The 53,439-nt window shown below is 38.3% G+C and overlaps 2 protein-coding genes and 1 long non-coding RNA gene across 3 annotated transcripts in view; all 3 read left to right on the top strand.

The window, feature by feature from the left end:
• Positions 1-2,553: 2,553 nt before the first annotated feature.
• LOC128509374 (zinc finger protein 239-like) lies at positions 2,554-20,579 on the top strand. The gene is made up of 6 exons (XM_053481090.1): positions 2,554-2,630; positions 2,760-2,869; positions 11,528-11,816; positions 16,042-17,820; positions 18,182-18,690; positions 20,005-20,579. Exon 4 carries the CDS (start codon positions 16,076-16,078, stop codon positions 17,210-17,212), a length of 1,137 nt encoding a protein of 378 aa, XP_053337065.1. The 5' UTR covers positions 2,554-2,630; positions 2,760-2,869; positions 11,528-11,816; positions 16,042-16,075; the 3' UTR covers positions 17,213-17,820; positions 18,182-18,690; positions 20,005-20,579.
• Positions 20,580-35,793: 15,214 nt separating this feature from the next.
• On the top strand, positions 35,794-37,389 carry LOC128509383 (uncharacterized). The gene is made up of 4 exons (XR_008356041.1): positions 35,794-35,873; positions 36,609-36,686; positions 36,817-36,906; positions 37,189-37,389. It is a non-coding gene; the product is annotated as an uncharacterized LOC128509383 (long non-coding RNA).
• Positions 37,390-44,759: 7,370 nt separating this feature from the next.
• Positions 44,760-53,439, top strand: part of LOC128509375 (zinc finger protein 239-like) — a 14,734-nt gene continuing 6,054 nt past the window's right edge. Inside the window, exon 1 of the mRNA XM_053481091.1 lies at positions 44,760-44,944. The gene's annotated coding sequence lies outside the window, so the exon portion shown is untranslated. The remainder of the gene's footprint in view (positions 44,945-53,439) is intronic.

The following is a 53,439-nucleotide window of genomic DNA, read 5'->3' as shown; positions in this document are numbered from 1 at the left end:
ATCATGCAGTGTGAGTTTGAAGAGGAGAAGGTAAAAAGCAATACAAACAAATAATGTACAGTTTATGTTGTCATTCCTTTGCTCTCAACCTAATGGCAATGTAATAATTGGCCACATTAACAGTGCAGCATGCATCTAACTCTGGGTGAAAAGCTTAAAATAAAATCATCAAAATAAGTCTTCATGTTAAGAATAAATACGCAAACAGTACGGTATCTGAGCATACGGATTGGAAATTCGTGGGTACGGTTTGTTAATCCGTGGCCATGATTTGTTAAACTGAGGGAAGAGTTTAAGTATTTGTGAGTGCGGTCTATATCTAAGGGGACAAATTGCAAAACGGTCACCACGGATTGATTTTTTTTTTTTATAATTTTTTTTTTGTCCTACAGATTTTTTGGGTTTTTTTTTTTGCACATAATATAACAGACTATATTGTTACATTAAGTATATTTGTTTTCATAGCATTGAATATGTACATTGTAGGACAACATTTGCAGATTGTGAAATAACATGTATATTTAAAAAAATCGAATGTGTGCATTGTATCTATGGAAGATTGTAGGAAATTTTAAAACATATGTTGTATATCTGTACATTTGTAAAAGTCACATTTCCAAAAATTTAGGACCCACCTTCTGTCATTCATAAACAACTACCACTTTAAGTTTTTAGAGCATTCTGCAGTTCTAACTTTTGGTTTGTTTTACGTTCTTTGGATGCCCTACAACAACAGCTGAATGCTGAAAAAAAGGATGCCTCAGAGTTTGCCTTTTGCTGAGGCAGGTTGCAATTTTTATATGCTGTTATGGTTTTCCAGTCTCTTCTTTTGGCAGTTAGATTCTGTTTTATAAATTCAGAATAAACAATCTCTTCTAATAGTCATTTTGTTATGTAGTTTATAATAATTTGTATGTAAGTTGTAGTGTGTTTTATTATATAGTTGTTTTATTTTAATTGTGATGTTACTTCCTGTTTAAATGGGTATGGAGTATAAATAAATAAATACATTTACATGTAAACTGAAGGATGTTGAGTTACTGACTTTTTGTTTAAAAAAAAAAATCTTTTTAGCCATGGTCTCTGATTTAAAGAAATAAATCAAAACGGACATGATTTACTGTCATAGAATCTTGCTGTACATAAAGCAAGACTAAACTATAATTGCTTCAATGTTGATTCAATGTAAAATAAATGATTTAATTTAAGTTGAACAAACATTGATTTTATGCCCATCTTGATCTATTTTTCATCATTGAAATAACATTATTTCAAGGTGCAAACCTGATGAAAAATCAATGATAAATTTTAACATTGATTCAATGACAAGTTGGTTGATGCTTTAATGTTGATTCAATGATGATTCAATGTTGTTCTGCTATCTGGGAAACATTACGGAAGCACATTGCATTCACAAAAGAAAAAAAAATCTTAGGAATTTTGACATAATTATGACTTAATATCTCATAATTATGAGATTCTGATCTCATAATTATGACTTACTATCTCATAGTTATATTATCTCATAATTATGACTTACTATCTCATAGTTATGAGAAATGCTTTTTCTTTTGTGAATGCAATGCACTTTTGTAAAACAAAAACATATAAGCAAACAAAAAACTCTACCTGTGCACGGATTACTTATTTATAGACTGATTATTTAACTTTTGTTTAATAAATATATAATAATGTGATGACCAGTGGTGGCTGGTGGGGGGTGGAAACAAAAGTATAATTAAACTTTCAATTAACACCTGTAAATAGCCATAAAAAGTGCTGGAAAAGCACAGAGTGTAAGATCACTTGACTGCTGCTTAATAAGATCAGGTTGATCTCATCCAAGCTCTTTAACTTTTTTCATTTTTCGTCCGATCGCCTTGCGAAGGGTTATTTTAGCAAAGAAATTACAGAATTTTCTCTCATATTTAGCTGCTTCCACATCAATCACTATTCAGTACTTTACCTAACCATCTACTGACCGTTAATAAGACTTGTTGGGAATATTCTAATCATATGAGCCCAAATATTTAAAAAAAATATTGATTCGCTAAAAAAAAACAAAAGTGGGCGGGTTCTGGGCGCACAGTGCTCCGCCCCAAGGATGATTTGGGGGAAAATATATATATATAATTAGAGCTCAGCCTCCAATCACATTAAAAAAAAAACAATTTTAAAAATTTAGGTGCCTACATAGACACTTTTTTGTCCGGCGCCCTGCATACACGAACACAAATGAACGTAATACAGATTAGTTTTTTTTTATTATAATTCTAAATAAATAATGTTAAGAAATACAGCGAAATATTGTGACTAAATGACTATTTCATTATTAAATCAAATAATTAGCATGTTAAATAATTACATATTAAAGTATCATTCTTCTCTGCCTGACTTTTAAGGGGGCGGCGCCCCAGCGCTCCTATTGACCGGCCGCCATTGAAGGAGAGGTTAAGAGATCGTTAAGGAAACGTTATGGGAACGTACAAGTACCTAAACCCCCTACTATTATACACTCCGGACAGTAGGTGGCGGTATGCACCTGAACACATCGGTTTGCGACCCGCCAGTTAAATCAAAGAAGAAAAATAAGCGGAATTCCTTGGGATTTGAACGCCAATAAGCGGAGGGTTAGTATTTTTCCTGCGTTATCTGCTGACACACGCTGTTCATTCGCTTTAACAGTTTGCTTTGATATTTTATCTCAGCATGAATAATTAATAACTTGTGTAACGTCAGCGTTATATACTTTTCCTCAGGTTTTGCTGTGTGATGTTGATAATCGCCTCCACACTGAGATGTTACTGACGGATTTTTACAGAGACTGTTTGATGAGATGAATTAAAACTCCAAGCTTGTTGTGTCTGAGGTAAGTTCAGCTGAAAACGGGGGGTTACCTACTTGTAGGGTTACCTACACAATCATTTAGTTTTTCCAAACATTTGTTTTTCCAGCACAGTGTAAAATGTTAGATAAAATGTGTGTATGTGAGTAAGGACAGCAGTTTATTATTATTGTGTAAGAGACCACTTTGCAGACAATAAACAAACGATTTTTCAACCGCGGTGAAGTTCGTTGGACGTTGGATATTCGACCTCCGGCCACCAGATTTGTAGCGGAGATTCGCTAACAGAGTCCGGCGAAAGCACCTCGCCTACTGCGCGAGTTAGGGACTGTCTGCAAATTACTGTCCGACTAAAATACGGGTAATATTAACATTATAAACATTTATATTTAAAATAAATAAATGAACATTTGCCTCAAAATCTATTCTAACGTGTGTACACTTGTCTTGCAGAGGGCACAACCTTTTTTTATTAAATATTATCACTTTTCATGTTTATTAATAATTAATATGTAATTCTTTTTTTTTTTGTGCGCAGTAATGTACAGTATGTGACAAATGAAGGCTTAACTTAAGTCAGGGTGTCTCAATGTGTACACCCATGTACAGACTATTAGGGCCCAAGCACTATGACATCAGCCCTATTACATTACAGCCGTGGTTCTTAAAGTGTGGGGCGCCCCACCTGTCATGTCTGTATTCCCCACTAGTGATGCGCCCCACACTTTAAGAACCACGGCAATGAACGGGAGGGAATTAGTGGAAAATAATAGGAAAGTACCTATTCTAATTCATGCTTTTCTTTTTGACAATAAAGATCGGACACTCGAAACTAAATAATCACACGCAAAGAAATGGATCATTAATAAAAGTAAATTAATATAACATCAGAGAAAAAGTGGAACCATAGTGCAACAATAACGGTTTAACGTCGGCATGTTGATTGCTGAGGAACAGTATATAAGGAAAAAAACATTCGGTATTATATATGTAATTTCATTTATTCCAATGTGTTTGCTGATGTTTCTGTATTTTTGTTAAAAAATCATATTTTATCTGGCAGTTCTAGTCTGGCATTTCTAGTTTCCAGTGTGGCAACAAAGTTGCTTTTTGATCCTTTGCGCTGAACAGAAGGGAAGATCAATATCGTTCTACGCTTTTTGTTGGTGTGCGGCATTTAGCGATGATCCCTTGTTATGCGCTAAAATGCCCCCCTGCCACAGATTGCCCCCCTACATAATCTCTATCAAATATTATATTAGGACATACATTCAAAGGTTTATTATCATCAGATATATTATTACTATTATAATTAACCCTAGGCACGTGACACTCGTCGAGACGATTAATACAAATCCCCCAAAATGATTATTTTATGTCACATTTATTTTGCAGGGGTTTGTCAATGTACAAACAACAAATTATTTATCACAAATTACATCCGTGACAGAGGGGGCATTTTAGAGCATAACAATGTTGCGCTTGGATTCATGGTGGGATGGTGGGGCAGAGGAGAGACCCATGTGTGTTTTGTGTCTTACACCGCTGGCAGCAGACCGCATGAGACCCAAGAAATTAGAAAGACACTTAGGGACAACACACGCCAGTCACGTTACTAAGCCACTCGACTTCTTTAAAAGAAAGCTCTGGATAAGTGACCATGTAAGCATGTTATAACAATTGCACATGTATTTTATCTGTTTTGAACTTGGTGTTATTTGATCTTATTGGTTTAGAAATTGATAGTTCGATAACTTGTAAACTTGGCAGTTTTCGTTATTTTGTTGACAAGTGGGGCTTAAAAATTCGCCCACCGCCTTAAGTGGGGAATTACAGAAAATGTTTGAGAACCACTGCATTACAGTGTGTAAAGGGCCCTCTTGTTTTTCTAAAGAACCAAATACTATGAACATCAGCCCTACAGTACGTTATCATAGTGTGTGAATGGCCCCTTTGTTCTTTTTCTTTTTTTTTTTTTTTATTTTTATTTTTTAGAGACCAAGCACTGTGACATCACCCCTATTACATCATAGTGTATGAAGGGCTCTCTTTTTTTTCCAGGCTCCATGCCTTTTTGGCTTTTCTCGCCCGGGGCCCTCAGACAAGATTGTGCTGCATAGCTTATGCACACTTGCATGTATACATGGAAAAGCCGGTACACATTAAGGCCTTATTCACACAGGCATTAGATTTTTGGATAAACGAACGCGCTCTGAATGTCTTAGACGTTTATGTTGCGTTTGGAAGTGGGGCTCGATTGACTTCTACACTGGCGTTTGTTTGGCTCTGTCTAACATCAGCCTGCAGCCCAAACTGTAGTTTGTGGGTTAACCTGTGGAGGCAGTGTCAGGAAGTGTGTTTTGTGGTTTTGACGCCGTATAAATGCACAGCCGTACAAACGACAAATGCAGCCGGACACCAAAGCCCCTGTGAACACTCTAGTTGACTCCTACAGAAATGTAATTAATGAAATGTAATTAAAAAAGTTGTCGTCTGCAAAACATGTAGCCACACATTGTAAAATAGATTTTGAGGAAAAACAAGACCTGAAAGTTATTGAAATAAAATCAATACAATCTAAAAAAAAATAATAATTAATAAAAAATTATTAATATATATGAAAAGTGATAATATTGAACAAAAATGGTTGTGCCCTCTGCAGGACAGGTGGACATACATTTTAGAATAGATTTTGGGGCAATAGGTCACATGACCTGAAAGGTATTGAAGAAAATTCTATTAAAAAAATTAGTAATAAACATGAAAAGTAATGATATTAAATAAAAAAAGGTTGTGTCCTTGCAGGACATGTGGACACACATTTTAGAATAGATTTTGAAACAATAGGTCACATGACCTGAAAGTTATTGAAGTAAAATATAGAATTATTACATATTAATTATTAATAAATATGAAAAGTGATAATATTGAATAAAAAAAGGTTAATTTTTTTTCATTTATTTATTTTAAATTTGTTTACAAAATTAATATTTTACGTATTTCAGTCAGACAGTGATTTGCAGACGGTCCCTAACTCGCGCAGTAGGCACGAAAACACTGGCAAACCTGTAACAATTTTTATCAAACTAAATTCTTTGCCAAAAATGAGCTGAAAGCTTGCCACAAACCTTTTATGTTTGTAATGGAGAAAACAAAAATAAGACTGTGAAAGTCAGAGTCCTGCAGGACACTCTGTAAATGCTAATTTAATTTTAAAACTGCAAATTTTACCTGAGGAGTAAAAAGGGACAATATACCAAATCCTGACTTTTAAATGATGAAATATTTTATTTGTTTGTGAGGTGTAGGCTACATTTTTAAATCTTTGATAAAATGCAAATTCTATAAAATAATGAAACAGTTTGAGATTTGTCCTTGTACTTATAAACAGAGTTTTTAAAGACTAATCAGGATGACCTATTAAAGCGATTATATTTTTAGATTTAGTTTGAAGTGCAGAGTGTAACTAAAACTACAAGTGAAATAAAAACTATATTTAAAAAATAAGAACTACAGTAAATAAAGCTGTTTATTGAGACCTAAAAGTGAAGCTTAGATGAATGTAAATTAATTAATGCATTTAACCATTTTAAACAAGGAATATAGTGTTTTATCATTGCCATAATACTATGAACATCTGCTCAAGTGATCAGTATTGCTATGCATGCTAACAAACTTTGAAGAGAGAAACTCCTAGTCCGCAATAACAAAGTAAATACTCAACTCTAATATTTTGGCAAGCGGTGAACGATTTTGCTTCCACCAAAACCATATAAATAATTTTGAGACAGAAGATGTTATCTCTCCGGTGTTGGTGAACAGTTGACCTGGACCTTCTACATTTTTGTGGTGTTCTGGATGTTTTTTAATAACTTGGATAATGTTTTTTAATAGATTTTAAGATTTTGTGGGTTTTTGAGACCTCCTGCTGCCTCACAAATCGATAATTTTCTGGTTGGTGATGCCCATGATGCTCTATGAGTTAAATGTAGGACAGGAGCTTACAGTTTAGTGAAAGGGCTAGATCCTCTGTTTTATTGTGCTGTAGTGATCAAATGTCTGGAATTTATTGTCTAATGTACCTGATCTCTTGTTTGTTGTTGTAATGAAGACACAAGTCCATGCAGAACTGATTGTTCATACAGACACCCAGTTACACTACAGTTCATAGAAAGCATGTTCCAAAATTATAAACCTGTTAGCAGACCAGTGGCTAGTTAATGTTTGTTAACTTCACAATGTGGCAATGTGGAAATCAGTATCAAGTAAAGATCTCTGACCGAAATGACACAGATACCAGAGTTGGAGATCGCATAGACGTTATCTAGTTTAACCACAGCAGAAATCAAATTCAAAATCAAATCAAATTCAAATTTTATTTGTCACATACACAGTCATACACAGTACGAAATGTAGTGAAATGCTTACACGACCGCCAGTGACCTTAAAAAGAGAATTAAAACTTATAGGTAATAAATATCAATAGACGAGATATGATAAAAAATTTAAATTTAAATAAAAATTTAACTAGAAAAAAATAGAACATGAAAATAGAAATATATTGTATGCATAGAACTATAATTTTGTGCAAGTATGCATAGAAAAAGTGACTCTGTGCAATAGTTATTAAAGTGACTTTGTGTAATGGTCCAGAATGTAAACGTGAACATGTAGTGTAGATGTGATGTGCGTGGAGTTGTCCATATTGTCCATTGATGTATAAAGATTGATTGGTTGATTTTGAGAATTGTGAAAATATTGTGTTAGTTATGCCTAGTGGTGTGGTTGAGAGACCTTATCGCCTGCGGGAAGAAGCTCCTCCTCAGTCTCTCTGTGTTGGCCCTCAGGGAGCGGAATCGCTTCCCAGACCGCAACAGAGTAAACAGTCCATTGTTGGGATGGCTGAGGTCCTTCACGACCTTCCTGGCCTTGGTCCAGCACCGCTTGGTGTAGATTGAGTGCAGGTCAGGGAGCTCGATGCGGATGATGCGCTCAGCTGATCGCACCACCCTCTGTAGAGCTCGTCTGTCCTGCATGGTGCTGTTCCCGAACCAGGTCGTGATGTTTCCCGTCAGGATGCTCTCTATGGTGCAGGAGTAGAAATTCCTGAGCACCTTGGAGGGCAGTCTAAAGTCTCTCAAGCGTCTGAGGTGGTACAGACGCTGCCGGGCCTTTTTTACCACGGTGTTGATGTGACAGGACCATGTCAGGTCCTGCGTGATGTGAACACCGAGGTATCTGAAGCTGTCCACTCTCTCCACTGGGCTCCTGTTGATGACGGGGGTCTGGTAGTTCCTCTCCTGCTTTGTACTGAAGTCCACTATCAGCTCCTTTGTCTTGCTGACGTTCAGGAGGAGATTGTTTCTCTGGCACCAGTTCTCCAGATTTCCAACCTCCTCCAGGTAGGCCGTCTCATCGTTGTTGGTGATCAGGCCCACCACGACAGTGTCGTCAGCAAACTTGATGACGGTGGTGGAGTTGGTAGTGGCCACGCAGTCAGAGGTGTAAAGAGAGTACAGCAGGGGGCTCAGAACACAACCCTGGGGGGCTCCAGTACTGAGAGTGATGGAGGCTGAGACATGGCCGCCCATCCTTACTGCCTGTGGTCTGCCAGTCAGAAAATTGGAGATCCACTGACACATGGATGAGCTGAGTCCCAGGTGCTCCAGCTTGGTGGTGAGTGTGGAGGGAATTATGGTATTAAATGCCGAGCTGTAGTCGATGAAGAGCATTTTCACATAATTCCCCCTCCGAGTGTCCAGGTGAGTGAGAGATGTGTGGAGGAGATGTGAGATTGCATCGTCCGTGGAACGGTTTGGACGGTATGCAAACTGTAGTGGGTCCAGTGTGTCTGGTAGTGAAGAAATGATGAAGTCTCTGACCAGGCGTTCAAAGCACTTCATCACTACTGAAGTGAGGGCTACAGGGCGATAATCATTGAGGGAAGCAGGATGAGGTTTCTTTGGGACTGGAACAATAATGGACTCTTTGAAGCATGTGGGGATCACCGACTGAGATAAAGAGATGTTGAATATCTCAGTGAACACAGGTGCTAGCTGGTCTGCGCAGGCTCTGAGGATACGGCCTGAGATGCCGTCTGGTCCTGCTGCTTTCCTGGTGTTCACTCTCTTGAAGGCTCTCCTCACGTCATGCTCGGTGATGATGAACGCGCTTCCGGTGCTGGCAGTGACTTCCTGTCTGCAGCCATTAGCGCCGCTAGCATTAGCATCGCTAGCATTAGCATCGCTAGCGTCTTTAGCTGCAGCCTCGAAGCGAGCATAGAAAGTGTTCAGCTCATCTGCCAGAGACACGTCTGCGTTTATCATACCGGATGTTGGTGCTTTATAATCCGTTATTGTCCTTAATCCCTGCCACAGGCTCCTAGAGTCACTCTGTTGGAGTTGTGACTCTAGTTTTCTCCCGTAGCGCTGCTTCGCCTCTTTCACCGCCTTCCGGACGCTGTATGACGCAGCCTTGTACGGTTCCATGTCCCCCGACGCGAGTCCCGTGTTGTAGGCAGCGGTGCGAGATCTCAGAGCGTCGCGGATGGTTTTATCCACCCACGGCTTCTGGTTGGGAAACGTTTTAATAGTCTTTTTCTCCACGGTATCATCCGCTAGTTTCCCGATGAATCCCACAACCGCTTCCGTAAACACGCTGACGTCACCATCGGAGCTGTTTCTGAACATGTCCCAGTCTGCGTCATCGAGTGCGTCCTGTAACGCGGCCACCGATTGGTCCGTCCAGCGCGCGACCTCCCTCTGAACCGGAACTTCCTGTTTCAGCCTTTGTTTGTATTTTGGCATGAGGAAGATGGCGGCGTGGTCGGATTTGCCAAACGGAGGGCGAGATTGTGCCTTGTAGCCGTCCTTGACCGTAGTGTAACAATGATCCAGTGTCCTTTCGCCCCTGGTGGGGCAGGTGATATGCTGATAAAAGTTTGGCGCTGCGCGTTTGAGGTTGGCACTATTAAAGTCCCCCGCCACAATAAGCGCAGCGTCCCGGTGTTGTGTTTGTTGTTGTGTGAGTGCCTCATGCAGCTCGCATAAGGCAGTGTCCGTGTCCGCTTGTGGTGGAATATAAACGGCGCTGATTATGACCGATGTGAACTCCCGAGGAAGGTAAAAAGGACGACACATGATGGACAGTAGTTCCAGGTTTGGTGTGCAGGAGCGTGTGAGAGGAACAACGCTCGCGCTGTTGCACCAGCTGCTGTTCACCATTAAACACACGCCGCCTCCCCTTGACTTCCCCGAGTCTCGCGTCCTGTCCATGCGGTGAACCGAGAAGAACTCGGCCGGCTGGATGGCGTGGTCCGGCACCGCTGGGTTCAGCCATGTCTCGGTAAAGCAGAGGAGATTGCAGTCCCGAATGTCTCTCTGGAACTTTATCCTGGCCCTGAGGTCATCGAGCTTGTTCTCCAGTGACTGGACGTTGGCGAGCAGGATGCTAGGCAGAGGTGTGCGGTGTGCACGGGCTCTCAGCCTGTTCCTGACGCCGGCTCGTTTCCCTCGGGGCCGCCGCTTTGCGTCGCGTCCTTTGTTGTCCCTCAGGATCTCACTCGGCCAGCTCGGATCCGGAGTTAAAAACGTCGAATTGTGAGTACATTGTATACCAATAGAAACAAGAGTGTCTCTATCATAACTAATGTACTCCATGGTGGTAATTTGACTGGTTTTAAGACGGTAAAAACTAACTTAAATAACAAAAACAAAGAAAATCTGGTCGGAGCAGTCGTGACGGCAGCCGACCTCACCGGCGCCATCTTGGACAAAAAAAGAAGCAGTGTTTATAAGGCATTTCGTCTTTTGTGGGCCGGCCGCCGATTTTTTTTTTTTTTTTTTTTTTTTTTTGTGTAATGTTATAAACTATTAAAGGTGGCGGATTGGCCAATTGGTCATGATCGACTCTGGGCTGGACCAATTACAGCTGAGGAGGTCAGATGCACCCTCCCCCTTGCAACGGCTCAGCAATCACATATTGTTGAACAAAAATGGAGAACAAAAAACGCAAAGGAGCAGGAGGAGCCGAAAAAATTAGGGCCAAAAAGAAACTAGCCCTTCAGGCAGATGCTGCCAAATGTGCTAAAATATCACAGTTGTTTGGTGGCTATAGTGGAGCTTCCACTTCAGTAAAATTAGCAAGTGATGGAGGCCAGCAGCCGCAGGTTGAAGAGGGAAAGGGGAGGCAGGAGGAGGAGAGACCCGAGGCGGCAGGAGGAGGAGAGACCCGAGGCGGCCGCCGGTCCAAGTGGCAGAACTGAACTTGAGGTAGCCTAAGTAAAACCAAGTAAAACCATAAAAAAACTTATAAACCAAGTAGGTGTAGCTTATTTTCGTTGTGCTTGCTAACTTTTTACAGTCAGTTACAATAACTCCTACTGTGTACTAGTTAGCATGATGACAGAGTTTCTATGCTGGTGCTATGATGTTACTGAGAGTGAATTATTGATAAGGTTAGTTAGTATGGGTTGCCAAACGTAAAAAACGTAATCGTCCCGTATTCAGAGAAAATATTACGCGTTACGTATTGAGGTGAAAAGGAACGCGATTTGTCCTGTATTTTAGCTAGAATAAAAAAACAAACAAACAAACAAAAAAAAACACAAAGCTGGAGTTATCCTGTGACTTTACGCTGCGCAGCAGCCTCGGCTTCTCTCATTCTCTCCCCCTCCTTCTCCAGGGGAACGAGGCATCTGTCCCGTCGCCTAAACAGCTCACGCTGGAGGAAGCTGAGCTTTACAAGCTGCTTACTCAAGCAGGGGAGGGGGAGAGGGGGCTCCTTGAGTTACCCATGCTAAGCTCACTACCATAGAAAGATGACTTCATTGTTGATCAGCTGATCAGTTTATCAGCTGTTTGCTGGAGCCACAGCCATAAAAGCTGCTAGTCATGATCGGTTTGGATATGTGAGAGAGAAACATAAAGGTGAAACCAGGAGATGTCCTTATTGAATCATCAGAGTTGAACAGGTAATGGAGAAACAGATTTATTTTTTAGGTGACATGAATGAGTTGAAGAGAAGTTATGAACTGTTTCTGAGAGACAAATAACACCAGGATCCTTTTCTACATAGCTGACAGCTGGTAACTGTGCAGGGGCGGGTCTAGCAAAGTTTTGCCAGGGGGCCAGGTAGGGCATTAAAAAGGAAAGGGGGGCACAAAGAAATACTTTTTTCTTATTCTCATTTTAAATGTTTAGCTTTTAAATAATTATCTAAATCTTACAACCAAAGCGGTCATTTGATGTTAAATACATAGAAATCCATTATCGTTTATAGTAAATATTAAGTCTAAAAATATTAAGTCTCTGTAAGCCCAGTAAGCTTACCATCTGTGGAGTCTGAAATTATGTTGAAGAAAGATGTTGAATCTATTTAATTATTGTAGAAAAATAATTGATTTCTGTGCATTTGTGTTACGATTTAGCTGGTTGTGGCAGCCCAGGTCTCTGGATGACACTCCAGCGATCGTGATCTGTGTTTTGTTGTGTTGGCATCAAAAATTCAATTAAGTGTTATTCTTTCTCAACTTTCTTTCTCTGTCTCCTTTCACTTTTTAAAGGTTGCCATGTTTAAAAAAATATTTTGTGCTGCCATGCTGTTTGTTAATGTGGTAAATAAATAGTTTATGAAAATATCACTAAATCTGTAATTTATTAATTGTAATACTCATTAATGATCATGTCTCACCTCTAGTCTTCTCTGTCTTAATTTCAGGTTTCCACCATGTGTTGTAGATGGTTCAGGAGGTTAACTCGACCAAGCAGTCTTTTGTTTTCCGCTAAGTACTGTTTAGAATACCAGAATAGGGAGGATAGTGTAGGTTTAAGTTTATTAGATTGATACATATATACCAACAGGACAGTGTACATTGCTGTCAGAACAGCGTTTGTTTTCATTCAAAGGCTTTATGGCTTTGCCAATAATACCTAGTGGGCCGGTCTCTAGTCAAAATGCCCGGGCCGATTTTTTGTCCCAATCCAGCCCTGGTTCCTGCCTCTTCTGGAAGAAAGTATTATGTTTTATGTATTATGGTGCAAAGTCCACCACCCTCTGTCCTTCTACATTCCTGTTTTGAAGACCAAACCTGCCCATCACATTTTCATCCCTTCCCCAACATGTCCATTGAAGCCTGCACCAATCACCACTCTCTCACCTCTGGGGATGCTCTGCATCACTTCATCTAACTCACTCCAGAATTTCTCGTTCTCTTCTAACTCGCATCCTTCCTGTGGTGCATAACCACTTACAACATTGAACATTATCCCTTCAATTTCCAGCTTCAGACTCATCACCCTATCTGATACTCTCTTCACCTCTAAAACATTCTTACAAACTCCTCTTTCAGAATAACTCCCACTCCATTTCTTTTTCTATCCACACCATGGTAAAACAATTTAAACCCGGCTCCTAAGCCTCGAGCCTTGCTACCTTTCCACCTGGTCTCCTGAACACACAGTATATCCACCTTCCTTCTCTGCATCATATCAACCAACTCTCTTCCCTTCCCTGTCATGGTCCCAACATTCAAAGTCCCTACTATCATTTTTAAACTCTTGCTTTCCTCTTATCTCTCTCTGCTTTTAAACACACCTTCCTCCTCTCCTTTTTCGACCAACAGTAGCCCAATTTCCACCAGCACCCTGTAGGTCAACAGCACCAGTGGCGGTCATTGTTAATCCGGGCCATGACCGGTACAAACATAATTCCGGTATGGGAATTATATTTGTTATTCGCATCATTGATTTGCTAAATATTTTACGTCGGATGCCCTTTCTGACACAACCCTCTGCATTTATCCAGACTTGGGACTGGCACAAGAAGACACTGGATAATGTGTAACTAGTCAACTTAAAACATTATAACATGACTAAAGAAACATTCTCTTTTTAAGTAACTTGAAAAACCATCTTGTTAAGGAACATTGTATTTTTAATGGCCATTCCATGCATAAATTGGTCAACAAGGTGTAAATAAATGTAAAACAAATTCCTTGAGTTAAATATCTTTGCAGAAGATTTGAATAAAATCTAAAAGTAAATTTTAGAAAATAGATTTGAAATAGCAGTTCATTGTACTTTGACAAAAATATTGTGAAGAGCTTACTCCTTCTTGAATATAAACAGAATATGAATCTATAACCTTATATTAAGTGACTGGCACTGTTATTACAAAAGCAAAACATAATCATCATTATCATAATTTCAGCTATTAACGAAATAACACCTGAATAACTGCAATTTTATTGCTTGAATTATTAATCATACCTACTAATGGCGTTGTAAGGACGATGTCCAAGGCACTAAAGATGGGTCCAGTCGTTCATCTTCATTACTTTGATTATGTACCACTGTCAGTGGTCATGCACACCTATCGATCCTCCACAAGCTTTTAAGACTCCAGTGCATCTTTAAGCCCATGACCAATTATTTACCCAGTATGATCGTCAGGAAAATAACATGTCTGAAGGCAAAAACTTTGCAGCTTCCATTCTGCATCAGCATAATGGGCTGTAAGGCTCATGTAAGGCTGAAGTTTACGACTTTTTTACGTAGAAAAAAAGATGCCTTTTCAAGCTGCTCCGCTACTTTTTCACGTGTTTCAGTGTAGCTAAAGCTACGTCTTTAAAATATTTGCGGCTCAGCAACTTGTATTTTGAATCAGTAGCATTTTTATGAACCCTGGCTTTTCGATGGTGTATATGGGAACATTAGCAATATGAAACACCACAGCATCTGTAAGTTCTGTCCATCGGGGTGCCTTTTTGTCATATGGAACGGAACTGGAAAATGAAACCGCTAATGACATCTGGTGTTTTGCAATTTTAGGTGGACCTTTTGCACTTGGACTTAGCTTGTCTTCATCTCTTAACTTTGAACATTCTTCCCATTCAGCTTGGTGCCTTTGTCGCAAATGTTGGAGTAAATTAGGGGTGCTGCCACTGTCGGTTGCAACTGACTTTCTGCATACAGTGTAACCTTGGAACCTTGTTCCGGAAGCGAGCTCGTATTCCAAAACACACGTAAACCAAATTTATTTTTCCAATAGGAAATAATAGAAATTTAAATTAATCATTCCACAGCCCAAAAAATAAATACATAAAAATAATTAACACAAAATATAAAGTAACAATAAAAAAGTAAAAATAAATACAGACAGATTAGTGTTTCCATTAATGCGCTCAGGCATTGTGTGTATTTCTCTCTCTTGCGCAGCAGAGTGTGTGCGCTGTGTGCGCGTAATTTGACACCGTGTCTGTTCTCTCTCTCTCTCTCTTGCGCACCTTTATTGTCTTTGTGTGTGTGTGTGTGTGTGTGTGTGTGTGTGTGTGAAGCAGAGAGGGGGTGCTTCTCACACACGCACAAACACAGAAAAGGCGAGAGAGAGATTCCGGAGCGAATAGAAAGAAAAAACGTTGGCTCAGTTGTGATCACATGACACTCGGTGTCAAAAGAAGAAGCAGATGCGTGATACTCGGTGCTCGTAAACAAAGACTTTTTTAAGAGTTTTTTAAATCAAAATTGATTGAAAAAATCTTTGCTCGTCTTGCGGAACACTCGCAAACCGCGTACCTCGCAGTCGGTTTCACTGTATTTAGCATTTGACAAAAGTCTGTGCAACGTCTGACCTCTCAAATCCGAACCATTTCCAAACCACAGAGGAAACGTTTACTACCTTTCTTTGGCACAAGGTCATCCTGACGTGAAGAACTGCCGTCCATCTCTGATATTTCTGTAGCCTATTACGTTCCTTCATAGTGCTTTACTTTCACAAGTAAGCGGTTAATTAGGCGCGCCATCATGTGGTCGGACAATATTGCCTCTTAATTATTCTGCCATTGGTGCAATTACAATGTATCTAATATTTTTCTAAAAAATCGTGATACCTCGATTTAAGAAAAAATTTTATCGTCTTAAAACGTGAAATTGGAATTAATCGAAAAAATCTAAAGAATCACCCAGCCCTACTGATTAGATTAGCAACACTAGTCTAAACAGAGCCAAATTCAATCTGACCACTTTCACATAACATCGTGGACAGTCAGCCTAAGATACGGATTTGTAACACAGCATTCCTGACCTTGTTAATGAATAATTAATTTTAAAAAGTTTTACTTTAAATATACTTAATACTTAAAAACATACTTTTTACTTAATACTTAATATTCTTAGGAACTGCCTTTTTTTTCTCCCCAGATAACACATTTTCCCAAGTCTTCCCTTGCCCCTGATGTGTTCACTGTACTTAGATTTACCTCCAAAAACACTTCAAGATATGGCCTTTGAAGAAAGTACTAAGAAAACATTATCTGGTCATCGTGAAGAATATCATGAAGAAATGAAGAACCAAAATTACCAGTGCTCAGGTTGTGGGAAGAGATTTAGTTACCCAAGTCGTCTGAAAAGACATCAGCGCATTCACACAGGAGAGAAGCCGTATCACTGCGCACAGTGCGGAACGAGTTTTACTACTTCTAGTTCTCTCCAAACACACAGGCTCATTCACACTGGAGATAAGCCGTATCACTGCTCACAGTGTGGGAAGAGTTTCACTGCATCTAGTTCTCTCCAAACACACAGGCGCATTCACACAGGAGAGAAGCCTTATTATTGCGCACAGTGTGGAACCAGTTTTACAAGGGCTGATGACCTACAAAAACACCAGCGCATTCACACAGGAGAGAAGCCGTATCACTGCACACAGTGTGGAAAGAGTTTTTCTACTTCTAGTTCTCTCCAAACACACCAGCGCATTCACACTGGAGATAAGCCGTATCACTGCTCACAGTGTGGGAAGAGTTTTACACAGGCATGTCACCTGCAAAGACACCAGCGCGTTCACACAGGAGAGAAGCCGTATCAGTGCTCACAGTGTGAGAAGAGTTTTACTGCAGCTAGGTGTCTCCAAGCACACCAGCTTATTCACACTGGAGAGAAGCCGTATTACTGCTCACAGTGTGGGAAGAGTTTTACTGCAGCTAGTTCTCTCCAAACACACCAGCGCATTCACACTGGAGAGAACCCATATCAGTGCTCACAGTGTGGGAAGAGTTTTACTGCAGCTCGTTATCTCCAAACACACCAGCGCCTTCACACAGGAGAGAAGCCGTATCAGTGCTCACAGTGTGGGAAGAGTTTTACTGCAGCTCGTTATCTTCAAACACACCAGCGCATTCACACGGGAAAGAAGCCGTATCAGTGCTCACAGTGTGGGAAGAGTTTTACTGCTGCTAGTTCTCTCCAAACACACCAGCGTATTCACACAGGAGAGAAGCCATATCACTGCACACAGTGTGGGAAGAGTTTTACACAGGCAGGTCATCTGCAAACACACCAGCGCATTCACACGGGAGAGAAGCCGTATTAGTGCTCACAGTGTGGGAGGAGTTTTAGACATGCAGGTCAATTCAGAAGACACCAGTGCTTTTGCACGGGAGAGAATCCATAGCAATCACAACATGGGACGTGTTGTATGCACTGCCGTCACTCCTAAATATACTGCCTGCCAACATATAATCAGAAGAGTCAATTTATTGGGCTGCATCAAGCTAAGAAAACAACTGAAGAGATTTGAAATTACTGGAAAAGGATTAAGAAACCATAAAGAAATATAAATACTTGGAACGATAGTGCTGAACTATCAACTTTTTAGAAGAAATATCGGGGGGAAAAAACGTGAATTGAGACCACATAAACACTTTTATAAAGTTACATGAAAAAAAATCAACAACCAAAAAAAAAGCTATATTTAATAGTGGAAGGAAAGAAAGCATTTCTATACACACATAATGTGATGACAACTCACAGGATTGGGACTGAACAGCCATAACAGCCACTGTGTGTCCATAAGAAAACCACTTGATAGCAAGAACCATCAGAAAGACTTAAATTTCCTGGGGATCATAAAGATTTGACGTTGGAGCAATGGGAAAAGGTCATGTGGCCTGATAATTCCAGAGTGATTGGTGCATCAGGGTAAGTGAGGAATCATGTAAATTTAATTCAATTTTATTCATATAGCGCTTTTAACAATGGTCATTGTCATCACAAAGATGAAAATAAAATTTGTGGAAGTGTGTATGTGTGAGAAAAATGTGTCTAGATGATGAGATTGTCCCCAATATAAACCTCTGGAGGCAGTGTTGCACTCTAAAGACTGAACCACTGGGTCACTATTGAACACTATTGAATGCTAAACATTCCTGTGATTTTTATTGACTTTTTGCCTCATAACTTCAAAAAGGTTTTGTGATCCCTATTTGTTCTGTTTTGTTTGCCATTGTTTGGGTTAATCTTTTGCCCCTAATTTAGTTGTCCAATTCCTCCCTGTCACTAGGGGGCTTCCACATCTTATTCACCATTGGGTGCGGCGTAACACAATCTGAGGACAGCGCTATCTGCTCCTGCCGCTCGCGTGAGCTCACAGACGCCCCTGATTGACTGTAGAGCCGCAATTATAGTGAGAGCACTAAGTACCTTTCATCTCTCGCCTCGGCTGCGAGAGGTTACAGCATCACCAAGGGATCAAACTTATTATTTTTGACTTTCTGAAATTGAGACTGTAATACGTGGACTGCACACCCAGATATTACTACTTACTTGTAAAGATTATCCATGTAGCAATTAAAACCTGCAATTTAGTTTTTCCAGCTGAAAATGTATTAGTTTTTATAACGAGTAATAAGGTTTTCATTTAAAATGACTTTGTTTTTGAGTATACTATGACAGACTCATCATTATTTGAGTATTCAAAGAGACGCAGCGTCTGACATCAACATCTTAGCGGGTTTCAAAAGACCAAGATGACTGCCATGTAACAGGAAGAGGAATTTTCGTGCGAAACTGGTAAGTTAATTAATAATATTTTAAGATATTAAACAAATAAAAATGGCTTCAGCAGACTTCTAACGGAATTCTGGAAACTGAGTGTTAACTGTTAGCTTAAGTTAGGTATGTCTACCGGTTGCCAGCTATAAATACATTAAGGTAACTTGGAGCCTAATTAATTAAACTGTGCATGACGTGTACTGTAGGTATTGTTAACTTGCAGTTTTAATGAACAGGTATGTCTGGGTGTTGAATAAAGAATGTTCGGGTCATAAAGTTATATCGAATTTAAAAAAATACATGCCAGCATATATTTTTTTTTAATCCAGCAGGTTGTTTTGCAAAAGGTATATGGAGTAAATTAACTAAAACTATTAGACTCTTCACATGAACCTGGACAAGGATAAAATAAAAAATAAAAAAACTTTTGTCTGGAGCATGAAGAGAAAAAAAGTTTTTGTTTTTCAGGCAGATTTCTTTTTTTTTTTTTACCTCGGTTTGTAAGAATTCAAACGGTTGTCAAAATTCCTTGGGGAATTCAGGAAATACTGTTAACATAACTTTACCTTGATTAAAGAGGTAAACATTATTTTTTATAGGAGTGTTAGGTAATGTGTTGGTCATTTTAGATATGCTTCTGTAACTCACATTTAATTTACTTACAGGTTAAGTTATTCATAAGTAACTTTGATTAGCATTGTGTATGGAAATTACTTAATAATAAATAAGCATATCTGCGTCCTTAAGGTGTCACTTGATCATTTAAAATTATTGTTTTAAATGTTGTTCTTGTAGGTTTAAGTCGGCAAAAAGCTTAAAAACATATCCTCCATGATAGTAAGAATTTTGTAAATACTTAACTATATATTAAATCTCTTACTGCTTTAAAAAGGCAAATGTTTAAGTATAACAGACGAGAGTATGAACAGAGAGGGGACGCAGTTTATATGGGTTTCAGATTATTTATGTAGCTGCCAGCCTCACAAGTTATAGAACAGTTGTGGGTTTATTTTGTCTTTTGCTTACTTTTTTCCCCTCCTGCTACTGAAAATTTCACTTGTTCTTTTCTTTGTTGTACTGCTTGAGGATGTCATAGAGGTTGTTATGAAATGTGTCATAAAAGGACTTAAGATCCTTGTTGAGGTAGATACAAAGTAAGATGTGCTAGATGAAAAAAAATGTAGTAATAAAGGTTTGTTTTTGAAATAAAAACTAGACTTGGCTAAGTTAATCTGGATTTAGGCTAAGCTATACAAACATTCCTACATAGCTGCATAATAAAAAGCAAAAAAATATAACTCTCTCCTAAATGAATTATTTTCATTTTATCAGGACATGACTGATATCAATATACTGAAGGCCACAGTGGGCACAACAATGGGGATCTACTCTATGTTGCCAGGGGGACTTCCAGCAGTGACTGTTCTGATGTTGGAGTAATCCTCGAGGGTGATTTTTGATTCATTGTTCCTTCAGATGTCATGAGTAAAATTCTTCTACCTTTACATTCCTGGACTGAGTGGTTTGACTGGTTCTGTCTGCAAATTTAAGGTTACTGATGTGCAGTTGTAATTACTGTCAAATTATGTGCATATGTAATTAATATTCCATATGCTGTTTTACCATTGTAATTCCTATACAGTTATCTGTATATTTGTTGTTGTTTCTATTTTGTTTGGCAATATTCTATATATTGCAAAGTAATCTTTGCATTGTTGCATAGCGCCTTAACGTAAACTTGTTCAGTGCATTTCTTGTTCAGGGAGTTGTGTAAACTATAATACTTTCAAAACACTAAAATGCAGTGTTTCAGTTTGGTGACATCAATTGCTTACATTTTTATGTCATTTTAACTTTGCCCATTTAATGTGCAGACACCTGCTGTTGATGAAGGATCTTGATTAAAGGTTTTGAAACAAAACTGTCATTGTTTTACGTGTTGGGAAAAGGTTAAGTTGCTATGTTATGATCAATCGGGAAAATAATAATTTTAAATTACAACAAAATGAATACTTGCTAAAAATGTAATTAGAATTTATTTTATTCATATAAGAATTTATTTTAAATATGAACATATAAAGGTTTATAGATTAATTTTCAATCAATATAATTCATTAATTCAATTTGATATTTCTTTTAAAATTTTGAAAACATTGGACTAACGAATGAGCTCAAATGACAAGTGATCAAAATATGTTTGAATGAAAAAAAAACCCAGATTGGGTTAGAATAAAGTGATAACATTGTGTTGGGAAAAAAATAATCAACTAGTTTAACTTACTTTAGTCCCAGCCCTAGTCTATATCTGTATATTTGCACACCTACAGTTTTTGGTGTATCACCATCCAAGGGGCCATGTCCTTTTTAACACCTTAACATGTAAATATCAGTAACTGAAATTCTAATCTCTTAGTCATGTTTTGATACCAAAATGCAAACATCTTCTGTGTATAACAAAAAAGAACAAAAAACAAATCAGCCTTGCTGTTCCAGTGATTTTGCAACCACCAATACTTCTATTTTTTAATTATTAGACAAGAACATACAAGCCCTTTAAAGGAAACCATATAGCATGTTTTCTGCATCTATATTTGTTTTTACATTCATAATTATTGCAATTTATTACAGTGGAACCTCGGATTACGAGTAACGCGGTTTACGAATGTTCCGCAAGATGAGCAAAGATTTTTTATAAAATTTTGACTTGAAAAATGAACACTGTCTTGGTTTACGAGCACCGAGTACCATGTATCACACGTGCTTCTTGTTTTGACGCCAGGCGTCACGTGATCACAACTGAGCCAATGGTTTTTCTCTGTCTTGCGCTGCGGAATTGTGGGTTATCGTCTCCTACTAGTATAATCAACATCCGTGCATGCGTGTACTGTTTCCTGTAACACTGTGACCCCATGTGTGTGTAAAACATTTTATTTTGTGTTCGGTAGCGTACGTGTACAGCGCGTGTACTGTTTCTTATAACGCGTGCGCGAGTAATGCAAAAGAAATTTGCAATACAGAAGTTAAAAGTCCATTTTCTTCCTCAGCTCATAGCGGTGTGTGTGTGTGTGTAAGCATAATTTGACACTGTGCCGGCTATGTGTGTGTGAGGCGCCCTTCACAAACATGCACGAACAGAAATTAAGGCGAGAGACACGCACTCTGCTCTACACAGAAACTCTGCTCTGTTGCGATTCTTTTCAGAGGTGATGTGCGGGTTCATTTGTTTGTTTTACTTTACAGCAGTGATTGTTAGTTTGCGCTCACACGAGTGTCATTAGCAGTGTTCATTGCTAACTTTCAGGTAAAACAGTGTAGCGGGAGAGAGACGTTGATTCATGAGCACTGTTTACGGAAGTGTAGTCCAGTGCGGGAGATGCTTTGTGGGTAATGCAATCCGGTGTGTGTAAACGCAAATGCGAGATGTAAGCTAGGATATAGAGCCTGAGTTTTGTTCTTTTAGTATTCATGTTCACAAGCATGAATTAACGGGCTGGTACGCTGTTGCGAGCAACATTAAAAAAAAGCGGAGAAGCTTTAATAATTTAGAAGAGAACAACAGTCTTTCCGTTAATGTTTGTGTTTAATTCAGACGAAAGGAGAACATTTTACTGTGAAAGATGAGAAGGGGGAGACAGGAGGGGTGGAAAGGAAGAGTCTCCACTTACTGTAGCCTCACACACACACGCACAGCGCCTGCACGCACAAACGGAAACAATTATCTGTCAGGACTTATTTTTTACTTTTTTGAAAGGTAAAGTGCAGGTTATTTTGTTTTATTTTTATTTTATATTTTGTTATTACTTTTTTACTTTTTATTTTGTTTATTATTTTTATGTATTTATTTTTTTGGGATGTAGAACGAATAATTTAAGTTTCCATTATTTCCTATGGGAAAATTTTTATTTGGTTTTAGTGTTTTGATATACGAGCCCGCTTTCAGAACAAATTATGCTCGTAATCCGAGGTTCCACTGTATATCTATAGTTGTTAATGATTAGGAATGAAATCTACAACGGGGATAACATTTCTGGTTTGTACTGTAAATGGAACGAATGGGATGAATCTTTTATTCAACATCAGCCAGACTGGTCTCCCCTCCTACAGTACAATCACATCACATGCTAAACTTGATATTTTTTGAGCTACCTAAATAAATGATTTTTGTAAAGTATCTTAGCAATAATCTAATTTGAACAGTTGATATTGAGATGTATCTGCTGCTCTGTAAAGCCTTCATAACGGCTCTGCACTGAAAAAAATATCCAGCCTGATCTACTTTAAAAAATTGAGGTAACTTTTTGCATCAGATAATTATAAAGTTTAAACAAGACTATTCTTTGTATTTACTACTTACATTTCTTTATGTAAAAAATATTTTTTTGCTAGTAAAGTCTACCTAATTTTTTCTAGTTAAGTCTATTTAATTTCGCAAGTAAACCCTACTTAATTTAATAATTTCCCTAGTCATTCTTTTGTGTCCATGCTACTTAACTTTAAGAGTTTCAAATATGTATTTTTAATTGAATTTAACTTTTTTTTTTTAAGTTTCCACATTACTTGAAGTGGGGCCTACTTTGTTTTATTTTTAAATGTCCTAGTCTCATTTTAAAGTTATATATACTCACATTATCTAGTTAGGCATTTCTTATATATTATAGTTAAAATACCAGTTGTGTAATTTTGTACTTTGAAATGCAACTTCATCCAGCACAAAACTTGAAGTAAGAACCACCCTAAAAAATACTGGGTTAATATTGCTGGGTTAATTTAACCCAGTAAAATTGGTTATTTGTTTAACCCAGCAAGATGGGTTAAATATTCAACCCAAATGCTAAGTCACATTTAACTATAATGCTGGGTTAATTTTACCCAGCAAAATGGGTTATTTGTTTATAGTTAAACCGGAAAAAAAAAAAAAAAAATGAATAAAAAAAAATGTCTATTAAACAGTTAAATTACTTTGATATACTGGTCTATTACAAAAAAACGTCCAAGTTTTGCAAACCATACATATATGCAATAAACATCATACTATTAAATGTTTATTTTAATAGTATTATTAAAAAATTATTAGTATTAATATTTTAATATTTATTTTTCAAAAGCACAAGAACAGATAATCAACAGCAACATCATTACCATACTATTACTCACAAGGGCAAAATGGAGTAATTGCACAAATAGGCTGAGGCAGCTTCTACAGAGCAGGATCTCTGTGACTCCAAATATCTTTTCTGCAGAACAAAACTATCCAGCCCTGGTTCCGTTTTAACATACAAACACTGTCTATGACTTTTCAAGTAGGCCTCGCTATTTCATAGCAACATTACAAAAAGTCCTATACAGGAGCACACTGGTTTTGATAGTTAATGTCAAAAATATAAAATGCCTTGAAGGACACATCAACCGCCCCAAGTAGTGTGCATTGCTCCAGAGCCTGTCCCACCAGAATGACGAATGCCTGAGAGCAGCGCTGGTCATTATCTCCCAACGTCAGGATGTAGGGTACGGCCTTGGTGCCAACCTTAGAAAGAAATGAAAGAAAATTAAAAATTTGTTGAATAACAAAGATTAAACTGAATAAGACTATTAATTTAATGTGTAATAGGATTTATACTAAATAAAAAAATGACAAAGCTAAGGTTATAGGTAACATGAAACAAAAACATGGAGACAGCTACTACCAAAAATAAAATAAGCAAAATAAGCATGGCTTTTGGGATAAAGCTCATATATATATGAGCTTTATCAGACTAGTTGGTCTTGTGGTCTGTGTTGATTTTAAGCTAATTACAGAGGAGATGCATTGTCATAGCTGGGGTCATACTGGCACATTATAATTACCCAAATATTAATACTTCCATCTAGTAGTTATCTGTACAGCTGACTGATAGTTAATTAAGTCTGAGTCACAAGAAACTTTGGTTAAAGAGGGCTACCTGGTTAGCTTACATGCAGCAGTCATATTTACATACTGCTTATCAAAGGGGGAAAGGTGTAAAATATTGTTATAACTCGGGAGAAACGCGGGCGACTTTTGACCGCGGAGTAAATTACTAGCTAGTGAAAAACGGGAGGTTAGCAGGTGTGTATATTTGTGAGACGATCAGTGTTTTGTAACACCCCAGCATTTTATTGTCTCAAGCAGTGAGATTAATAAAGTTCTAATGTTAACTAAATGCTAGCGTCATGCTAATACTACAGTTACAGTTTCGTCACCCTGCAAACATTCTACAGAGAAAGATAAAAAGCTCAGACATCTTATCCGTTTCCTTCATACACAGGTGAGAAACTAGCAGCTATTGTCAGCTAAATTATCTTACCTCAGACCAGCCTGAAAGTTTGAGTGTAACCTTAACACGGTAACTAATAAATCTCACATATAGTAATAATTTTTCAGTCATATGTGACTTAGGTGAGTGAACTTGTGTATACAGACCTTGTATTTAACGTCATTTTCCCTAAAAAAACCGTCATCAGCGGTGTGGGAGCTGAAGAGAGACACGAAGCTCTGACTGACAGCCGCTGAATCCACCGGTGAACTTTGGGGCCAATCAAACTTCAACCCAGCAGCTGGGTTACACAAAAACTACCCAACTCTCTGTAAATAACCCAGAAAAATTACCCAACAGCGGCAACCCAGCGCTTGGGTAGAAAAAACAACCCAGCGTTTTTTAGAGTGTAGGATAAGTTACCCAGCTAAATAAAGCCTAATGTATGACAATCAATTAAGGAAGGCTTATGCCTAAAGCTGATTTTAAATATTGAGGTATTACACTTTAACTACTTTTACACTACTCATTAATCAGAACAGAGTTAAGAACATTCACTAGTATATTATTTGTCATTCAAAATTTACACTGACAGAACAGAAGTTTCATGTGAGAGATTTGCATCATACATCAAATAACCTTGTAGTCCAAATAAGCATTCCATCAACACAAGCAACAAGAGAATGAGAGCAAAAGCCAACACTGAAACGATGATCAAACAGTAGGCATCAGCACATCTGATCTTCCACCTGTTTTTTAGGGATGAAACTTCATATGTTGCAATGAGAAATCAGCTTTCACTCCCTACATCTCTGGTTTATTAGAAAATTGTTTCTCTAACCTTTATCTCACTATCTCCTTCTCCAGTGCTAAACCACACATGTGTAGTTGTGTTTCTCCTCCGCTGGGACTTTCAGAATGCTTCTTTTCTGGAAGCTCAGTATCGTCTCGCTGAGCTCCACATCCTCATAAACATCCTCTCCGTCCTTCCGCCAGGTCATATTTAGTGGTTTGGAGAAGAAACCTGTAGCGTAACATACCACCTCTGGAGAAGACGAGTGTTTCAGCCTTAAGACTACAGTACCTCAAACATGTTTGACATACTTCTCCATACTTTGTCTTCCCTTCATTGTGGTGCACGTTGGTTTTAGCATTCTAAAATATCTAGCAAAGTTTTCTAGCAAATACTAATCTGGATTATCTATTTTTGAGTGAGGGTTATCAGAATTTTGACCAGAGTTGGGTATAATGCACATTACAAAATTGCATCACACAGAATTATTAGGCAAATTAGGAGCGATTTCCTACTCTGAGACACTTAGTAAATATGTTCCCTGATGTCTTTATGAAAGATATATTCTAAAAATGATCTAATTAAATGTTGACTGTAATCTGAATAAATGTGTTTCATTACATGTATTTGTTTACAATTCAAGCCTGTTAGCAGTAACAGAGCAGATCACACACATTACCTTTTCTCCATGAGGACTGCAGAGTACTTAAGAGAGACACATACGCCTTCAAGCTCTGCTTTCTCGTTAGCTACATGCCAGCTATGAGTGCTCATATCAAGAAAGAGGAAATCTGAATTTGACATTCAAACACCTTCTACTTCTGGCCATTCAAATTTGTTGGTATGTTTGGGGACATTGTCCTGCTCCATGACCCAGTTTGCTACAATAATGTAGCATCAACTTAATGACTTACATTTCACCCTCCTCTGAAGCAGTGTTTGCAAACCTTTCTAGTGCCACGACACATACTTTATAAGAAAAATCCCATGGCACACCACCAAAAATATGTCATAAAAAGTATATATAATGAAATATAATGATCATCTAGTCTCAATTTACTCATAATTTACTTACTTAGTGAGAAACATGAGCCTGTTTTGTGCACAAAAAGCTGATATACTCGTAGAAATTGGAGATCTTCTTTAACAGCTTTAAGTCTCAAGTATTTAAGCTGTCATGCTTGAAAAGACCAGCTCACATAGACAGGGTTTGGAAAATAGAAGCAGAGCTGAAATAGCTTTTCCCCACACAGCAATCATAACGGAGTCAGCTTGGTTGGTCCCACAGTAAAAGGAAATCCAAAGAAAAGATAACTTTCATTATATTGGGATTACCTTTTTTGCATTCTTCTGACCACTACTCATACTAGGGCCTTCATCTGGGTCAGAAGAATGCAAATGGGTCTGAATTTTCTCCAGGACCCAGTTTGGATTGTATACTTTTTCTATCAAATACAGAGTCCTCCAAAAAATTGTATACTTCAGGAAAAGAAAAACTCTAACACCACGTTGAGTACCTCTTGTAGAGGCCAAAGGTAACTTGTATTAATCTCATAATGTCTGAATAAATTCAATATTAAAATATTTATACAATTTTTTCTTTTACTGAAGTGTATATACATTCTTTTTATTGGAGGGCTGTATTTAATTCAATTGTTTGAATGGCAACAGGTAGATACATAGGTTAATTAGCTGCTTTAATTTACTATATGTTTCTGGCATAGACAAAATTATTTGCAGTAAATAAATAATAATTTTCATGCCAATTAAGTGAAATTGGATAATTTCCCACGGTACATTTAATGATCTCTTATGACACACCGTGGAACAGTGGTTGGGAATCACTGCTCTGGAGAACAACCCAAGAGCAATCAAAACCCGATTCCACAAACACATCAAGTAATCCATCAAGAGCAGTGGCTACCTAAATTGGACTTTTATAAAAACTACAAAATCCATTAAATGTCTTTCCACAACAGATAGAGGTAACAAGAACTACAAACTTAATGTAAGTGCCATGCCTTGTGTTGCTGGAGTATCTGATGTATTTTCAACAACTAAAACATTTCAGTCCTTGCTAAAGACTCAAACAGAAGCTGGTGCACAAAAATAAAACACCAGACATCAGCAGAGCAATGTAGTGTACACAGTCCAATGCACCAATGAATGCGCAAATTTGTACCTTGAAAAAACCAAGCCACAACACAGAAGAGCCAGCTCCTCAGGACAAGACTCTGAAAAAGCTAAATCTGCAAGACAGAGGTGAGTCTTTTGAGGACAGCAATGTCCACATTCTGGACAAAAAAGACTGATATTTTGGGAGAGATTTTAAAAGAGGTCATCTAAGTCAAATTGGAACAACCGTCTCTCAAAAAAGGTGGTAGACTAAGATACCACTAATCACCCACGTACAATGCAGTTCTTTCACACCTTCAACTCTAATGACACAATTACATTAGGCTGTCAAGAACTTACTAACTCCACAGGGCTCATATACCTGCCATTTAGATAGAACTAATAAAGTCTTTCAGAGTATACATTTACAAAAACATATAAGTTTAGCAAGTTGCCACTGAAACAGCACCTTTGGTATAACCATGACCAGGATGACTGAGAATCTTAACACACATTTAGTTTTTAATAAAAAAAAAAAAATGCTACAAAACAATTTAAGTAAGCATTTACACTAGGTTGAATCAATGAAAATGTGCATAATCACAATTCTTGAAGATTTTGGTGTTGACAGAAAGACTGATTTAATTCAGAAATATATTCAAAACAATGTTGGGGTTCTGGGTTTGATCCTGTCCTTAAAAGAATATGCAGAATTTTATTATATAAATTGATTAACATGTGTAATTGTTAGTAAAATACTGTGGCAGTGGAATACTATCTCTGACAAGTAAAGTAAGGTATTTTGTAAGGGATTGAAATGAAAAGAATCCTTAATATCACGGTGCTACGAACCATCAGGATCCTGCTTCTCACATCCACTATATAGAACAGAAAGCAATCATGCACAGCAGATATCTTAGAGCTTACTTATTAACTGAACAACTGATATCTACCAACAAAGGCTTCAAATGTCTTTATACTTACTTGCAGTGTGATTGAAATCTTTCACCACTTGACTTAAATGATAGTGGAGGTCGTTCTGTTCACCTGAGAAACCTTGTGTCTCGCTGTTCCAGTAATGTGGGCGTTTAAAATTATTTATCCATTCTGCAATTATCATCCTGGGCTTTAATACAGGAACTGCTTTCCATTTACCAGACAAAATGTGAAATTAACTCTTGCTGTCACTGCAAGATAATAATAATAATAATAATAATAATAATAATTATTATTATTATTATTAAGTGTGCCGGCACACACTTATTACTCTTTCCCCATTTATTATTCCGGAGAACTGGTGTCAGAGGGACAACCTCCTCCTGAACATCAGCAAGACAAAGGAGCTGTACAAAGAACAAAGTACAAAGCAGGAGAGGAACTACCAGACCCCCGTCATCAACAGGATCCAAGTGGAGAGAGTGGACAGCATCACACACCTGACGCTATGAGAGTAGCAGCCTGTTACAGCAGCTTCTTAGTCAGTGCTTCTTTTCCCACTTCTGAACTTTTTTTTACATTCTTAACGTTTCTTTACACACTTAATATGATTAAACCAGAAAAGTTTAGCACTTTTTTATGGTCCTTCTGCTGTTCTTGTCACTTTTTGAGAGGAGTGGGGCCCAGCAGAGTGGCACTGTGTTCAACTACACACACAATCAGCTGCTCGTGCTCTCCAAACCATTCGTCAGCTTCTTACCGTCGTCAGGCATGACATTTCCCTGGAGATCAGGAGGAAACGCCTCCAACTGATCTCCAGGGTGCAGAGCCGGTAGAAGCTGAATGTAAAGCGGAAAAGATTTAAACTGCCGGTCCCATCTGTCATCATGGAGAATCTGTGGCTCTTGTGTAATAAGACAAACTGTGGGAGCTAATACGGACCCAGATGGAAAACCAGGAGAGCAGCTTAATGTGCGGAGATGTGGCTGCATAAGGACTTCCCGGATCATCCATACCCAGCTTTAATCTTATTTGTGCAGACAGAAACGCGACGCTCCTGAAATGCGACGCTCAGTGGTAAGCTACCCCTGGGGTCAGGGGTAGCTCAGTGGTTAAGGCATTGGACTATGGTTCGGAAGATCCCAGGTTCAAACCCCACAACCACCAAGTTGCCACTGTTGGGCCCTTAAGCAAGGCTGTAGAACCCTCCCTGCTCAGACGTATAATGTGATATGTATGATGATGTATAATGCAGGCGCGGAGACAGGGGGTGGCCGGGGGGGGCCGTGGCCACGCCCCGCCGAACCCGGGCCACCCTATTGGCCCCCCCCTGGTCTGACCACAGCCATCCATGCAACCACCCGCGCGACGCGGAACCTTTTTTGTACTGCCACAGCAATGCCGGACACTTTTGTGTGCGCACATCCTGGTACCGCCAGTGGAGTGGAGTTCTTTTACTGTCATTGAGTGGAGCGGATATATTTCCATGAGTGGAGTGGAGTGGAGTGAAGAGGAGTCCAATACCACTGGCGGGAATTTGAAAATGCGACGGAACAACAAATAATTACAGGTAATCTTGTTTAAACACTAATAATCTAATACAAAAGAAAAGATAGTAAAAGTATAAGCATTTTCTAACTTCTTTATGCCTCGGTGAATTAGTAATTAAACTGTTTAGTAAGCTACATGAGGCAAAAAAAGAGAAAAAAATAAAATTATGTCACATTTGTCATTCCAACTAAAGTCTGACTACTTTTTGAATAATTTGTTGATAGTTTTGGTAACATGATAATTGACTAGCATATCTATTGGTGATAGATAACTCCTGCAAATAAGTTAAATCAAACAAAATGTGTTAGTTTGTTAAAAGAATGTTATAGTTTGTTAACTTGGGCTGTCAATTTTATTGTTTGCTTTTGTTAATTTTGCAAGTACTAGCTGTAATGATGGTGATGTGCACTGTATCATGTCAAAGCAGCAGACATTAAGAGAAAGGCATAAGACATAGCTTCCTTCTTCAGCAAGGCAGCAGTTAGCAAGAAACCAGCTGAAGTGCAGAAAGACAGTCAGTTAGATTCAGAGAGCGAGAGGGAAGAGTCCCCAGTGAGTACTGGAGTTGTCCCAAGTCAGCCTCCAGGTATTCAGACCCTCTCACAACTGGCCATACATTTACCCTCTCTGACAATGTCCATTTGTGTGTTATGTACAAAAACAGGTCATGATTAAAGCAGTTTACATTAATTTAAAAAACTTTTTTTAGAGAATAGTTTCAGCACCTTTTATTCAGACACACATTCTTTTTCAGTTGTTTCCCATAGAGCCCATCAAGGAGCCTGTGACAGTGAGCAGCTAGCCCATGCCAGTGACCCAGGAGATCCTTCGGGTCAGTATTTCATTCACATTTTTGGCTGTCTTGTGTTGCTGTCCTCTTATTTATTCTGTCTATTTAACAAATCATGCAGAAACAGTTATAAACTTTTTTTTTTTTTTTGTAAAACACCTTAAAATAGATGTTAGTGAAAGACCTCATCAGCAGACAGACTCGGAGAGTGAGGTAGAGCAGCCTCCAGTACTGCCCAGTGGATCAAGAGCACCTCCAGGTATACTAAAACCTACACAGTGGTACTGTAAATTGGAATTGTACCCAAGCCAGATATGATGCAGTAGCCATATTAACCTGGTAGCCTAATATTTCATTAATCGTTCTGATTCACTCCTATAAAACACCCCAGTCTTTGTCCATTAGATGGATGCTCCCAAGTCTGGCCTTGATCATCAATTAGATGTAGAATGGGACAATAGTTACACTTGTGTGATTTTTATCATTAATCTAGTCTGCAATATGAATAATTGAAATAGCTTCTTTTCTTTTCTTGATATAGACATATCCAAATCAAGAGCTGATGGACCAGTCCAGGCACACCTGAAGATCTTTCCTAAAACACTCCAGGGTGACAGGAGCAGAAACTTTCAAGCCACATGGTACCATAAACACACATGGCTCAAGTACTCGCAGAGCCAGGACTCTGCATACTGCTATGCATGCAGGCATTTTGGACTCCCAAACACAGACTCGACATTTACTTCAGGGTTGGGGTACAAGAATTGGAAAAAAGCAACATACAAAGACGGAGGATTTGCTGTACATGAAAAGGCAGAGGCTCAAATAAATGCAATGATGGCTTGGAAGGAATTTGAGCGAGGAGAAAAAGCAAATGAATCTTTACTGAGTACTCTAACAAAAGAGCACAGTAAACACATACAAGAAAATCGTAGCTATATCAAAACTGTGGCAGAAGTATTGCTTTTAACTGCAACCCAAAATATCTCACAAAGGGGTCACAGAGAAACAAGTGATGCAGACAACAGGGGAAACTTCTTGGCTATATTGAATGCAATTGGTAACCATGACCCATTTGTAAAAAAGAAACTGACAGGGTCTCGCAATGCAAAATACACTAGCCATCAGATTCAGAATAAGATTTTGGATACATTAGCCGAAATGGTACGGTCTTCCATCATAAATGAGGTCAAGGAAAGCGGTGTCTTCTCTATAATGTCAGATGAAACCAAAGACACAAAAAAGAAGGAACAAATATCTTTTGTGCTGAGGTACTATTATCAAGGAGCTGTAAAAGAGAGTTTTCTGCACTTTGAATCTGCAGACCAGCTTGATGCTGCAGGATTGACAAAAAAAATTATCGAGTTACTTGAACTCTGGCGTTCAAGCTCGTATTAAGGATGTGGCAAAGCAGGCATTTTATGTCCATTGTAATGCTCATAGTCTTAATCTGGTTCTTGTTGATACAATCAAGGCTGTCCAACCAGCCGATTTTTTTGCGTTGTTGCAGAGACTATATGTATTTTTGTCTGGCTCTCATGTTCACATCAAGTGGCTTGACACACAGAAAGAAACGGTTGTGTGACACTAGGTGGGCTTGCCGGCATAGTGCTTGTCATACCGTACTTGAAAGACTACCTGCTATTACATGTGTTCTTGAGAAGGTTGCTGCAGAAAACCATGGAGAAAGGAGCATTGATGCACGGGGCCTGCTCGCTCAAATTGACCTGCAGTTCATTGGCCTTTTAGTGACATGCACCAAGATTTTTGGTGAAGCAAAAGCTCTGTCTGATATTCTGCAGTCTCCCTCTCTTGATTTGTGTTCAGCTGTAGATCTAGTTGAAGCCCTTGTACAAACTTTTCAGGATTACAGAGATGAGTCCTACTTTGACAGTCTCTGGAAAGAAGTAGTAAATACTGCTGAAAACTCCAATGTGGAGACAGAACCTATTCCAAAAAGAAAGTTAAAACAGAGCAAAATGCTAGATGGGCACACTTTCATGTCATCTGTAGGTGAGTGTTCTGAGCAGACCAGGGACTCTTATGGCTACCTAAATTGGACTTTTATAAAAACTACAAAATCCATTAAATGTCTTTCCACAACAGATAGAGGTAACAAGAACTACAAACTTAATGTAAGTGCCATGCCTTGTGTTGCTGGAGTATCTGATGTATTTTCAACAACTAAAACATTTCAGTCCTTGCTAAAGACTCAAACAGAAGCTGGTGCACAAAAATAAAACACCAGACATCAGCAGAGCAATGTAGTGTACACAGTCCAATGCACCAATGAATGCGCAAATTTGTACCTTGAAAAAACCAAGCCACAACACAGAAGAGCCAGCTCCTCAGGACAAGACTCTGAAAAAGCTAAATCTGCAAGACAGAGGTGAGTCTTTTGAGGACAGCAATGTCCACATTCTGGACAAAAAAGACTGATATTTTGAGAGAGATTTTAAAAGAGGTCATCTTAGTCAAATTGGAACAACCGTCTCTCAAAAAAGGTGGTAGACTAAGATACCACTAATCACCCACGTACAATGCAGTTCTTTCACACCTTCAACTCTAATGACACAATTACATTAGGCTGTCAAGAACTTACTAACTCCACAGGGCTCATATACCTGCCATTTAGATAGAACTAATAAAGTCTTTCAGAGTATACATTTACAAAAACATATAAGTTTAGCAAGTTGCCACTGAAACAGCACCTTTGGTATAACCATGACCAGGATGACTGAGAATCTTAACACACATTTAGTTTTTAATAAAAAAAAAAAATGCTACAAAACAATTTAAGTAAGCATTTACACTAGGTTGAATCAATGAAAATGTGCATAATCACAATTCTTGAAGATTTTGGTGTTGACAGAAAGACTGATTTAATTCAGAAATATATTCAAAACAATGTTGGGGTTCTGGGTTTGATCCTGTCCTTAAAAGAATATGCAGAATTTTATTATATAAATTGATTAACATGTGTAATTGTTAGTAAAATACTGTGGCAGTGGAATACTATCTCTGACAAGTAAAGTAAGGTATTTTGTAAGGGATTGAAATGAAAAGAATCCTTAATATCACGGTGCTACGAACCATCAGGATCCTGCTTCTCACATCCACTATATAGAACAGAAAGCAATCATGCACAGCAGATATCTTAGAGCTCACTTATTAACTGAACAACTGATATCTACCAACAAAGGCTTCAAATGTCTTTATACTTACTTGCAGTGTGATTGAAATCTTTCACCACTTGACTTAAATGATAGTGGAGGTCGTTCTGTTCACCTGAGAAACCTTGTGTCTCGCTGTTCCAGTAATGTGGGCGTTTAAAATTATTTATCCATTCTGCAATTATCATCCTGGGCTTTAATACAGGAACTGCTTTCCATTTACCAGACAAAATGTGAAATTAACTCTTGCTGTCACTGCAAGATAATAATAATAATAATAATAATAATTATTATTATTATTATTATTAAGTGTGCCGGCACACACTTATTACTCTTTCCCCATTTATTATTCCGGAGAACTGGTGTCAGAGGGACAACCTCCTCCTGAACATCAGCAAGACAAAGGAGCTGTACAAAGAACAAAGTACAAAGCAGGAGAGGAACTACCAGACCCCCGTCATCAACAGGATCCAAGTGGAGAGAGTGGACAGCATCACACACCTGACGCTATGAGAGTAGCAGCCTGTTACAGCAGCTTCTTAGTCAGTGCTTCTTTTCCCACTTCTGAACTTTTTTTTACATTCTTAACGTTTCTTTACACACTTAATATGATTAAATCAGAAAAGTTTAGCACTTTTTAATGGTCCTTCTGCTGTTCTTGTCACTTTTTGAGAGGAGTGGGGCCCAGCAGAGTGGCACTGTGTTCAACTACACACACAATCAGCTGCTCGTGCTCTCCAAACCATTCGTCAGCTTCTTACCGTCGTCAGGCATGACATTTCCCTGGAGATCAGGAGGAAACGCCTCCAACTGATCTCCAGGGTGCAGAGCCGGTAGAAGCTGAATGTAAAGCGGAAGAGATTTAAACTGTCGGTCCCATCTGTCATCATGGAGAACTTGTGGCTCTTGTGTAATAAGACAAACTGTGGGAGCTAATACGGACCCAGATGGAATACCAGGAGAGCAGCTTAATGTGCGGAGATGTGGCTGCATAAGGACTTCCCGGATCATCCATACCCAGCTTTAATCTTATTTGTGCAGACAGAAACGCGACGCTCCTGAAATGCGACGCTCAGTGGTAAGCTACCCCTGGGGTCAGGGGTAGCTCAGTGGTTAAGGCATTGGACTATGGTTCGGAAGATCCCAGGTTCAAACCCCACAACCACCAAGTTGCCACTGTTGGGCCCTTAAGCAAGGCTGTAGAACCCTCCCTGCTCAGATGTATAATGTGATATGTATGATGATGTATAATGCAGGCGCGGAGACAGGGGGTGGCCGGGGGGGGCCGTGGCCACGCCCCGCCGAACCCGGGCCACCCTATTGGCCCCCCCCTGGTCTGACCACAGCCATCCATGCAACCACCCGCGCGACGCGGAACCTTTTTTGTACTGCCACAGCAATGCCGGACACTTTTGTGTGCGCACATCCTGGTACCGCCAGTGGAGTGGAGTTCTTTTACTGTCATTGAGTGGAGCGGATATATTTCCATGAGTGGAGTGGAGTGGAGTGGAGAGGAGTCCAATACCACTGGCGGGAATTTGAAAATGCGACGGAACAACAAATAATTACAGGTAATCTTGTTTAAACACTAATAATCTAATACAAAAGAAAAGATAGTAAAAGTATAAGCATTTTCTAACTTCTTTATGCCTCGGTGAATTAGTAATTAAACTGTTTAGTAAGCTACATGAGGCAAAAAAAGAGAAAAAAATAAAATTATGTCACATTTGTCATTCCAACTAAAGTCTGACTACTTTTTGAATAATTTGTTGATAGTTTTGGTAACATGATAATTGACTAGCATATCTATTGGTGATAGATAACTCCTGCAAATAAGTTAAATCAAACAAAATGTGTTAGTTTGTTAAAAGAATGTTATAGTTTGTTAACTTGGGCTGTCAATTTTATTGTTTGCTTTTGTTAATTTTGCAAGTACTAGCTGTAATGATGGTGATGTGCACTGTATCATGTCAGAGCAGCAGACATTAAGAGAAAGGCATAAGACATAGCTTCCTTCTTCAGCAAGGCAGCAGTTAGCAAGAAACCAGCTGAAGTGCAGAAAGACAGTCAGTTAGATTCAGAGAGCGAGAGGGAAGAGTCCCCAATGAGTACTGGAGTTGTCCCAAGTCAGCCTTCAGGTATTCAGACCCTCTCACAACTGGCCATACATTTACCCTCTCTGACAATGTCCATTTGTGTGTTATGTACAAAAACAGGTCATGATTAAAGCAGTTTACATTAATTTAAAAAACTTTTTTTAGAGAATAGTTTCAGCACCTTTTATTCAGACACACATTCTTTTTCAGTTGTTTCCCAAAGAGCCCATCAAGGAGCCTGTGACAGTGAGCAGCTAGCCCATGCCAGTGACCCAGGAGATCCTTCGGGTCAGTATTTCATTCACATTTTTGGCTGTCTTGTGTTGCTGTCCTCTTATTTATTCTGTCTATTTAACAAATCATGCAGAAACAGTTATAAACTTTTTTTTTTTTTTTTTTGTAAAACACCTTAAAATAGATGTTAGTGAAAGACCTCATCAGCAGACAGACTCGGAGAGTGAGGTAGAGCAGCCTCCAGTACTGCCCAGTGGATCAAGAGCACCTCCAGGTATACTAAAACCTACACAGTGGTACTGTAAATTGGAATTGTACCCAAACCAGATATGATGCAGTAGCCATATTAACCTGGTAGCCTGATATTTCATTAATCGTTCTGATTCACTCCTATAAAACACCCCAGTCTTTCTCCATTAGATGGATGCTCCCAAGTCTGGCCTTGATCATCAATTAGATGTAGAATGGGACAATAGTTACACTTGTGTGATTTTTATCATTAATCTAGTCTGCAATATGAATAATTGAAATAGCTTCTTTTCTTTTCTTGATATAGACATATCCAAATCAAGAGCTGATGGACCAGTCCAGCCACACCTGAAGATCTTTCCTAAAACACTCCAGGGTGACAGGAGCAGAAACTTTCAAGCCACATGGTACCATAAACACACATGGCTCAAGTACTCGCAGAGCCAGGACTCTGCATACTGCTATGCATGCAGGCATTTTGGACTCCCAAACACAGACTCGACATTTACTTCAGGGTTGGGGTACAAGAATTGGAAAAAAGCAACATACAAAGACGGAGGATTTGCTGTACATGAAAAGGCAGAGGCTCAAATAAATGCAATGATGGCTTGGAAGGAATTTGAGCGAGGAGAAAAAGCAAATGAATCTTTACTGAGTACTCTAACAAAAGAGCACAGTAAACACATACAAGAAAATCGTAGCTATATCTAAACTGTGGCAGAAGTATTGCTTTTAACTGCAACCCAAAATATCTCACAAAGGGGTCACAGAGAAACAAGTGATGCAGACAACAGGGGAAACTTCTTGGCTATATTGAATGCAATTGGTAACCATGACCCATTTGTAAAAAAGAAACTGACAGGGTCTCGCAATGCAAAATACACTAGCCATCAGATTCAGAATGAGATTTTGGATACATTAGCCGAAATGGTACGGTCTTCCATCATAAATGAGGTCAAGGAAAGTGGTGTCTTCTCTATATTGTCAGATGAAACCAAAGACACAAAAAAGAAGGAACAAATATCTTTTGTGCTGAGGTACTATTATCAAGGAGCTGTAAAAGAGAGTTTTCTGCACTTTGAATCTGCAGACCAGCTTGATGCTGCAGGATTGACAAAAAAAAATTATCGAGTTACTTGAAAGATATGGGCTAGACTACAAAAATAATCTTGTTGGGCAGTCGTATGACGGTGCTTCTGTCATGAGTGGCAAGCACTCTGGCGTTCAAGCTCGTATTAAGGATGTGGCAAAGCAGGCATTTTATGTCCATTGTAATGCTCATAGTCTTAATCTGGTTCTTGTTGATACAATTAAAGCTGTCCAACCAGCCGATTTTTTTGCGTTGTTGCAGAGACTATATGTATTTTTGTCTGGCTCTCATGTTCACATCAAGTGGCTTGACACACAGAAAGAAACGGTTGTGTGACACTAGGTGGGCTTGCCGGCATAGTGCTTGTCATACCGTACTTGAAAGACTACCTGCTATTACATGTGTTCTTGAGAAGGTTGCTGCAGAAAACCATGGAGAAAGGAGCATTGATGCACGGGGCCTGCTCGCTCAAATTGACCTGCAGTTCATTGGCCTTTTAGTGACATGCACCAAGATTTTTGGTGAAGCAAAAGCTCTGTCTGATATTCTGCAGTCTCCCTCTCTTGATTTGTGTTCAGCTGTAGATCTAGTTGAAGCCCTTGTACAAACTTTTCAGGATTACAGAGATGAGTCCTACTTTGACAGTCTCTGGAAAGAAGTAGTAAATACTGCTGAAAACTCCAATGTGGAGACAGAACCTATTCCAAAAAGAAAGTTAAAACAGAGCAAAATGCTAGATGGGCACACTTTCATGTCATCTGTAGGTGAGTGTTCTGAGCAGACCAGGGACTCTTTTCGTACAAGCATATTCTACCCTGTGCTTGATGTCATGCTCAGTGAATTAAAGAGATGATTCTCGAAACCTAACTGTGCAATAATTATGGGGATTCAGGCCTTGAATCCATCAAGTGCTTCATTTTGCAAAGAGGAGGCTTTATTTTTTTTATTTGCTTCTATTTATGCATGTAACATAGATGACCTCACACATGAGATACATCAAATGAAAAGAGTCCTACAGAGGAAAGTAGCATCTGGCATACAGAAGCCCTCCAACATTGTAGAGCTCACTAATATGATTGAGCCTTTTAAAGATGTATTTCATGAGCTCTTCCGATTGTGCAAAATGCCATTGCAATACCAGTAAGTACTGCGTCCTGTGAAAGCAGCTTTTCCACAGCTGGTGAAGACATTCCTGCGTTCGACCGTGGATGACAGTAGACTGAGCAATCTGGGTGTTTTGGGTGTGGAGTCCAGGCGAGCAAAGTCCCTGGATATGGAAGATGTTGTAAATATCTATCTTTAGTGCAAACCACAACAATCGCAGAATACAGCTGTATTGAGGGAAAATGAAGGCCTATTAAAAAAAAAAAAGAAAAAATCGATGAGTTAGATTGATTTTTACAAATTGATATATAAATCAATTCAGAATTGGAATTAAAAAAATTTCAACACAGGCCTAATCCTTGTTTAAGTTTTTTTGTGATCAAATTGTTTATTTTGAAGAGTTTTAATAAAAAAGTTGCACTCAAGTATTTCACTTTCGTAAGTACGCTTTATATGTAAATATGTTTACATATTGTAAATACGTTTTTTTATGCATTTTGTAAAGTAGTTTGTAATTGTAACTGACTTGATTTGACTCTTACCTGACTTGGAGACTTTTTTATAACTGAAATAAAACAACTAATGGTTATAATAAGACAACTGTTTCCCGTATGTTCTTTCTTAAGGAGGTGTGTGGTTTACAGTAGGTGACCTAAATATAGTTCTAATTTATGCCACCCCCAAAATGATAACATAATCATCCTGGCCACCCCACAGAAAATTTCCTGGGTCCGCCACTGGTATAATGAGATAAAAATGTAAGTCGCTCTGGATAAGAGCGTCTGCCAAATGCCTTAATGTAAGAAGATAAGTGGTGAAATTGCTGTGTATGTGAATGAGAGATGGTGTAATCCCAGACGTGTTACTGTGAAGAAACGTCATTGCTTTACCGATAGTGAATGGGAAAATAGGACTTTGGATCTTCTATATGCTAACACCAAGGATAGCATACAAAGCCATTGCTCTACCCCCACTCGGCAATCTGCTTTTCTTTGTCTGTATGTCCTGGCTCTTCAAAGACAGCCTATCTCCACAACACAGAGTGTTAGAAGATGGTCACAGGAAGCCAGTGAGACCCTGCAGGACTGTCTTGAGCATACGGATTGGAATGTGCTGTGTGAAGCATATGAGGAAGACATCAATAAAATCACAGACTGTATTACTGACTATATCAACACTATTATGCCTTCAACAATGATACCATTTTTTCTACCACAAGCCTTGGACCACCAACCACTTGAAATGTCTGTTTCTCGTGACAAGGATGAACTAAAAAGGATACAGCGGGAACTGAGGATAAGACTGAGGGAGTGCAAGGACTCCTATCGACAAAAGCTGGAGAGTAAACTTCGGCATAACAACATCAGAGATGTGTGGATTAAAAAGAAGCAGATTACTGGCTACAACGCTATAGACAGTCAGTAGCGGGGCAGCCTGGACAGAGCCAACGAGCTGATTTTGCATTTAGCACAGGACCCCCTGGCTAGGATGTTCCACACAAGGCCAGTCTTCACAAATCTTCAGCAACTGCTAAGCACCCTTTCTCACAACCCCCCAGCACAATCATCCACTGAAACCAGCACACCACCTTCACTAACTGTGACAGCTAGCGAGGTGAGAAGACAGCTGTAAAAACTCAACCAGAACAAGGTTGCAGGCCCTGATAGTATTATCCCTAGGATTTTAAAGTTTTGTGCTGCTCATCTGTCTGGTATTCTGCAATACATCTTCAACCTTAGCCCGAGGCAGGAAAGAATACTGGTGCTATGGAAAACATCCTGTGTAGTACCAATTCCTAGGAAGATCATCCCTTCTGGCCTCAATGACTTCAGACCAGTTGCAGTGACGCCACGGGTCATGAACATTGTGTCATGTGTTGTATGTGACCATTGAACATTATTCTGCACATTCTGCACATTGTCTTGCCCATAACTGGACATGGTTTCTACATTTCCACTCTTCTGTATTTTAATATATTTTAATATTCCTATTTTAAGTCTACTATTTTTTTATTATTTGTACATAATGTAAATTTATAATTCTTTTTACAGCCTAATTTTTCTTTCCATATTTTTCTATATTTATATATATATATATATTTTAATTTTAGGTCATCAGCCGTATAAGCATTTTAGTTTATATCATACTGTGTATGACTGTGTATGTGACAAATAAAAATTTAATTTGAACCTCTTTACTTCTTATTTCCTCTCAAATACTGTATGTTTTGTCAGTAAAATAGAGCAAAACCGTATGTGCCATAATAGAGATTCGTCAGATACAGTCTCAAAATATTATTATTGTTATTATTATTAATAATAATAATAATAATAATAATAATAATAATAATAATAATAGTAATAATAATAATAATAAAAATAATAATAAAAGATAATTTGCCTTTGGGACAGTGGCTTAGCACTGTTGCCTTGCACCTCTAGGGTTGAAAGTTTAATTATCACCTCGGGTCTGTGGGGATGGGGTTTGCATGTTCTCTCCATGCTTAGTGGGAAATTTATTCACTGCATTAGAAGCAGCATTAGAATCAAACCTAAGAAGTAAAGTGAAAATGACAAGAAGAGCTGTACCTTGGTGGACAGATAAGTGTAGTAAAGTTGTGAGAGATAGAAATAAGGCTTTTAAACTTCTTGAAAGAACACATATCTATAATAATTTAATTTTATACAAGGAAGCTCAAGCACTTGTAAGATAGACTATAAAGCAAGCCAAAAGAGAAAGTTGAAGGGATTTTTGTAGTGAAATTGGAAGAACAACTCCAGTAGGTGAGGTGTGGAATATGGTCAAGAGAATAAAAGGTAATAAGAAAGAGTGGGAATATCCAGTATTATAATCTGAAGGAGAATTAGCGGTAATGGACAAGGATAAGGCAGAAATGCTAGGAAAAACACTAGCACAAATTCATGGAGCAGGGAACTTAAGTGAGGAAGAAAAAAGGAGAAGAGAAATGATAAAGAGACAAAATATGGATGAGATGGTACGGAGTGGAGGAATGGAAGACCAGCCAATTAACTTCCTGTTCAACAGAAATGAATTGAGGAGAACTATTTGTAAAGCAAACAAAAAACTATCATCTCCAGGGAAGGATCAGATTGTATATATAATGTTGAAACATCTAAAGGATAGGGCTGTGGGGAAAATTTTTGAATTATATAATAAAGTATGGGAAGAAGGAAAGCTTCCAAAAGCTTGAAAAGAAGCGATAATAATACCTATAAAAAAGCCAGGCAAAGATCCTTTAGATCCCTCTAATTATAGACCAATAGCTCTTACGTCAAATATTTGTAAAATAATGGAAAGGATGATTACAGAAAGGTTGTCATATTTAGTGGAAAAAAGAGGAGTCATAACGAAATATCAAAGTGGTTTTGGAAAAGGAAGAGGAACAATGGATCCTATTGTATGTTTAGAAAATGATATTAGAAAGGCACAGATAAATAAAGAATCGGTAATAGCAGTATTTTTAGATATTGAGAAGGCCTATGATATGATGTGGAGGGAGGGATTTTTGATTAAATTAAGAAAGATGAAAATAGGTGGAAGAATATATATAACTGGATAAAAGATTTTCTGGAGAACAGGAGTATACAGGTAAGAATAGGGAGTGAAGTGTCGAGTATGTTTCTGATAGAAAATGGAACTCCACAAGGAAGTGTAATTAGTCTATTATTGTTTTCTATTATGATTAATGATGTTTTTAACCAAGTAGAGCCAGATATTGGTAGGTCTCTGTTTGCAGATAATGTGGCACTTTGGAAAAAAGGAAGAAATAAATTTTTTATCAATAGGAAAATACAAGAGGCAATTAGGAAGGTGGGAATGAGCATATGATTGGGGTTTTACATTTTCAGTGGAAAAAAATAAAACAATTATTTTTTCTAGGAAGAAGATGGTTCCAGAAATGAGTCTGAAGATGTATGAGAAATCATTGGAAAGGGTAAAGGTATTTAAGTTCTTAGGTATTTATTTCGATATGGTTTGAACATATTAATAAAATAGTTAAGAAATGTCAGAAGGTTTTAAGTATCATGAGATGTGTGAGTGGAGTGGAATGGGGGGCAAGTTTTTCTTCATTAAAAACTATTTACTGTATGTAGCAATGATTCGGTCTGTTTTTGATTATGGATTATGGGCATATGGTTCTGCATCAAAAAACCTGTTAGAAAAACTTAAATAAAATCCAAGCCCAAGCATTGAGACAGTGTTGTGGAGTTAAGACTACACCCATATCAGCTTTACAAGTTCTGGTAGGAGAGATGCCACTAGAAATTAGAAGAAAACAATTAACGGTTAATTACTGGGCTAACCTCCAGGGACATAAAGATGAACACCCTACGAAAATGGTTTTAAAGAATTGTTGGGAACAAAATGTAAGATGTAGAACAAGTTTTGGGTGGTGTAGTAATATTTATGCAGAAAAAATGCTGGTTAATAATATCAAACTGAGTCCTACAGTTGTTATTCAGGATTATGAACCATGGGTTTATATAACACCTCAAGTAGACCTGTGTCTGTTGGAGGTTAAAAGAACAAAAAAAGAAGTTGACTTGATATCAGCATTCTCAGAGTATACCAGAATCAAATACCCTCGACATATACAAGTATATACAGACGGATCAAAAGATCCTGAAAGTCAAACAACTGGGGTTGCTTTTTTAGCCCAAGTTACGGGCAATCAGTGGATCAGTGAAGCAAAGAGAACGTCAAATCATTTGGCAGAAATGAAAGGAATGCCTTTGGCATTACAGTGGGCAGAGGGGAAAAACTTTGACGAGGTTTTAGTTTGTTCAGACTCCGCTTCAGTTTTAAAGAGCTTGAGATCTTTTAAATCTATTCATCAAGATATTCTTTTTAATATCAAGAATTGTTCAAAAAGGCACATCAATCAGTTTCATGTGGGTTCCAGCACACGTAGAGATAAGGGGAAATGAAAAAGTGGACAAATTATCAAAACAAGCTTTACAAGTAGAAACAATAGAGATACAAATGCCATTTAGCAAATCAGAGATTAAGGTTTTAATATGGAGTAAAGTGGTTGGAGAATGGCAAGTAAAGTGAAATAATGAAATAAAGGGTAGATTCCTTTACAGTTTAATAAACAAGGTAAATCAAAACATAAAATATATAGGTAAATTAAGGAAAGAAGAGGTTATTTTCAACAGAACAGTATTAGGGCACTCAAATTTAAATAGCACACTTAAAATAATAGGGAAACACCCAAATGGACTATGTGATCACTGCAATGTTGAAGAAACAATACAGTAACTCATGTATTTCTTGTTAGCAAGAAAGAGAAACAATGATGAAAGAAATAAGAAAGAATATAAATCAGGAGGTGGATTTTAAGGTTTTAATAAAATGGGCGAGTGAAGTAAATGGTAAAATCTTCTTAGATTTTATTAAAGTAACGGGTTTGATAAATAAAATGTGAGACTCTGTTCCACACTCCGGAACAGAAGGTTAAGTTGGTGTCAGCCGCCGTTAAAAACCAAGAAAAAGAAAAGACGTTAACCAAGCTTTCTGGAATACCCCACTGGACAGTAGGTGGCGGTATGCACCTGGACACATCGGTTTGCGACCCGCCAGTTAAATCAAGGAAGAAATATAAACGGACTTAGCGGACGGTTTGTATTTTTCCTGCGTTATCTGCCGACTCACGCTGTTCATTCGCTTCAACATCTTGCTTTGATATTTTACCTCAGCATTAATAATTAACGTCAGCGTTATATATTTTCCCTCAGGTTTTGCTGTGTGATGTTGATAATCGCCTCCACACTGAGATGTTACTGACGGATTTTTACAGAGACTGTTTGATGAGATGAATTGAAACTCCAAACTTGTTGTGTCTGAGGTAAGTTCAGCTGAAAACGGGGGGCCCAGTGGGCACAAACTCGTGGAAACCACGTGGAAAAGACGTGTTTTCACCACGTGGAAAAGACAGGTAATTTAGGCGTAAAAGGCAAGTCGAATTCCACGTGGATTTGACACATGGAATCCTCGTGTTTTTTTTACCACTTGGAAAAGACATGGATGTTAGCCCATGGAAAATACGTGTTGTGTTCAACGTAAATTCTGCAAAGTTTAAAATGTCTACAACATCCTGTGTAAAGCAGACACACATCACATAAAAGTTGTAATAACTAATAATTTATTTATATTTTAAAACAAATATTACAAAATGCACATAAAAACTGGGTGTAGTGCATAATACTGAAATAACATAAAAATGTGAATACTAAAAGACTAATTAAACAAACAAAACATCTAAGAGAAGATAGACAACTGTCTCAAACAGCAAAAGAAACAAAATTACAAAAACATTTACTTAACACTTAATAAATTACACTGCATCCAGCCTTTCTTTCCTCTTAGGTGCATTTCGTAACCGATTGGCAATGGTGCTGAGGGCAAAGGCTTCTGTAACATCATGCGCCTTTACTACACTGTCTGTCAAAGGACAAAAATGTTTAGTATAATTTAGATGCATGGACTGCAATTTATCAATACAATCATTGTGTTAATATAAAACAAAGACACGACCACAAGGCACTGTTCAATTACTTACCAGTCAGATGTGGCATTTAGGCGATCAGTAACACATTTTGAAAATGCCATTTTAGAACACATTTTGGCTCATGTGTTCAACTTTAGAACACATTGGACGCGTCATATGCGTTATTTTATTTAAGAGTGTGTTTAATGTTAATTAATGATTGTCACATTTATGTAAAAGCATACAAAATATGCGTTAAATTAAATCCAGCAACCATCAATAGGTGGTACAAAATTATTTTCAACGTGATATCCACGTGGAAATGGGCGAAGAATAATGTAGATTGGTGGTTTTAGGCACGTGGAAAACCTGTTCTAAATTAATGTGGGATCCACATGGAGTTTTAGATCTACATTACATGTGTTGTGCCCGCTGGGGGGTTACCTAATTGTTTTTTAATTAATGGTTCAGTACACAATCATTAAAAATTTCCAAACATTAGTTTTTCCAGCACAGTGTAAAATGTTAGATATAATGTGTGTATGTGCGTAAGGACAGCAGTTTATTATGTAAGATACCACTTTGCAGACAATAAACAAAATGAAAGGGTTTTTTCATGCAACATCTTTACAAACAAATTAAGCTTTTGACAAACAGCTGTGGTAAATTTGAGGCAAGGTCCTATTTACAAATGCAAATCTCCCAAAATTATTTTAACATGTTTGCGAAACTACAAGGTAATTCTCTATAACTTGCACTTTCATTTAAGAGTTTTTCCTAAACATTAAACCTTGATTCACAAACTCGGGCACAACAATCAGTATAAGAACACAACTTGTATGCAATAATAATAAAATTATGCGTTAGTTTTGTCTTGTTGGTGTGAGGTTTTGGTCGTTGAATGCAAACTTTAGGCCAGTGTTTCCTTTTAACATCAAACTTACCAGATGGCTGGGATTTTGCTGCTACTGGCAAACTTGTGCAAACCAGTGGTGAACATGTTTACTAGGAGTAGCTGACTTTTTATTATTGCCAGAAGGTTTTTGGAAATGTGTTGCTAGTAGAAAACACTGGCAAACCTGTGACAATTTTTGGCAAACTAAATTCTTTGCCAATAATGAGCTGAAAGCTTGCTGCAAACCTTTCATGTTTGTAAGGGAGAAAACAAAAAGAAGACTGTGAAAGTCAGAGTCCTTAGAAGAACTGCAGGTTAATTTCATTTTAAAACTGTGCAAATTTTACCTAAGGAGTAAAAAGGTACAATATACCACATCCTGACTTGATCCTGTTTCATTTATTACTGTTTACAGTTTCATAATACAAGCAGCCTGCATCCTTTTATTGAAGTAGGCATGGTCGGATTAAAAGACAGTAGTTTCACTCGGAGACCATTTAATCAATGTGAAATATCACTGAAGCCCTTGCAGTGTGCTATACAGTGGAACCTTGGATTACGAGCATAATTCGTTCCGGAAGTGGGCTCCTATTCCAAAACACTCTTAAACCAAATTTGACTTTTCCATCAAATAATAATGGAAACTCATATTATTCGTTCCACAGCCCAAAACACAAAAATAATTAACACAAAAAATAAAGTAAAAATAAAAAAAAATTAACCTGCATTTTACCTTAAAAAAGTAAAAATAAATTGACAGTTTAGTGTTTTCGCATGTGCGTCCAGGCGCTGTGTGTGAATCTAAAGTAAACTCCCCTCTCCCTCTTCTTGTCTTACAGTTACTCTTCCACTCTTCACTCACGCACGCACACAACACCAACACTGTTTTATCGGAAAAATAAACAAACTCTTATTTACACTCGATTGAGTGATACACTAACTGAATCACTGCTGTAAAGTAAAAATAAAACAAATTAACCTGCGCTTTACCCTTGAAAAGATTTGCGACAGAGCAGTGTTTCTTTGGAGAGCAAGGAGTGTGTGCATTTGTGTCTGTGAATAACGCGCGGAGACAGACACAAAGAAGGCTGAGCCTTGAGCAGAGAGAGAAAATGGATCTTTAACCTCTCTGAGACTTGCTTTTGCTTTACACGGTCACTGTACACATACGGACACAAAATAAAATGTTTTACACGGGCACACATGGTCACAGTGTTATACTATATGTGATTATACCAGAGATGAGCACTAAGATCCAGCAGGGAAGACGATTACCGCCAATTTCACAGCGCAGGAGAGAGAAAAACCGTTGGCTTAGTTGTGATCATGTAATGCTCGGCGTAAAAACAATCAGTTTTAGTTTCTTTTGCTTACATATCGCAACATACATAACATATTTCACTTCAATATTTTAATTTCATATTACTTTCTCCCAATTATACTTTTAAGAAAAATGTTGTACTTTCACTAAATCCTTATATTTCACAGCTGTAGTTAGTACAGCTCAGTTAGCTCTAGTACAGTACGTAATACATTTATTTGATAACATCTACTGCTGCGTGCCGTGTTTAATCATGTTAAAAAAACTCACAGTAACGGATAAAACTCTTCCAGAGCCAGGTGTCTAAACACAGCCAGAGCACGGACACTGCACCTCATTTCTGCTGTTTAAACCTGCTTTGGTCTGCTTTTCGTCCTTAAAGTGGCGGAAACGAGCAGATTCGCGGTTTAGTGTGTGAGGTGGACTGTTACACATGCGTTAATTATTTGAACACGCTAGTTTTATATCCTCGCCACAGTGGTGGTTGGCTGCGCAAAATCACCGCATTCGGCAGGAGAAATTCAAATATTGCGGCACAAACCACGGCCAGTTACAGCGAGAAATCCGAAGGAAACCCGGACATGCACGCGCTGCTGCTCGGTGTTAAATCTCTCCTTTTACACCAGATTTTAAGTGTCTGTATTAACCACGCTTTAGTTTAGCAGTTTGTTGGTTGGAACGAACAAGCTAAATCACAATGAACACCAGGGGCCTCATGTATCAATGCTGCGTACGAACACACAAACTTTGCTTACGCCAGTTTTCACGCTTACTAACAGTACTAATCACGGATTTACTAACAGTGAAATTAACGTGAGAATGTGCGTTCTTCCACGCCAACTTCATGTCTGGCGTACCTGTATTTCTTGTGTGTTTGTTTTATTTCCGTTGGCGACTCCTAGAGGCAATTATGTTAAATTGCACACTACAAAGTATCGCACCAACACGTGAAAAACATTGCTATTAATTTATAATTGATAAAATGGGTTAATTGACACAATATTTCTCTATCAATTATGTGATTTAGAACATATAAAAGCATTTGCAAATGTATACAACCCTTAGTCTATGGCAATGGCAGTGTTGGCCTTATTAGAGGACATTGTCAGTGGCCAAATCCGAAGGGATGCGTTTTTAGGGATTACAGTGATTTTCTGGCCCACGATGATGACTGGCTTATTAGCCGTTTCAGATTTTCAACAGCTATCCTCGAGGAGCCACGCATTACCCGTTCCCTTACAGGTGCTGACAACGCTTGGTTTCCTGGCAACTGGTTCTTTCCAAAGGGAACTGGCAGACCGCTCAGGGTTAAGTCTTTGAGCCATGCAATGCCAGCTGTATGGGACGGGATCATCCGCATGTCTAGCAGGTATATAAGGTTTCCATACCATGCAGTTGACCAGCCAAACATTAAAGCGCAATTTGCAGCGATCGCCTGTTTTCCTAATGTATTTAGAGCGATCGACTACACGCACATTGCTATAAAGGCGCGATCTGAAGACGAATTTGCATACGTAAATTCGAAACATTTCCATTCAATAAATCTGCAAATAATATGTGATGCTCAAATGCGCCTAACAAATATTGTGGCAAGGTGTCCTGGGTCAACCCATGATTCATTCATCCTTACAAACAGCATGGCTGGGATGTGGCTCCAAGGTGGCAGGGTGTGCGATGGGTGGCTTTTTAAAGAGTGATGTGTTTAAAGATAGTATTCCAGCTAAGTTTTTTTTTTTTTTTTTTTTTTCTCTCCGATCTACCTCTGATAGGAGCACCTCTAATTCACATTCTGTGAAGTTTCTCTTCTTGCTTGCCATTGCTTTTTCGTTTGGTTTTGCCAAAGTGGAGTCATTACCATATTTATACGGGGGAGGAGGCAGGGAGGGGTTTTGCGGTCGTGCACGTGCACTCAATTTCACGTTAATTCGGATGTACAAAGAGGATATGCTTGGGATTCCGCGTACGCAGTGTTTCATACATCAGATTTTTTTACTGCGTACGCACATTTACAGCCTGCTCGTTCTGTTTACTATAATATGTCCTTAGTTGCACTGTAATATTTTCATAACTGGAACTATAGCCAAAATTTGTGTATGTAGACGTATTGGGAGTATTTTTATTGAAAACATTTTAATTTATTTCTGATCAAAAGAACGAAATGAATGAGATTTAAAGAACCGAGTAACTAAAATAATTCGAATTTCCCATCACTACTCACCAGGATTTGTAAGGAGTGTTTCAGGTGCTTCAGGTCCATTCTCACATCCTTGGCTTCTTGTCTCTGATTTTTTAATTTCATTTATTTACCTTTATTTAACCAGGCGAGACAGATTAAAAACAGGTTTCTGATTTACAACTGTGGCCTGGCAAAAGGCTGAGCCTTTTGGGGGAAGTAGGAGAACTGATAAAAAATAAAACATTTTAAGAAATATAAAAAATATTTAAAAAAAAAATGAGAGCAAAAAACAGTAAATAAGTTACATATTAAAAAAATAATAATAATAAAAAAAAATTATACATACATACATAGATACATGTCACATAAGACTTTCTTCGAGCACTTGCACAGGGCAGTTTACTTAATTATTTAAGTTTTTCTTGTTAAACATAAAGAATATTGAGTTGGAATGAGTGATAATTGTAGTTCTTAAACTAATCAGTATAATTACTCCATTACCAAATATTTGGATTGAATTGTATCAAAAATATTAAATGCATGTTAAAAATATAATTGTTAGTCATATACTAATTTCTACTAGTGAAGTAAACTTAAATTATAGTGTATTTTTTGTCATTTTATTAAGGTAACAAAATCTATTTATTACTGTAAAATTTAGAAGGCCACAGAATAATATTTTGAGAATGATAATAACGGTCAAATTGGATCTGAGCCAGGAGATGGACGTTCCCTAAGTATTCTTTTTCAGAGATTGGAAAATGTAGTAGAAATAATGATCAATGGTGTCAAAAGGACATCTGTTACACACACCGCAAAACATCTGCAAGAGAGAGGAAACCCTCCATCCACACAGTGCCTTATATCCTATATTCATCATTACAACTCATAAAACACAATGTGACAAGCAACGGCAGAGCTGGTCTGTGATGTGCTGATGTGTGAGCGAGTTACATCTTCTGGGACTGAATTTCTGTCAACGTTCATAGATCAAGGCCATTACTCTCTGAGCATCATCTTCTTTCTTGAACGTACACACGTTTCTAGTTCCGCAATTCTAACTGATTATGCAAAGTTTTAGTAAGACACACAAAGTCGATTAAAATTTTCTACCACGTGCAGCGCTACTGCCTTTCCAGAATCTTAACAGTTTTGAAATTGGAGCACAGTACAGAGGACAGTTAAATGTCTAACACTTTGGGTGGGATCCATCAGCACAAGTAAAGCGAGAAGGAAATTTACAGAAACAGATTGAAAAATTAGAAAATTTTGTGCAGCATGCAAGCCTCTGGTATCATTACCACCGCAACCAATGCAGATAGGTCAACATTGTCAGATTTGGGCTACTAGTGTCGGATTACAAATTTATAGAATGTTTAATCTAGCTTCCAACGTAATTATATATAATGTAAAAGTTATGTACATTGGGTTTTACATTTGGAGGTAAAGATGGTGACATTCTAAGATAAGTCTGGTAGCCCAGATGTCTGAGACTTTTTGTCTTTAACACTAAAAGCACAGCGCTAGTGTCACCTACTTATAACGCGGTTCATCGGTCATTTGACCGCCTATTTTGAATGGGAAGCTGCTGCTGACACACAATGATCGCTAGATGGCGCCTTCAGCCAAAGCAAATAGTTTAGCTCCAAGATCGACTTGCACTTGGACAATCCGCCATTTATTCCCGTGTTGATAATCAGCGGTATCTTTTTGTCATATTCAACTGAGAAAACCTACTACAGAGTCTCTAAGGGGACAAAGGAAGAGGGAAAAAACGGCAGAAAAAAAACAAGTCGTGTTTTGCATTATAACCCAAAGTTTTTGGCATGACTTTTTTTCTGCCGTTTTTTCTTTCTTCTTTGTCCATCTAGGGGCTTCTTACTATAACAAAAAGGAAAGCTCTACTTAATTTTATATCGTATGGAGAAAATTTATTAGTTTGTTCATTCTGTTTGAAGCTTCTGAACGTCTCGGAGCAGCGATTTAGTCCTGAACTCGCTTCCGTGAAATTATCGCCAAAACTATATTAAATTTGAATAAATCAGATCTATCACAGCAGGTAATAAACTATGGTATGTCATAACCGAAGCAAACACCATGATTATGCCTCGTTTCGTTCAGTGTTGCTAGGCAACGGACCACGCACCTAATCGGCGGGAATGTGGTTCACTTGGCCGCGGTGTATTATAAACCTGCGGAATGTTTCACTGCTTATGCTCATGTAATAAAAGCGAGGGAAATGTGGAAGTGATGTGTGGCCACTGAATGAGAACTAAATCAAAGATTTTGGTAACTACACTGAGTGTAACATCTGCATAGTGACACTAAACAGCTGAACAACTTCACTTTTCCGTTTACCTCTGAGAAAAAAAAAGCTGTATTTTGTTTGTTTATATTTAGAATTTTTATAAAAGTACACGAAGTAGGCGCACACACACACCTCCCCTGAGCCCTTGGTCAACATCTAATCACCGTCGATATGCAAATGAGTCAAGACGTAGCCTAACGTAGTGTCGTGTCGGATTTCAGCGGTCACAGAGTGGAAAGACTTTGGAGCAGTTGCAGCGTTTTTTCAGTTACAACAAGCACAGCGATGAGTCCACGCTGTTTCACTGTTTATGACATAGTGACACTAAACAGCTGAACAACTTCTCTTTTCTGTTTACCTCTCAGAAAAAAAGCTGTATTTTGTTTGTTTATATTCAGAGTAACACCTTTCAACCACCTCCCATAGTCTATTTTTAGTTTTAATAATTTGGCAGAAACTAATTATCACTACATACTACAGTACCCCAACACCATTGAACATGAGTTTCAGCTGAAACTATAATTCTATACATGCAACAGAAAATGTAGATGCAGATTTCAAATGTATAAAGATGCATGCTATCTAATATATAGTGTGTGTGTCACTAAACAGGCTGGCTCTATTCAGGGGCAAGAGGGGCAGCGCCCCTCAACTAAATGTCTGTCATGTTAATCTATTCCTAAAATTAATATATTACAAGTTGATAAACTGATCAGCGGTAGCAGAAAAATCCGCTGAAAAAGGGACACTACACAATACGGTATTAGATGTCCCTCATGTCTCTGTCCCTCTGCTGTGCGTATTTATTCACAGGCTGCAGCGCACGCACGCGCGCACACACACACACACACACACACACACCCCTCCCCTGAAGCAGTTCCAGCGTTTTTTCAGTTACAACAAGCACAGTGATGAGTATAAGAATACAATAAGGTAACAGTTTGGTCTGTGTAGTTAGTGCCCTTGTATAGAATAAATAAATGAATAACACATTCCAACCACCTCTCAAGAGAGTGCCATAGTTTTGCAAAAATACTTGCAAAACATCAGCATACATTAATGGAAACTACTGAGGGGGTTGGTGATTGATATATACACACACACATATGGGGAAAGATTAAGAAACACACTGAAGCGGAATCTGAATGAAACA

The sequence above is a fragment of the Clarias gariepinus genome, chromosome 21 (assembly GCF_024256425.1).
Source record: "Clarias gariepinus isolate MV-2021 ecotype Netherlands chromosome 21, CGAR_prim_01v2, whole genome shotgun sequence".
Classification (NCBI taxonomy): domain Eukaryota; kingdom Metazoa; phylum Chordata; class Actinopteri; order Siluriformes; family Clariidae; genus Clarias; species Clarias gariepinus.
Note: the sequence above shows the minus strand (reverse complement) of the source record. Positions and strands in the feature narration are given on the sequence as shown.

What these genes read in the sequence shown, in the direction of transcription:
- LOC128509374 (XM_053481090.1), top strand. Translation starts at nt 16,076, where the DNA reads ATGTGTTCACTGTACTTAGATTTACCTCCAAAAACACTTCAAGATATG.